The following is a 72089-nucleotide window of genomic DNA, read 5'->3' as shown; positions in this document are numbered from 1 at the left end:
TAAGTGTACATGCAACCCTTAATACCTTGGATCTATGTTTTGTCTATTATACATGCAAATATGAACTTCCAAGGTATTATCCTAATCTAGCATACAAAACAATGAACATAACAAGATAGAATACATACCTCGTTGATGTAGAATATCTTCATGAAGATTGAGTGCCTAGTGCCCCAAGTGTGACACCTCAAATGGTTCACACAACATCATATGCTTTTGGAATAACCTTGAGAGAAATGTAGAACGCATGAAATCGGCTAGCCCTTCTCTATCTTACATATTCGCCAATTTTTTCAAGAATATGATCTTTATATAGTGTTACAATTAGGGTAAACCCTAATTGTCATGACTTTCCATTTCCTTGGATCCATGGGTTCAAATACACCATGGAGCATCCATGGAGCATCCTATGGGTTTTAGCCCAACTTGATAATCCATGGAGCATTAGCCCACTATACAAGTATGGATGATTTACACAATCAACCCATATATTTAATTAGTCTTCTTTTGATCACTTAATTAATCCTAGATTAATTCTTGATCAATACTAATTAAATAATCCTATTAATATATTAGAACTTATAATATATTAATAATCCTTAAGTGTTATTTCTCTCATTATAGTCTATCCAAATGCATGATGCCATGCAACCCAAATGGACCATGCCGGGTCGGGTTAAGTCTCACCAATTATAGTTATGGACTTAGACATTAATACAACAGTCTCCCACTTGGATAAGTCTAAAACTATTATTGCGTGTGACTTCAAGAACCGACTGGCAATCGTAGCTCTCAAAAGCTTCTGTCGAACTCTGACCTTGTAGATGAACTCTGACATTTGTCAATGACTTGTCCATTAGATAAGGGATCATATATTCCCCCATTCTAGATATCATATGGACTGAGACATGGATTATAATCATTCTCTCTGTCCATTTGTTGTTTCCCGATTTCCGATTTATGACGACTGACTAATTGAACAAATCAAATTAGTCCTGGCCCGGCCGAGCACTTCCATTTGTCATCATCAAATCATCGAGGGGCCCACAGATATCGCTTTTATCCCGAAGGTAAAAGGAATGGATAAACTTCGACTCATATGGCTTGTTCTACTACTTGTTGAATCATACACAAAGACACGTTTTATAACACCGAGTTACCGAATGCGTTTTCGTGCAATCAATGTACAGCCAACTCATAGTAACAACTCATATCTCTAGGTTTGAAGAATATAAGATATTATCGTCTCATGATCACTCGTGATAAAATCCATGAAGTGATTCCAATGAGCGCAAGTTGAATCCAATACTCAGAACTTATGAGCACTCATGAGTGTTGTAGCCCTTTGTCAAACATCTTAGACCTCTACAAGCCAACCCATGACAGTCTTAATTCATATCTACTTCCAACATATGACCGACTGTGGATGGTTTGAATAACTTAGTCATTCAGGAAGAACAACCTAGTTATTCTGGAAGTCAAAACATGCAAAATGAAACACAATAATAATAGAATCTAATATGGTATCAAAACCTATGAATATAAATAAAACACCTTTTATTTATCACCATATGATTACACATTATTCATTGTATACTGTTTCAACTATCAACTTTATTCTTGAATTTAAAACAATAGTAGTCTCATGCTCCAAGCATGTACACTATGTTTTCTAAACACTAGTCATGCCACACACCAAGTATGCATACTATGTTTGTCTATGATCTTCACTTTGTGAATTAGATCAATTGAACATAACTCCAATGATCCTCTTTCACGGTCCCAAATCCTTACTGCAAATGCAAGAATTCGAAATTCATGCCATTTACTGAAATCTGTTAGATTCTAAACTTATATGTGTTGATCTTCTTGTAATGATTATGCTCAAAGTCAGAAAGACTTGACAACAACCATTACAGAGCATTCCAAAGGAGATCAGCTGCTTGGAAACATCCTTCTTGCATTAAGTTTCCTAATCTTACACAGATTGAATAATTTCTAACTTTGAAACATTTCCAGATTCCATTTTGACTATCACTTCTGAACAAGAGTTGCCTCCTTACAGATTATGTCAATATGGTCCTTCCAGAATTATCACTATACTTCCAACTGTCCTTGAGCAACCAATCTTTGGTAAACCTTAGATTGTCCTCGACAATTGTTTAATCCTTTTAGTCATATCCAATTCCAAACCTTGTCCCTTCTTAATACCCCAGGCCTTTGGAAAATTTTAGAAAGGATGAATATAGCACATGTAATCGATCCTATATCCGAAGCATATGGGACACGATTCATGATGTCTCACATAAAGACTAAACCATTCTTTTGCTATCACATTTCCATTTCTATTTGCCAAGTTCTCATAATTCAGATTATGAAAATGGATGTCGTAATCATAATCGAATTTTAGAACACAAATAATGGACCCATATATAGAATTTTCTTATGTTGAGCCATTCCAACATAACATTCATATATATATATATATATATATATATATATATATATATATATATATTCTTGACTAAATATGATTAAAATCTCAATCTTAGCTTTTAGAATTGAAATGAAGTATAATTTCCTCTCCCTTAATTATAGCAAAACAACTTTTTAAACCCCTGTAGCCTCACGAATTGAAACTTTTGTTTTCTATAATTAACATTGCTAACTTGCAACCTTTATCATAATTATCATGCTCCCACTAACATGATGATTATTAGCATAACACTTATGCTCCCACTAGCTTTGACATGTACTCAGAAATTAGCTGACTTTCTTACCAAAGTTCAGATTTCTGATACTAGATTGTTTTGATAAAACTTTATCAAAATCATACACCTCTCTTAGATAGCTCACATATGTGTCTAAACAATTTTAGAACTATGAAAAGGGATGCCGTAATCATAGTCTCGATTGTTTAGACCTTTGCCACTTCTCACAAGTCCATGTTAGTGTGCCGGTAAACCACACACGCTCCACTAATGACTTTGAGAATGCAAATATCACAATTGCTATCTAGCTAAGATCTACTTAGAGAAAGTGTTTCTTCACCATCATTTTCATGAATCGGAGAGAAACCTTATGACACTTAGATTTACTGGTCTATGTGTTCTTATCCATGTTAATTGTCAAAACCATAGCCACAAGACAAGGATAATGACAAATCCAAACTCATATGGACTGAACTCAATCTTAATTACTTGCCACCTGGTAGCTTAAGGGCCTGCCATTGCTTCCAAGTTGTTGTGCAACAAATTGAGAACTCTAAGAACTCATATGCACAGCCAACTTTAACTGGAATGGGCACAGAATATGTCAACATGATAGGTTATAAACCTCAAGTCGTGTGCTAGTGAAGAACTTCAGGTTTTATTCTTGATTAGTTCTTGAAACTTTCAACAACCTTTAAGACTCCCACTATCCTCTTGACATATAAGACTTTATTGTCAGATATTCAAGAGATAGTGTGGATTCTAATCAAGACAAACACTTCACACAATTGGCCTAAGTTGGTCTATGTTTTATCCAAAACATCACAACTTACCAATTTCAAATGTACAAGAGTAGAAAACTTTTACTCTTACATTTGACAAGTGTTTTAAACCTTCTTTAAGACATGTCACTCAAATTACAATCTTGGAGTATGACTCTAAGACTTATATTGGAACGAACTATGACTCATCTTCTTGATTTAACCATTCCAACAATTCAAGTTCCTCTTCTTAGTCATAAGAATGCACTAAGATTTCCTTAGAGAACTAAATTTGATATGGTTTCTTAATCATTAAGATGATCACGAAAACTGATACTAAAGTTCTCTCCCATCTTTTCAGATTTGAGAAACTTTTATCCTTCTGCCTAAGTTGATTCTTCTTATTCGCTCTGTCATACATTGAAACCTTTCCCAATGTCTCAGAATTATACTTAAACTTGTAAGTATAACCATATTTACTGAACTTAAGTAAATCATGACGAATAGTCTTATCGATCTTTTGTGGTGGACTTAATCAGTGCACAAGAATGTGTACTCGATCCCTTAGTCCATTACTTGACTCACACATCCATGTGAACAAGTAATTAGTCTTAATTTTCCAAAGATGAAAAATTCTCGTCCATCATGCTATACAACTTGCATGATTCCAAGTTCCGGTCCAATTCAAACTTGGGTGATGAGGATCTTTCCTTATTCGGTAAATTTAGACATTACCACAAATGAAAGAATCAATTTCATATTTCCACTCTTGCTCTTAATGGAATCTTATAAGCAACAAAATTTTCCACAGATGCCATTATAAGGATATTTTAAAATAAATAAAATCAGAAATTTTCCTTTTATTTTAAAAACTTTGTAGAAGAACTTATCCTTACAATCCATATGAAAACTTGTTGTTATCTATTCCTAAGCAATATCTCATAACTCCTAAGAAGTAGCTCAAGAATCCAATCTACAAACTATGCGATAGAAATCCATCTATGCGATCAGATTCAGCATATTATTTCTTTAAGTTTCTTTACTTTTCTTTGATTCTTAAAACATCACCATGTGACCCAGTCACACTATGTATCAAGAGTCTCAGAATAGAAACTTATCAAAGTTAGATAGTGGACTTTACCTGAAGTAGGGTCAACCTTATTGACTTTCACACACTTAGGTAAATTGGCAGCTTCGCAACCAATGCCCCTTCCTTTGGCAATATAAACATATGGACCCTTTGGTAATGGTAAACAGGACTATCACAGACTTAGCTTTTCTCTTTACCATTTGGTCAACCGAGTTGACTATGGCCGATCCCTTGCCATTGGGAAGAGAAAGCTTTACTGGATATCCAATGTCACCATTGTCAATGTTCATAAAGTTTTAGGAAGTTGATCTTAGCAAATAGATAAGATCATTAAGGGTCTTGTCATAGTCTATTTCATAGGAGTCCCAAAGGAACTCACTATGAGACTTAGAAAGTAGTTGAGCCACCAACTTTCTCAAGACTTTGACACCCAACTCTCCCGGCTTGTCAATATGTGACTACATCTCCAAGATGTGATCACACCTAGACCTTGCCTTGCCAATAGGGCTTGAGTGACCTTGAACTTATGAGTTAGGGAGAATAATTGGAGGAGGTGAAAGAAGTATGATTTCCATGGGACATCATCTTCATTTAGGAAAGCTTGTTTCAAGAGATTTGGGAAGATCATAACTGTCTAAACCAGACATCTTTTGGGAGATATTCAAGATAGTTGATTTAAAGTCCTTAATATAACACCCAATATGAAATATTAAGGCTAGGACCCAACAAACTATTTTATAACTTAGAAGTGGGATGTCATAATCCAAGCTATAAAATATTTGAAGGTAGGTGAATGACGATTCACCAATTTCCACCAAGATAAACGAAATGTATTATTAGGTTTTAATTGGTTTTGAAACTCCTAGATCTTTGAGATTCATTGAACTGTTCAATGGCATGCTTCAATCTCGAGTGTGCCCTTCAGGTTTTGTGACTGGGATGCCGAGGATCACAAAACAAGGTGTGAAGTAACCATGCAAATTACTTTGTACCCTTAAGTGTTTACCCCTCAATCGATGTGCCGGTTAACCACACACGCTCCATCGATACTATGATAAACATTAAGTTACCCTTTGCCTACCTTGTTAAATACGAGTTAGTGTGCCGGTTAACCACACACGCTCCACTAACCGACTTAAACAAAGTGCAAAGTGTAATTTCATGGATTAACACCTTATTCACATTTTCCTAAGTAACTAAGATTGGGTATTATTAAGAGTTTAGTTACTTAGTATTTATCATTAATACTTTTAATGAAGGGAGAATTACAGTCCTGTCAAACCCGTTCGGCTAACAACCCTCCACCGGTCAAGGAAGCGGTGGATAAGAGTGGACACCCATTAAACTACCATTTTATAGGCAGTAACCTTATACCCCCCCCCCCCTTATAGACTGGCTTCATGAATGAGGCCTACTAACGGTAAGACTGACTTGCTCTTATACATATATACATATATATATATATATATATATATATATATATATATATATTATTAACTTATAATATTATAAAGTATAAGGGTTGAACTTTAACTTTTAAAATTCTAAGGGCTAACTTGGAATTAAAGTACTCATAAGAGAAAACTTTACAAATTCCAAAAACTTGAGGGCAAGTTTTGAAACTATTCAAAACTAATTAATTCCATAACTTATGTGTTTAAAGTAGTTTTAATCCAAAATCTCTTTAAGTTCCATAACTTGAGGACAAGTTATGGAAGACTTTAAACTAATAAAAGAATTAACTTATCTTTATTTTATAACTTATGGAATTAATTAAGGTTACACTTTTTTTATTTATTATTTAATGAAGAGACTCTTGGTCCTCCATAACTTGAGGACAAGTTATGGAGTCATAAAACCATTTAATTAGAACTAGACTCTTCATTTTGTAACCTTTGCCAACTTTTATGAGTTTTATGAAACTTAAATGTGACTTTTCATATAACTTGAGGACAAGTTACAAAAACACATTTTAGAATCAACTCTTAGATTAATTTGGATTCAAAACAACTATTTCACTCAACTTTTCTATTAATCTAAGCAACTCATAAGAACAAGATAATTCAAATCAAACTTTTTCATGTAATTAGTCTAAACCTTAAACTAATACAAAACATGAATTTATTGACAATTATCTTTGAAATTGGATTATCATGAACATTACCACATCAAAAATAAGTTTATAAGTCCAAAAACATCTTAGGGTAATGTTCCTAGTCCAATTCCAGCCAAAAAAGTCGAATATATGCTGTCTCGAGGTCCAACTCGTCGAGTGCACGAACCAACTCGGCGAGTTGGATGCTTTTTGCCTTGGACTCGGCGAGTCCATTCATGGACTCGGCGAGTCTGCTGGGAACAGAGCATCAAAACTCAATTTTCCAGCTACTTTTGCAAGTATAACAAGAAAACAAGCCTAGGCTCTGATACCACTGTTGGGTTTTGAGCATTCTAACACTCCTAAGTGTACATGCAACCCTAAATACCTTGGATCTATGTTTTCTCTATTATACATGCAAATATGAACTTCCAAGGTATTATCCTAATCTAGCATACAAAACAATGAATATAACAAGATAAAATACATACCTCATTGATGTAGAATATCTTCATGAAGCTTGAGTGCCTAGTGCCCCAAGTGTGACACCTCAAATGGTTCACACAACATCATATGCTTTTGGAATAACCTTGAGAGAAATGTAGAACACATGAAATCAGCTAGCCCTTCTCTATCTTACATATTCACCGATTTTTCCAAGAGTATGATCTTTATATAGTGTTACAATTAGGGTAAACCCTAATTGTCATGACTTTCCATTTCCTTGGATCCATGGGTTCAAATACACCATGGAGCATCCTATGGGTTTTAGCCCAACTTGATAATCCATGGAGCATTAGCCCACTATACAAGTATGGATGATTTACACAATCAACCCATATATTTAATTAGTCTTCTTTTGATCACTTAATTAATCCTAGATTAATTCTTGATCAATACTAATTAAATAATCCTATTAATATATTAGAACTTATAATATATTAATAATCCTTAAGTGTTATTTCTCTCATTATAGTCTATCCAAATGCATAATGCCATGCAACCCATATGGACCATGTCGGGTCGGGTCAAGTCTCACCAATTATAGTTATGAACTTAGACATTAATCCAACACACATGACATGATATCTAATCCAATGGGTCGGCCTTGGTGCCTTCAACCCGTAAGTACAATGAGGAAAACTCACCCCTCATTTTGATCCATAGCTGATGAGGTCCCGACTCTGAATCTCAGCTCCAACTGACACCTATCCATCCAAGTGACCAATCACAACTAAGATCCCAAAATACCCTTGAGGTCAAAGTTGGTCAAAGTCCAAAATTTAACTGAGTCAACCCAGTCGAGGCAACCCAATAGAGTCAACCTAGGGTACGTACATGGGGCATAATCCAGAGGTACGCTGGGTGTACACGCAGCCTCGTAGTTTACCACCATTAGGGTGGTTGAGCTCGTACGTAGGGCGTACTCCAAGTACGTGTGGCGCACCCTCACAAGTCCAAAAATTCCATTAAGAGCGTAATGGATTAAGCTCTTACGTCCAAACTTCAGATCCATGGCTAAAATACTCTTAGGAGTCATAAAGTCTCCGACTTTATGACCTAGCATGTCCAATAAGTGCTTAACACAAGGTCTTTTTCCATTAAGACCTTCTAAATGATGCATGAATCAAAACTAACCATTTGGAACCCATTTTTATGACTTAAGACCCATCCTAGGGTCTGAAAGGACAACTCAAAGGTCAAGAACATGCCATATTCAAGATCGAGCATTTTGGGTCCAAAAAGCTCCGTAAAGACATCCAAAACTAGATCTATGTGTAGGGGAATAAAGTTTCAAGCTTTTTTACCTTAGAATGGTTGCAAATGATGTAGAAATCCTAGATCCAAGTGTTCCACTCCTTCAAGATGAGCGTGGCTTCCTTCCTTCTTCTTCTAAGGCACCAAAAACACACATACAAGCTTGAAAAGGCTCCTCAAGGTGAGACTAGGGTTTCATAAAAGTATGAGAGGGATGGAGGCAAATAAGGTGGATAAAATGAGGCCATAAGGGTGCTTAAATACAAGACACACCCTAAAAATTAACTTTTCCTTATCTGGCAAGTACGCTCAGCGTACACTGATGTACGCCCAACGTACACCACGTAAGCATGGCGTACTCCAAGGCCAAAATTAAAAAAATGCCATTAGGGCTATTTTGCATATTTTCTTGAACATAGGGACTAAAATGCAATACATCTTAATTTAAGGATCAACAATGGAAGTACTTCAAAACCAGGTGTTACATGAATTGTTCATCCATTTGTCTTTTGGGTTTAAAATCAGATGTTTTAATCATTGTTTACTCTATTATTCCATTTGAATGTGAATTTATAAACATTGTTACAATGTTATTCATTACAACTTCAATATAAATATTAGAACACTACTAACTTTTATGAAATTTTAAACTTTTAGAAATCTTTTAACCGTTCTAAAACAATTATTTATAATTCCATATGAATTTATTCATAAATTTATTAGTAAACATTTACCATTGAAATATTATTATTATTTAAATATTAATGATATCCTATAATTTTACATATTTAAATAATAAAACCCATTACACTGACGCTAGAGAGAGGCAAAGACTAAGACATTTACATTTACAAAATAGAAGATTGAATTCTATGTCTAAAAGAGAAACTTTATTTCATCATCGAAAACAATAAAGACTTTTGATTGTGTTTCATTTATACATTTTCCACCATTAGATCATATTGTTTACGTCATATTGACCAATGTTTGGTCAAACACGTTGTCCATCAATGTTTCCGCTGAAACCTTCACCAATTTCCTTTATCCTTAAAATACAATTTAAATTTCAAAATTCAAATCCTATATGGTTGCAAATCAACATGATACATCTTCTTAATTATTCTATTTCTTCCTCAGTGTACATCGATGGTACCAAAATTCATCAAGGGTAAAACAGTCACCTTGCATTTAAATCTTATTAGTATAGTAAATACTTCCAGTTTTGAAAGTAATAATCGGTCTTATACATGTTAAATTACCATTGCTCGATTTCCAACTATCTAACTCAATGATTGTATGTATTTATTATTAACCTTGCCCTTTTTATAATGTTATTGATTAGATTTACTATAATTAAGTTTAAATTGCAGAGAATTTTACTTGAAAGTGATGAGCATTAGTTGATGTCTGTATTGAATCTTGAGGATGATGCAAAACTCTAAATCCCTTAGTGGTAATATCTTACATACTTAATAATTAATTATTTCGAAAAAAATATTTTCTATTAACTTTGATAACAAATATGTTGAATTAAGCATATTTTTATGATCATAAATTTGTTTTCGCTACTCACTTGTACTTATCATCTTAAAGATGAGAAGAGATGAATCATGGTTATATTGAAAAGTGTCAAAAAGATCATATTGGTCATACCTTGCTGACATGATTTTCAAATTTTCTTTGCTCAATTCTTTGTTTTTTTAGTTATATCGTTTTTGTGTATTTGATTTGTTTCTTCAAAAAAACTTTGTTTTCCATTAATTTTGATAACAAATTTGTTGAATTAAGCATATTTTTATGATTATAAATTTGTGTATTTTATATTGTTAAATCAAATGTAAATGAATTTGAAGAGTTGTTAAATTTCATATTCTATAATGTAATTTATGCACTAATTAATCAAATAATAGTATATGTCCAAGTGGTTGAGTATCTCTAGACAATAAGCAAACATGTAAATTATAAGCAATTTCACAATATTGTATTTTTTTTTACTAGCTTTAAATGAACAATTACTTCTTTCAATAACTTTAGATTCTTGATTACTCATATAGGGTTGTAATAAAATAAAATTTTGATAAATTGAAAAAATTGTTCAGCGAAACCTTAAAATTTTAAACTTTGTTGGAAATTTGGTTATATGTCAATTTAGGTTTCTTTTTGTGTTTTCATGTTTGTTGATTTGGCTATATATGGTTTATTTGAAGTTCTAATTCTCTACTAGAATGTTGATGTTTACATACAAGTGGAAACAGTTACAACTGGTAAGCATTCTAAATGAATTTTCACTTACATTAATCAAAACTATTACTTTAAACGGTGTGTTCTCATAAATGTCACACCGGTTGTCACTACAGAGACCTTCTAGCGGTCTATAGAAGAATCCTAACGTATCTATGAAATTTTTTGTTACGTTTTCAATGAAGGATCACCCTGTCAACATTCATAGTTCTTTCTCTTATTTTTTATATAGATATGTGTCATAACAATAAGGCAAAAAGAGGTGTTAGTGACCATTAAAGATGAAAAGGTAAGATATAATTTAAGAATATTATATAAAGTGTAAATTGTGGATTTTTGATATTTATTTCTATGAAAAATATGTTGTTTGAATAGTAGGTTACATATCTGTTTTTTTTTTTTTTTGTAATTCTATTTTGACAAGTTTGATCTAAATTTGATAACTGAAGCATGTAGGAAAGATATGTACTAACAATTTTGAATTTGTATTGCCCTCCAGAAACTAACCATAGCCTCATAAACCGTTCTTTCATATCTCAGTAGGTCTTAGCATTTCCCCAAATTCAACTACAAGAAGTCATAGATGCACTTCTTGAATCAATCCTCTAAGCTAAATTTCGTTTTTTAGTTGGATGCACTAACCAAAATGCAAGTTTTATGAAAGTTCATTATTAGTATTTATTATTTTTTAACCTTTGGCAAATTATGAAACTAATATTATATTTTTGTTCATGACATGTTTTTTTGTAATAATTTCTTTGATCGGAAGATATGTATACGTGATTCGGTGTAGCGTGAAAAATCATATTTTAATTCTTATAAGGAAAAATACTTTAGAAATTGACCAAATTATAATATCTGAATTTGATGTTTATGGTTATGGCAATGCACTGTACTTGTAATGTTTACCGAAATTCTTTGTAGAATTTAAGGTTGTTGGTACATATAAAAAGTTATTGTTGCTTTTGGTTTTATAGGGACAATATCAAAAGAGCCATATAAGCCTCCATGGGGGTCGATACACCTAACAAAGTCAATTCATAAACCTATTACACAACATGTTTTAATCAAAGAGTTGCATCATGTTGTGATAAAACAAAGATCACGTTGATCATTTATCTTAAAATTACTATATTAAAAAACCAAATTGCTCTAATATAATATTAAATATTTTTATTTAATAAGTTTGGTTCAAAACTCTAAAAATGAATCTAACTAACATTTTTTTAATTAAAATTTCACCTAAGACAATGACACCTATTAATGTGATATGTATTTAATTTATGTTCTCCACGTTTAACGCGATTCATAATCTAATTGATATACTAGATACTAAATATATATAATCTTTTCGAAAATTGAAATAAATAAATAAATAAATAAATCATGAACCCTAGACAAGTCACGCTTATCTCTCTTCTTCTTCAGGCCTCCACTTTATCTTTTTTTTTCATGCCTCCCTTACATTTTCCTCTTTGTCCACACTGAATCCATAGTAATGGAGAACGATTTTGGAACTTGGGCATCGGTGGTGAAAGATGCGATCGAATACATTAATGAGTTCAATCGGATTATGGAGTAGACTCAAGACTAGTCTAGAAGGATTAAATCCATTATTTCCATTATATGATCCCTCCGTGAAGTTCTGAAAACGATGGCCTATTGGGATTCTTCCTTGAAATTGATTGTATGAAAAATTAAATACATAATTGAATGAAAGCTTTGTGAGAGCGATAAGATTTCTCCATTCAATCTGTTCAATTTGTTTGAATGCTCAAATTTCCTATAGTTTGTGGGAATAAGCATCTGAACTCATTATTGATACATTGAGAGTATGTAAAGCTTTGAGTCTACCAATTGTTCTTGGTATTTCTCCAAAGAAAAAAAGGTTACTTGAGATATCCATGGATGTGAAGATTTTTATTAGCTCAGCTAAAATGAATATGAGGTGTTTCTTGCTTGATCATTCTCCATCATTTTTACTGATCATAACATATACTAAAAAAACACGTGCAAGCTTGTATTGTTATGCAAAGAGATCAAATTGATGTGTGAGATTGATGTGGGTGGTCGGAGATGGATGTGGATAGTAGTGGTGGGAAGTGAATGATGGTGTGAAAAAGGAAATTAGTTATTGAGTTCATTTGTGTTCTTATGCTTCAGAAATGAGCTCTTGAGTTCTAAAAATGAGAAATCAAACCTGATGCAAGGTGATATCAAACCGGAAGATGAATATATGTGTTTGTGTGTGTTCTTGAACAGATAAACATGTGTGTGTGAGTTTGTTCTGATTTTCTAGGTTTAGCATCATTTGTGTTTGTTTTAATTTTCTAGGTTTGGGCATCATGAGTGTTTGAGCATATATATAAATGATATAAATGAAGGATTGTATATATGTATGAGAGAAAAAGACGTGTTAATATTAACATCTGACGCCTCATTTAATCGTACATGGCTTGCTAACATGGATAAAATAAAGTTTACCCTTATTTAATTAAATGCCAAGTAAGCATGGAAACCGGCTGACCGCTTCATTTGTTTCATAATGATTTAATTGACACGGTTTTCACAAGTTCAATGACTACATATACAAAAAAATAACTTTAGTGACTAAATCGGATGAAAACATATACTTCAATGGGTTACCACAACATTAACCCAATAAAGAATCAATTCATGCTTTTACATTAAAACCTCACTACAATCTCTCAACCTAATAACTCCAACCACTCAAATTAATCTATTATAGGAAAAACTATGTAGACAAAAACTAACAATGAGTTAAACAAGTCTAAAAGAGTTTTTGTTACAAAGAACTAACACAAGAATAAGAGGAAAAAAACAAAGAGACAGTGAGAGCCTTAAAGTTTATAAAGGAGACGAAAACAAGACCAATAAACCCTCATCATAAATTTATAGAAATAGCACACCTATTTCCCTTTTTATAGCTTCGTAACCTCTAGCTTTGTATAACTTGTTGTTAGTATCCATATCTTTTATTTCCAACAATTTATATCCTATATCTTTCAAACAAACAAGGTTTATAACTTTTAATTACCACATTTTCAAATTTATGATTGAACAAGATTTGTTTCTATTTCTTAACAACCTGAGCATAGCACGAAACATCTTGGGATTCTGATTAGGTTTTGTGTTTTTTTCAATCAATCGGGCAACCAAGAAGATTACATTGTCCGCATAGTGCATACTAGAGATGCGATATAACAAGACCTTGACACGGAAGTTTGATGACTTCAAAAATACCTTTTTCTTTTGCCATCTCCATCACAATATGTAATCCCTCAGTTGGAGTGATGAACAAAAATGGGTATAGTGGGTCTCCTTGTCTAACCCCGAGTTCCATACATAATTCCTAGTAGCCCTATCGAAATACCCGATATGCGAATTACCCGCCCAATTATTTCGGGTATCGGGTCGGGTTAATTTTTTTTGGTATTCGAGTGTCCCAATTTTTTTAGGTCAGGTATAGGGTACGTTTGTTGGGTCTCTGGTATACCCGAATTATTTTAAAAATTCCTTTTTTCTTTCGTAGACCTTGTACTCTGTAGCAGGTATTTGATCACGCTTAAACTAACTATCATTATTGTAAAACATGAATCTCTTTTATTATGGCAGTATGGCACCAACAATATTAAAAGCAATTGTTTATATGTCACCATGTTCTTTAAAACTTGACTATTTTCTAGATTATAGTTTTTATTGCAACTAACAAACTCATTATCTTGAAAACTTCAAAACATGGCAAAACTTATGGATACAATTATCTTAAACTTTTAAACTAAGATATTTAAGTATTTGTTTTCTAACATCTTATTAGATTAGATTAAGTTGTTAAAAGATTACTTGATATCTCAAGTATTATTGACTAAAAAAATCTCAATGTTCTAAGTTTGAGTAACTTCGTTTAAGTCTCGTTTGTTTATATAAACAAGACTAATAGAGCACAACATATTTATTTCATTAGATTTATTTTCAGGTGCCATTCAAAAAAAATTATATATTTCGGTTAATACCCGACCCATTACCGGATTTACCCAAACCCGAATTCCCCGAATTTAATTTGGGGCGGGTAATATGTATCTTTTTAACATGAAAAACCCGAATTACCCGAAACCTGAAAAAAAAATTACCCGATCAACACCCCTAATTTTGAGGTTGGAGACCCATTTATAAGAGATTCTTGATTATGATAAGCATCCACGGACCTACTGTTGTCATTTGACCCCTAAATCAATTTGTTGTAAGATCGAGTCCAGATACTCCCAACTGAGGTTGTCAAAGGCCTTCTTAAAGGTCAACTTTGAAAGTAAATCCCTTCTTTTTTTCTTTTCTTTATCCATAGAAGCACTTCATTAAGGATAAAAGGTCCATAAAATAGAGCGATTTTTGATAAAAGCGATTTGTACATAAATCCCTGTAAACTTGAAACTGCCTTTCTTTCTTTCTACTAGATCTAATGATGATTTGGAAGCTTAAGCTTGAAAGGTTCAAATATGAGTTCATCCCTTAGACACCATCTCGACGACAAAATCAGAAAAGCGCACAAGGAGAAAAAGGCACAATGGATTTTCTCTGGGGATTATTTGTCAAATGACCAAAATATGTAGTGGGTTTGAAAATAATGACCGAGAAAAACTGGTTTTCAAAAAATAACCAAGGTTTCCGTACAACCTGTCTATGCGAAAATGTTACACCTCTGTGGAAAATAGCCTTTTCTTCTGTGGAACTAGACAAGTGTGCAAAAAGACAACATTTTGACGTCAAACGTTACACATTCGCATAGTAGGTCTCTGCAAAATGTCTTTCACTCTGTGGAACTGAACACGTTTTCAAATACACATTTTTTGGATTATTATTTAAAAAAAAAACACATTTCCATAGAGGTCATGTGGATCCGCAGAGCAGCCCTATGCAGATATGTTCTTCAGGTAACAACCCTTTGCGGAATTACTCTTCCCATCACCAAAGATTTCGATGACTTTGTTAAATGTTTTGCTGTTTATTTAACGAGGTTTCACCTATCAAGCGCATATCATTGATTCAATATACAAGTTTTAACTATAGCCATCTGCTAAAACATCATCATTAAGCTGTTGTTGCTGCTGCCCCGATTTTCTTACCATCTCCGATCAAGTTGGAGTTTGGATTTCCGATCATTGACTTCCCTAAAATTCCCGATTTCCACAACTCTCTCATCTTCCACAAAGAGCATTGCCCTTAATTCATCAAATCCCTCCCCCTTTTCTATTTTACCTATGTAGTTTTACTATTACGCCCCTGAAATGACACTTCCTCAGATCAATTTGGCTTCCACAGAGCATTAACGAATTCCACAAAGGCGTCCTCTGAGGAAACCTTGGTCATTTTTTGAAAACCAATTTCTCTTGATCATTATTTCAAACCCATTACATATTTTGGTCATTTGACAAATAATCCCTTTTCTTTGGGGATTTCACTCTACGAAGGTACGAGGATTTTTAGTAGAGAATAGTGTTAGATGGTTTTTGTTTTTTCTAGGGATGTCACTCCACATTATGAAATTTCAATCTCTTGAAATGGAAAAGGGTGTTCGGTGATGATCGGGATGGTGATAAAAAAAAATTAACTCTTTTTTTTGTTCATTCTAGTTGTCCCTCTATGTAAAAATCATTGTTCTCCATGAAAGCAGTGTTCAATGGTTTTTCATTTTTGAAATCATTTATGTGTGTGGGTGTGTTTCGAGTTCTCTTTGACTTCACATACTATGAGATTGAGTTCTGTTTTTTTTATAAAGTGTAATTAATCCATATTTATATGTGTATGTGAGTGTTTAGAGTCTAGAAAATGTCAAATCTCTCACTTTGTTTGTAAATCCAAGGAACATTTGTCTTTGTAAACCCATAAATTGAATAATCGATGAAACAAAAGGTTTTCCATTTTTCAAATCTATCTTCTAGTTTGGTTTTAAACCTGAGGAAAAAAAATAATGGTACTTAAGAACAATCCAAAATAATGGTATGTTCCTTAGCTAGATTTTGAGAGATTTAAGAGCTCTTACCTTTTAAAATTTTAATTTTGAGAGTTTTTTATGAGTATGAATCTTTTATTTTAAACAAAAACAAAAAGTTCGTAATCAAAAAAGTATTTCAAATATGTCTTAAGAGCCTTTAATTAATTTTATATGTTTAAAAATCTTAAAGTCACTTTTGCCGAATGGTTCTACAAAAATAAAAGATACTACTTCCAATTATCAATTAGTTTTGTCAAACATACCCTAATTACTAAAATGCATCTACAATGAACCAAATGATGAGCTCTGATGATATTTAGTCATATCCTATAGGAAGAGGATGTTATAACGATCATTTCAAACAAACACAACGAAATACCATTTTGTTTTTCCGACTATCATAATGTATTAGAGTTATAATACATGTATTGCAAAAACTATTTTTTTCAGTTATTGTAATTCTATAAGACATTAATGAATTTTTGCTATCACTACAAACATATCTTACATGAACCAAACAATGCAATATGTTCATGGCTATAGTAGTTTGTCATTCGTTTAGTATGACACTTTCATATATTAACATTGGTTGGATAATTTCATACATGAAAAAAAAAATCTTACATTAATTTTGAGGATGAGAATGGCAATGTCCTTGTTACTTATCATTGCTCTAAGACGACTATTTTTCGCTTTTTAGTTTGAGATATCGGAGGAAACTAAAATACAAATACTTCTATGTAAGTATCAAAACTTGTACCTATACCATCTTTTAATCCGCAAGTTCAATTCATCAGGTTTCCTTTTGCATATCAAGTCTAAAATATTTATGTCTGTTAATTAACCAACCGGTCTCAAAAACCAAAGGAGACAACCGAAATATTGTTAAGGATAAACATTTATGTTGAACCAGAGCTTAAATGTGAGCTTTGATTAGTTCTTATTGTGTAATGCGAACAATAATTTTATGTGCTCTGTTAACGATAAATCTAGGTTTCATTTAGGCTATGTGACTGGCATAAAACTGTTGTGACCCGACCCAAAAAAAAGTATTTGATATATTTTTTAATGCCCCCAACATATTTTTTTTAATAACTCCAACATATAGATCCTATTTGAGATGATGATTCACACATGTAAGCTATCATACAATCAATAAAAAAAAGTAGGGTTTACACAACATAGGCGATTACTTGGAAGTTACATAGAATCATAAGTTGGCTTCAGTACACGGTTTGTGAGTGTCAAGCAACAAGTATCGCAAGTCATGTAATGACAACAATACATGTGATGCGACATGGAAGTTTCGTATAGAACCCACATTTGATTGAATTTTAAACGAGACAAGTTGACTATGCGATTTACATTTGACATAAAGGTGCATCGAGCATTGAAATGATTTTGATACAATGTCCATCATATTTTTTTGTCTAGTGACATTTCAAAGGATCACCAAAAGACTTTGAAGTTCGAATGCATCATTGTATGTATCTTTTCTTGTGATTAGCTTTTCCAAATTGATGACGTTGAAGCTCACTAATCACTTCTAGAAATTTCTATATTCTATGTTCATAACATTGTTGTGATTTTTAAAAATAATGGTATATTTTAATTTATATGTTTGGTAAAAATGTGACTTAAAGCCCGCATGTTGCAACAAAAGCTTAATCAATATTTTTTTTGTTAAAAGTACAATGCCATAAATAGAAAAAAACCATTAATAGTCATTTTAATAAAATTTTGCAGATCTAATGGAAGTATATTGCTACAAATGACAAAACGATGATAATATAGACTAGTTAAAAAATGATACATCACATATTTATTAATTCAAAGTACATGAAGCATATTTATTTTTAGATTGTTCATCAAAAGTAGAAAATGAAAAGGAGCTTACTCTATATTGGTTGTAAGGGAACTCAACACTACATTTAATATCCCCATTCAAAATTTAAATACACATAAAGAACAAAAAAGAGTGAAATATAACATCATAGACTCTTTCTAATCCTTAATGTTTTTAGAAAAAATTCTTAGTAAACCGTTGTACTTTGAAAGTATAATGCTTACATATGAAAAAATAAAACAAAATAAAAATAAAAGTTAAGAATTAAAAATTAATGTTAGACGTTATAATTAGTTAAATAAATAAAAGTATATTGCTATTTCTTGCATTAAGCCTAATTAGGGGATAAAAGCAAGAAATTACAATGCACTTCCATTTGTTTGTCTAATATAGCATCATACTTTCATTTATAATTTTTAGTTTGTTTAAAAAAGTTTTTATCTTATTAAACCGTTGTACTTTCAAAAGATGATGATTTAATAAGAAAGATACGAAAAATAAACAAAAATAAGTAAAGAATTAGAAATATGTCATAATTACACAAACGATGAAACCTTGAAATAAGTACCAAAATTGAAAATGTTCTCATTTTGGACTAAACACGGTAAAAAAATAGAAAAAGTAGGGATCATTTTCATAATTTACCTAGCACATAAAGTACAAAACTAAATCTTTCTTTGGCAGTCAACCGCGGCCTAATTAAACATCTCGTTTTCTTAATCTCTATAGCTATTTAATAAGAGGCGATTATATTCCTTTTCCAAGCATATATGTTATTAATCATATATCAAGCACAATTGCTCTCACTTCTTCAACATTTATACCTTCTAATAGCATGTATTTTATCCTCTCTAATCCATGCATTGAATTAATATATTACATAATAATATGGAAACCCAAGAATCTAAAAGAAGAGAAGAAAACAGTGACAGGAAGATTTAAAAAACAACATTAGATGGCAATATTGTTGTCTATCTTAAATGCAAGAAATAGCAACGTACTTTCATTTATTTGTGAAACATAGAGAAAAAACTTGAGTTGCAGTTCTTGAATAGAGCCGAGAACCTGTTTTTTGGTTTGTCAAGTAAAGGTAATTAATTAAAAAAGGACAAACAAATCAATCTTATTTAATATACATAGATTACTAAGAACCATCTCAACCCCAGCAAGTCGAAAGCATACTTTCGAGTGACTAATATGGTATTAAACTTTTCATTCACTTTGTTTCTAGTGTCAACCTAGAACAAAATAGAAAGAAAAGAATCAAGATATTGCATATTGAGTTCCCTCTAAATGGATTTTCAATTATTCAATCTTGTTCTTCATCAACTCTTTATAAGTAAATTGAAATAAAATTCATAAGTAAATAATTCATAGTTGTATAGATTTAATCCAAACATGTATCATCACTCTTTTCGATTTTTACGTTTTAGATTAGTTGTTGGACTGGATTTGTTTTGGAATATGGTTTTGTTGTGTATCTGAATTGTTATCATTTGTGTTCTAGAGTTTGTGTCGATCTCAACCAATTCTTCTTGTCACCATTGTTGGTTTCAGGTTTTTGATCTTCATCACATGTTTTATTAAGTGGCATAAATCCTTCAAAGTGTTGCGAATTTGCTGATTTCTTGAACATCGTTAATTCCTCTTTTAAAGCAATATTGAGAAGAATAAAAGATTACACTATCAACATGGAGTAGTAAACAAATGAAATCAACTATATTTCAAGAAATTCACAATTAGATGGAACACATTTCAGAGTGATAATCCAATTGTTTCAGCTCTACAAATAATTAGAAAACCATCTGATAATGTGAATAACATCAAAACCCAGCTACAGTTACAATTGAATCAACGAAAAAAGTAAACACCCGATGAAAAATTTGTTGAGAGAAGTAAAACATAGCTATATAATACTCAAATGAGTATGAAAAGGAAAAAAAAACGGAGAAACAGCTATCATTCATGAGAAGCATACACATGTTTTAGTTTAATTGTGTCGATTTTCCTAAGCTCCGTCTCTAATTTGTTCACAAAATCATCAGCTTTCAATATCTTCTCACGTTCTTGCTACTTCTCCCACACATCGACTCATTGTCAAGAGACAACAATGGAAATAAAAAAAATAGATTGAACCTGTGAATCAAAGAAAACAAACATCAAGAGTTTAGCCTCCTTTACCTTTTGTATGAACGACGAAGATGAAGATGTGATAAAAGGGGCTTTCTGAGATATTTTTTATGTTATTTACTTATTTATTTATTTTTTAAAGCAGGATATTTTTTGGATTGCAACAATATGATTGTTTTATTTTTATTTGTAAAAATAAACACAATAGAACACCAAAAAGTACTTATATTTCCATTTATTATCCTTCAAAATTATTTTCAACTCTCCAACATACATCTTATATTTTTAAGCTTTTACCCACCAAAATATTATTTAAAGTTTTACTTATAAAATGCAACTTACCAACTTACATAGATAACTAAGGTCTTGTTGACATCCCTAATCGTTGGTTAAAATAGTGTCATGCTCTCATAGAGTTTAAAAAAAAAAACACAGAAGGGAAAAGTATAATTTTATATATTTATAAATGTTTAATTATCATTTAGTTACTTCATCTAGGAATGTGTTATAACATATCAAAAAGAATTGGTCATTGTACTTTATATACGTGTTATCTTTTTTTAATTTAATTTTTTTACCAATGTTCAAACGTCCACTATTAAAGATTTTTGTTTACATATATTGTTGAGAATTTAAAAAAGGTTTACATAAGTTTCGCTTTTTTTTATAGCGACATACTATAAGCTTGTCAGCTATATATATATATATATATATATATATATATATATATATATATATATATATATATATATATACTAGGTTATAACCCGTGGAAACCACGGTCGATATATTTAAAACTATTATAATAGATAAAAAATGTCATCATTTTGCCTAATGTCGATTTTAGTATTTAATACATTCAAACCAAAAATAAAAATCAAAAGATAGTATTAATTAAATTTAGTTTCCAGATTTAAAACAGAGAAAACTCGTTAATCATGTCTCAAAACCACAAACATTAACATCGACATTCAACTAATTTAAACATCACCATCCACATTCTAACTAATTCATTCTAACTAATTCAAATGAGGTTACATACAATCAAACTTATGAATACTTCCTTCTAAACAGTAAGTCCTTTGCATCCCTACCCACATCCAAAAAACACTTTTTAGAATAATAATATGAAATGTAGTTAACCAAATGTAGTCTACTTCAAATACCATCACATCAAGACATATTCCCAAGCATGCACAAACGACCTAATGAAAGTAAATATTTTGACAATGGCATGCTAGCTTTCACCAGTTTTCGATACTGAGATACTCATAAACCCACTTATAGGGGTGAAACTGCATATCAAGTATAAATTGAATCACTTGAACGTATATCCTTCAGGACTTCGTCCTCGTAATCAATCCAAGAAAAACTCCATATTAAACATGATGACAAATTGAAACACATATATCATTAGTGTCTCAAGAGATTACTAATTGAATGTTGACGTGTCCAAAATAGCCAAAAATATGTTTGTTGATGCCCAAGTTAACAAAACACATAACATACCACATCAAAAAGAGAAGTTTCAATCATGAATTAGATAATTACAGTGCAGCCATTATAAAATATCCTCCATTTTAAACCATATGAATATACACTTGTTGATGTCATACCTAATAAACATTGTTCTCCTAAAATGACACTCATACAAAATTTCATTTAGATGTTACACATTCTGATACAATATATTTCAAAAGTCTAACTCTTGTAGTTTCCATATAACTTAAGTTTTATTGGAATAAAAAACACTTACAATGATTTTGAGATCCAATGTTGAGAACTCGTTGACCTCGCATAAGCCGTTCATGACCATCCATATTCTCCCGTAGATGTCGGGCGACTTCCAAGAATTATCCATGAAATTGTTGTTGTAGTAAGGAGTTTGCTAAGGGATCCGGTGAATCCTAAAAAAAAGTATTTAATATTTTTATATTTACTTGGGCAAGAATAGCAGCATACTTTACTATCTTTACCATAAGGGTACTTTGGTCTTTTTAACAAAAGAGTAAAAAATGAAGTTTGTTCTTAAGAATAGATTTGGATCCAACTGGGAATGATTTTGTGGTCGTATGGTGGCATATAATGGCTCCATCATTGTAGGTTGCAGTGGTATATCTATTCCCATTACAATTAAAGTGAGGATATTTTTAGAATGTCATACTACAAATGTCGAAAATTCAACAACCTATAAAGACAACGAAAACAATTTTGAAGGGATTAAGAATTTGATTTTTTTTCTCCAAAAATCCAAAATTTATGCATAGACATAAACAGAGAGGGTGATGAAACTTATCTAAAAACGACACTTATATTTACTAAAGGAGAATTGTGTATTTGGATCCATTCTGCCTAGCAAACATGAGCTTGTCCAATATAAACTCCACCACCCACATGCTGATACTAAACAGTAAACAACACAAAAATTTACAAACAAATGATTTTTTTTTGGGTTGGACTCAAACGGTTCACTTTTGTACTTGGTTTCACCATAAATTTGAAAATTAAAATAGGATTAAAGGAAACTACACAAATCAAGATATATGATCATCATCTTTTTTAAGCATCAAAATGGAGTTTAATGATTTACTTTGTTGAAATTTCTTCTTGCTTCGTCAAAATCCACTGTGTGCATGTAAGTTACTCCCCGTCTATAAAGTGTTCAAATTAACAGAATTTGCATATATTAACTGCACATATAGAGTCATGGATCATCCACGTCCGAGCATCATCACCAATCAAAAGTTTGTTTTAGCACAAGTGAATCCTAATTAATATATTGTGACAATGAATGAATAAATAAAAATAAGAATTGGTATATAAGAAGTAGTTAAAAATAATACAACACCAATGGTTAGGTTATAATCTCAGTTTGAAAACAATTACATAACTTAATCAGATTGAAAATGTTTTGATATTAAAAAGGAATAACTAATGGTAACTTTGATGGATTATCGATCAAACAAAGCATTCACTATAATAGATATCAAAAATCAGAAAGAAGGATTCAATTAAATGATACCGCAAATCAAAAAGAAAAAAAAAGATTCAATTAGTAAACCAAGGCACAAAACTTGAAACTTAAAAGAGATTAGTAAATTACGAATATTGAAAGAACCAAAAAGAAGAAAGTGGACAAACCTGCATAACGATGATGAAGTCTTTAAAACCTAAAAACCTAGACACTTAGAATCTGCAATTGCCGAAGGGGGAAGGGTGGAATTGGAAAAACTAAATGTCAAACCTCATGATTTCCAAAGAAAAAACAATAAAGATTAACACCAACCAATGATAGGAATCGAGGGTCCAAATGAGAATGGAGGCGATGATAAAAGAAAACCTATGAGCGATAATATTGCAGGAGAGAAGGAACGGGAATACAAATCACTTTGTCCCTGATTATTTGGGATATCGGTTACATCAATTTCAATTTTGGATGGGATTATCTACCTAATAAGGATGAAATCAACAATTGAAGAATGTTTGTTGATTATTTGAGATACGAACATAGCATCCTAAATGCCATTTGAAGTGATTATAAGCCATCCCCCACGACCCATAAGCTTTATAATCCATAAAATAACATCATTTTAAAGCTCATGGGAAACGAAAGTAATCGGCGAGGCAGAAGTTCCTTTTCAAAAAGTCAATAGCGACTCCAAAACTAATTACAGAAAAGAAATTACACCCAAATCGATTGTAGCTTATTTCAAATCCGAAATCAAAAACTAATTACCTGGATGTAGCGTTACGAACACCGTTTCATGAGAAGAACTATTGATGGAGAGGGAGGAGGATTAGGGTTTAAGAGAATAACGTCAATACTTATAATTAAAGCTGAAGCGGAAGGCATTCGGGGAAATTCACTTTGTATTTTGAGCGGGATAAATAGAATGGGAGGGGGCTAACTAAATGCCACTTGGCAAAAATGTTCTTATTTATTATATTAGAGGATATATATATATATATATATATATATATATATATATATATATATATATATATATGGGTAAAGTGAATATACCTAACAACCTTATATAAGCTTAGGTACCTAACTCCATAATACTACATCGGTTTGTATCATATTTATAGTGTAATTGTCTAAGGTTCTTAAATTTCAACCCCATAACTTGATTATTTTAAAAATCTTTAGACTTTCACCAATATCTTTCTTTTATATCACGTCTTTCTATCGAATACCACCTGATGATCTTCATATCCTACCGCTACAAATGAAAGGATGTAGGAGAAATATAATTATGAATTTCTGAATTTTTTTGAAGTAAATCAAGTTTAGGGATGAAGTTTAAGAACCTTGGATGATTGCAATGAAAATTTAATGCAAAATGATGTAGTTTGATGAGGTTAGGTACCTAAGCTTATATAAGGTTGTTAGGTATATTCACTTTACCGTATATATATATATATATATATATATATATATATATATATATATATATATATATATATATATGGAAAAGTTTAATAGAAAAACCATAATTATGGGTTCTTCAAGGAACCAAATCTTTTTTTCAATTTCTAGAGCTTATTCATTATCGAAAAAAAATCTAAAAATATCTAAATTCATATATTAACATTGTGAATGTGAAAAATATTTTTCGGATTCACGTTGTGAATTTTCGAATATTCACATTGTGAATTTGACGTAAAAAAAATCGAATTTTATATCATTGGAAAATGGATAAAAAGTAATTAATTTCTGTATTTTTAGTTTTTTTTTTTTTGATAAAAAATAAGTTCTAAAAATTGAAAAAAAGATTGGTTCCTTGGTTAATTATAGTTCTCTATTGCGCCTCACCCTATATATATATATATATATATATATATATATATATATATATATATATATATATATACGGTTAGGTTGATTTGAGGCCACCTATATTTTGTGAGACCGTGAGACGTATTTTTTTTATTTATTTTATTTTATTTTATTTTAGTTAATTCAAGTTCCGAAAATAATATTTAAAAAAAGATTTTTTGGATTTTCCATTTATTTTGCTTTTAAACTTATTTTTTAGAATATGTACAATGTAATATTCTATTAGAATATTTCAAGTATTTTTCAAAAAAAAACGGGATTATTTTTATTTTATTTTTATTTTTTTAGTTAATTCAAGTCCCCAAATAATATTTAAAAAAAGAATTTTTAGATTTTTTCATTTATTTTCCATTTTAAAATTATTTTTTAGAATATGTACAGTGTAATATTCTATTAGAATATTTCACGTATTTTTCAAAAAAAAAAAACGGGATTTTTTTTTTATTTTTTATTATTTTTTTATTATTTTTTTTAGTTAATTCAAGTTCCGAAAATAATATTTAAAAAAGAATTTTTGGATTTTTCTATTTATTTTGAATTTTAAAATTATTTTTAGATTTGGTCTCACGGTCTCACAAAATTAGAATGGTCTCAAATGAACCTGAACCTATATATATATATATATATATATATATATATATATATATATATATATATATATATATATATATATATATATATATATATATATATATATAGGAAAAGTGAATATACCTTGAGGTATATTAGATTAGGTACCCAATACTTAAAACTATGTCTTTTGGCTGTTGACTTCGTTTGAAATTGATACGCGAATACTTCATCGATTTACAGTAGGTAGCGGTTCGTGATTTTCGCTTTAGTCTTCCATTAGATTTTTAGTGATCAAAACGAATGCTTCCATGATTGCGTGTATGCACTGATTTTTATTGATTTCCTGTATGCCTTGATTTTCGAATCCTATTTAGAATCGAGGTATGTGTTTATATCAGCCCTTATTTCTTATTTTTTTCTGGTTAATCAGGTGGCAATATACAACTTTTTCGATTTCATCTTCTTCAATTCGTTCTTGGTGTTCCTTTGGTAAAATTTAAATAGATTTATACTAATTTCATTAGATTAAGGCTTGTGAACGATACGAAGTTAGTTCTATGGTAATTTATATGTATTATTCTTTTCAGATATAATGTCGCTGGTAATGTACACCAGGTGTTTGTTTAAATGCGTTAGAGAAGTTTTGTTCACAGAAGTGTCAATGTTAGTAGCCAAGCTTCCAGAGATTTACAAGGGTAGAGATTTACACTTTTACCCTTGTTGGGTTAATCATCCTCACCCATCGCACACTATTATCATTATTGGATCTTGATTCTCGATTTAGTGCCAATTACTTCTTCATTTGTTGACGATTTCTCATCACGATTTCCGATTCCCATAGTCTGAAGGTATGTTTTTTTCTTAATTATGTAGTGGTTTCATGAATCATGATGATATGCAATGTGTGTTTTGGTATTCAAGATTTTGAGGCTTTTACACTTAATCTTAAAAAGAACTATAGAAACAGTAGACATTGTTGGGTTAATAGGGTAAAATTTGAACAAATTGTATTTATTTCTCTCTTGCTATAACTTGTATGTAATTTTACCTATTTTATAGCTCATTATACTTTTCTTTTGTTTCTATTGTAAACTACCTGGTCCAACATTTTACTTGACAATACTAAACTCATGCTTTCAATTCTTTTTGTTTTGGTTATGCAATAGTGGAGCAATTAGTATGATTTACAGATTTAGTGCAGTTATATATACGTGTTTTAGATAAAAAAAAAAGCCATGTATGATGTTTAGAAAGTCTCACTTTGTTATAATACCGTATATTAACCATCATATTCCTATAGAACTAGCATATAATTTCATCGAATGGGTTTTCATTCCACAAATCCTTGGTTATTTCTTTTTGTTTTTCTTAACCAATATTGGAAAAATCAACTCAGTTATTGTAAATACATGGTGTTGGTGATAAAAAAAATTATTCACATATGTTAGATTCATGCCTATGTTATATCATGAATTACTTTTCATGTCGTTGTCATAGATACTCATTTTTGGATGAAAATGCCCCTGACTGTTTTTACATTCACCTAAGTTTTTAATACATGTTAATTGACCCTACCAACCCCTATAAGTACATACTTCTCATTATAGTCTACTATATATTGTTTTTTAATTGTTTTATTATAAACTTCGTAGATATGGATTGAAATCATGAAGAGTTGAAGACCATGGACTTGTCTACTTGAAGAACTGAAAGAATTGTAGAAACTCTAGAATAAGTTTTGGTTGTTGTATAGCAATGCATTTGTCCTTTTATTTTAATCAAAATGAGCAATGTACTTATAGTTTGAACAGATGTACACTCATACTTGTTATTTGCAACATATTAGATTTATGATCAGAAATAGCAACCCACTTTTCATACTTGTCATTTTCAACCGGCAACAACATCCAATCTCACTTTTAACCAATAAAAGCATCCAACATTCACTGTTAACCTAAAACAAAATCATATTTTCATTTTTAATCTTTATTAGCATCATACCTTCATTTTTATAGAATATTAACATCATATTAGCATCATACCTTCATTTTTATAGAATATTAACATCATATTAGCATCTTACCTTCATTTTTTATAGAATATTAACATCATATTAGTACATTTTAAACCCAAAATGGTAGCCTAGTTTCATTTTTAACCCAAAATTGCATAAAAGTTACATTTGAACCCAAAATGACAACCTACTTTCATTTTTAATGGAAAATTGCATAAAATGTACGTTTTAAACCCAAAATGATAGGCTACTTTCAGTTTTAACCCAAATTTGCATAATAATAAAACCTATATCAATATACAATGATATTAGTACATTTTAAACCCAAAATGATAGTATGTTTTACACTCAAACTTCATTAAAATAATAAAACCTATATCAATATACAATGATATTTGGTAAGGCTGAAACCGGAGCCAACAGCTTCCATGGAGGTTTCTTTTCCTTCAGTAGAATAAGAGCTCCTGTTGGTTGACATAAGGTCTCAATTGATAATTGGGACAAAAGAAAACTTGGTTTCAGGGATAAAAGTGACTTTATTGACTGCTTCTTCAACTTGAGAATATCTGTATAGTTTTGTATTGCTTGTTGGCAAATTTTAGAGTTCCTTTAGATATGTAATACACTTTTTCCATTTGGAACACTTCAAAGAACTTTCTTACAGCCTCACCAAACATGGTTGCTTGGAATTGAGTACCCTGATAAACGAAAAAAATATCATAAGTTATTTAGAACTTTAGAATATTAACTTACATCTTCATCACTTAACTCTAAAAATTATGAATAACACCCATTATTGATAAAAGCCTATGCCTTTTAAGCTATATTGACACAAAACTTCACTAAGGCAATTAATCAAACACCTGATGTACATTATATGAAGCATTATATCTAAAAAGAAAATACATAGAAATTTCCATAGAACCTGGTATCATTTACAAACCTCTAGTTAAATTGAAATAAAAATTAGAATCAATCCAATCTAATTTTACCTGATGCACACCAAGAACAAATTGAAGAAGATGAAATCAAAAACTACTCAACTTCTTATGTGATTAATTTGACCTAGTCTCTCTCTTGCATCGTGTCTTATATTCAAGGAATTACCAAGATGAATGACCGATTCAACAAGTTTGGAACAAAGAATCAGAGCCACAACTATGGTGATCAACACCCCACAACACAACCGATCAAGACCTCGATCTCTTCTTTCTTCTTCTAGTCGACGCACACCACAAATAGAAGGAGTTGATCGCTTTTTTTTTATGCGCACACACGAGATGGAGAAGAGAAACGCACGCACCCGTTTTCTTCCCTCCTGACGATCGATACTTAATAACCCAAGTTAGTTGAGACTTCTCTTGGTCGAATGTATAAGTCCATCAAGAAACGTATGAAGCCTAATCGATCCTCATAATCCCATCGGACGTAACCCCAGGAAGATTTAATGAGATCTATGATCGATAAAATTGATTTGGTAAGTTTCTTTCAACATCTATGATCGACAAAATCAAATTGATTTTATCAAGTTGTCCAGACTTTATCTTGATTTTGATTCAAGATCGAGACTGTGTTCATCATCTTATTAAATTCAATTTCTTCAATGTTCTATTTCTATTCGATTGAAGAAATATTCTGATACAACTTGCACTTCACAGTCATAAGTTGGAGTTTGTTTCGAAAAAGTCAAAATTGGTGTTCATAGTTCTAAATCGATATTGCAAATGTGTGTTTGTTTCTTGAATTCATGACTGGGAATGGATGCAGATGTGTGTTGATGATTCAATCACAGCTCTTGAATTCTGTATTCAATCACAACTCTTGAATTCTGTATTCAATCACAGCTCTTGAATTCTGTAATGTATTGTATTAGAATTTATTTATATAAATGTATTCTGTTAGAATGCTTGAGAATAATTGTTAACAACAAGTATATTTGTTTAACTGGTAATGAATTTGTAATGCTTTATGATTGACTTTATAGTCTCTACTACATTCTATCATAATTTATAGTTTTTATTTTCTACTATATTATGTCAAACTTTATAGTCTTTAATACATTCTGTCAGAATTTATAGTTTTTATTCTCTTAGAATTCATTGAATTTTTCAATTTGTGAAATTTGATTATGTTTTCTTTGTGGATTTAGGTTTTGAAGAGGCTAACATTGATGTGGAGAAGGAAGAAAACATAGAGAACGAGAGTGTATTATACCAGAATGTGTTAAACTTTATAGTCTTTAATACATTCTGTTAGAATTTATAGTTTTTATTCTCTTAGAATTCATTGAATTTTTCAATTTGTGAAATTTGATTATGTTTTCTTTGTGGATTTAGGTTTTGAAGAGGCTAACATTGATGTGGAGAAGGAAGAAAACATAGAGAACGAGAGTGTATTATACCAGAATGTGTTATGCTACAATATATAAAGTGTTGCCTAAAAATAATATTCTCTAAGAATAGATTAGTGTTTTTGTTAGATTTTGATGTTTTTTTTTCTTTTTTTTTTTCAGAATGTTGTTATTATTCAATGAATCAAAATCATACAATGTAATTATTTGGTATATTATTAATTCAAGAATTGATTTTGTGTAGTCTTTTTAAAATGCATTTACTAGTTTATGGTTGGCATTCTGTCATTTTGACAGAATAAAATCGAAAAATATATTTACTAGTTTATGGTTAACATTCTATCATTCTGACAGAATAAAATCGGATTTTTAAGTTTGAATTAATTTAAAATATTCAGATCTTTAAAAATAAATGAATTAATTGTCCCTAAAAATCCAAAAAATTCATTTCTTAATATAGGTTAATTTACTAAAATGCCCTTATGCTGAAATTTGTATGATTATACGGTACTTGTTATCCTATTCTACTATCATAGACCTCAGATCATGATATTTGATTATATTCCATACAATGGTCCAGATCTGTATATTCTGACACACAATAGTTACTAGAAACAAAATAACTTAATCTTTATATATATATATATATATATATATATATATATATATATATATATATATATATATATATATATATATATACACGCCCTCAAGCCCTTAGAATGCTTTTGCTAGTTCGAGTCTTGCTTTGGAAATCTTCTCCCCACAATATAATCCTTTTAAGTTCTAATGTGACAAGGACCTGAATTTATTTATTCATGGACCCTTTGAACAATTTCTTTATGATATATTGATACTGGAATTACTTTTAAGACCTCATGTCTTTATACTCCACAATAAGATAGTGCACTAACTAACATCTGTTTGTCTATATTTACGAAATAATATATATATATATATATATATATATATATATATATATATATATATATATATATATATATATATATATATATACAATAAGATAGTGCACTAACTAACATCTGTTTGTCTATATTTACGAAATAATATATATATATATATATATATATATATATATATATATATATATATATATATATATATATATAACCGAATGAAATAAGGAATATTATTTATATATTATTTATATAAAATATGTGGTGACAAATCGGTAGTTCATAATTTATTTTATTTTATTTATTTTTTTCGGAATGGCTATTTGAAAATGATTTTTTTTGAAAATAATATATCTTAGTTATATTGATATTGTAGATATATGGATATAAGACCGGACGGAGGAAGAGGGGCAAAGCCTTTCTCGCTCTGATGAGCACTGCACCGACGGTGCGGGAAGGGCTACGCGGGGAGGAGGTGGGGGTGTGGGGTTGCCACGTTCTCACTCCTATTCCGATTGGTGTTTCTATTTTTTTTTTGTTCCAACCTTATATATATATATATATATATATATATATATATATATATATATATATATATATATATATATATATATATATATACACCACAACACCCAATATTTTTTTAACCCATACATTCTTACTCTCTCCAAAAAAATATTAATCAAAATGTCATCATCTTCATCATCCGAATCGACGGCTCAAGAAGAGGTTAAATTTATCCGTTCCGTCATGGCGAAAACGTTTGAATACTTTCAAAACCAACAAGGCGAAACATCACGTGCATGATCTAAACCAAGAAACCCGACGTTGCGTAGAAATCGCGAAGCCGGACACGATCATCTTATAGAATACTATTTTGCAGATGACGCCATCTATACTGTAAAGTTTCGACGTCGGTTCCAGATGAGGGAGGAACTATGCTTCCGTATTGTTGGTGGAAGGCCGTTTTCCATATTTCTAATGGAAAATGGATGTGAGACGGATTAAAGGTTTCTCTCCAATTCAAAAATGCACGACTGCAATTCGTCAGTTAGCATACGACATAGACGATGGCAAATGGGACGAGTATTTGAAGATGTAAGAGCGTACCGTGCGGGAGTGTGTGTATAAGTTCTACAAAACGATCTGTTTGGTTTATGGGCAACGATATTTGCGCAAACCAATTATGAACGATATCCACCAATTGTACATGGTGCATGAAGGCAAGCATGGATTCCTTGGAATGCTAGGTAGTATTGATTGCATGCATTAGAGTTGGTCATTATGCCCCAACGCATGACGTGGTTAGTACATGAGAGGCGACCACAAAGAGCCGACGATAATTCTAGAGGCTACCGCATCACATGATCTTTGGATATGACTTGCATTCTTTGGTCCAGCTGGTGCAAACAATGACATCATTGTGCTAGACCAGTCGCTGGTATTCAACGATATCTACCTTGGAAAGTCGCACGATGTACCTTTTCAAACAAATTGGGTAGCATATAAGCGTGGACACTATCTTACTGACGGTATATATCCTCCCTTGTCTATTTTTGTGGAATCGTTTACATGTCCTAATGACCCGAAAAGGAAAAAGTTTAAAGAGGTGCAAGATTCAGCTAGTAAGGATATGGAGCGAACATTTGGTGTACTTAAGAGGCGTTGACAAGTACTAGCAGTTGTGACAAGTTTATATGAAGTGAAAAGGTTACAGCATGTAATGTATGTATATATTATATTGCATAATATGATTTCTTGAAGACGAATGAAGAGCGATATGTCGGTAAATGAAAATGAAGTTTTGCCAGATGTCGAAGGAGTAGCCGTTGGTACACAAAAGTATAGGGCAAATATAAGAGAAGTACACAATCGTGACATTCGTCACGCCCTTCGTGCTGATTTGGTGGAGCACGTTTATAGGGCTCATATTCAGCCGCCGATAGAGTATTGTCACAATGATTTGTTTGACGAATCAGACGAGGATTCTGATATGTTCGTCGAGAGGGAAGATTCTGATGACGAGAGTGACGTTCAGGAGAATGATGAAGACGATGATTTCGAGTGACGTATTTTGAGTTTTTTTTTTTAAATTAGGATATTAATTATGTTTTCTATGTTGTGGTTTGTTTGTTTTTGTTTTTTTTTTTTTTTTTTGTTTTTTTTTTAATTTTCTACTTATTTAAATATTAGGTTTAATGTAATTTTTATTTTAGTTAATGAAATGGTTTCTATTTTTAATTAAATTTAATGTTTATTATTAATTTAAAAATTATAAATCATAAAAATGAATTAATTTTATTTAAAAAATACGAATTCCTTGGGTTTTAGGCTAAACGGTATGGAGTTTGGAAGGTTATGCGTGAGGCTGAGGTGGCAAGGTCACCTACGCGTGAACACCGCCCTAGGTGCGCGTAGGTGCCTTGTGGTGTGGTGCGTATCACGGACGAAGACATCCAATCAAAAGGGAGAGAGAGTATAACGTATCTTTTTTTGACCGTTTGCATCTTAAACAAAAAAAATTAATTTTAAATTTAAATAACATCTTTTACCTATATATATATATATATATATATATATATATATATATATATATATATATATATATATAAAATACACTTTCACCAACACTTTCACACTTACACTTCCAAATAAAAAAAATACTTCTACTTTCTTTCACTTTTCTTAAAAAAAATGGATCTAAACTAAAATACTCCACCCACTCTAAACACCCCAAACACTCCTAATGATTATCAAACTTATATGTAATTGTTGAATTCTCCAATCCAACAACAACCTTTATTCACTAACCTTTCCTACAACCCACAAATCTTCCAACAACAACGACCACAACAACAATTCACTCAACCTCAATTCATTCCTCAATTCCAAAGGTTTCTAACAACAAGCTTCTCCACAATTCCAAACTCAATCGTCTCAAGTCCCATTATCTCAATCCTAAACCGTGAACCTCGACAACGACGATGTACTTGTCCAAGAAACACCACAATCATCTCGAAGAAGGCAACCAACAGGAAAAGGGAAAAAAGAAAGCAACGGCTTGGAACGAAGAAGAGGAAGAAGCTTTAGCAAAAGCTTTGATTTTCATATCATGTGATTCGAGAAGAGGCAACGCGCAAACTGGAGAAAGTTTTTGGAATCGTGTTTTGGATCACTTTCACGCGTTACTTGGAAGGAAAATGGATCGGTCCTACGACGCGGTCAACGGGAAATGGCGTGATCTTCGCGCGATTTGCATAAAGTTTAATGGCATATTTGAAAATCTAAAAAATATGCATAAAAGTGGTTCCAACGATATCAACATTTTATCAACCGCGTGTTACCAATTCAAAGTGACCAACAACGGTAAACCATTTGGTCACCAAAAAGCATGGGAAGTTTGTCGTAAAGGTCCAAAATGGGTCCTTAATCCGGAGACATCGCATTCGGACTCGACCACTGGCTCCAACAAAAGAGCAAGAACTTCTGAATCGGACACAGGTTTTGGGTTAGACCTCAATGATGACGTCGATGTTGCCGAGGGAGATGGTCCACTTGAAGTCCAACTCCGTCGACCACCGGGAAAGGACAAAGCAAAACGGGCTGCGTCTTCAAGCGGGAAAGCAACCGCAACTAGCGACGACGGGCTTGTGGAATCAATAGATAAAACTTTAAGTTTTCTAGAAAAAAAATACGAATCCACGGAGGAAGCTCGTCGCCAAAAAATCGCTCTTACCGATCTTCAAATCATAAACTCGAAGCCCCTACCGGATATCGACCCCGAAAATCTCGCGACATTTATCAAAATCCAACAACGTGTCCGTGCTAAGTATGCGGATTAAGTTCTAATATTTATGTTTTAGTTGTTGTGTGTTTTTTTAAGTAAATTAGGATAAATAAATAATTTAGGATTTTTTTTTTGTCATTTAAGTATTTTAGGAAAAATAAGTAATTTAGGATTTTTTTATTGTTGTTTTTTTAAATATTTTAGGATTTAAGTTTGTGTGTTTAAAAATTAATGCAATGTTTTTTAATTTAATGTTTTTAATGTGTGTTTTATTTGAATTATTTTTTAATTTAATTTAATATTATTCAAAAATATAAAAAAAGAAAAAAAAATGTTGTGGAGTGGTAACCATTTTTAAAGGTTAGTGGGTTGATAGTAGGTTAGTAGTGAAGGTTATGTAGCGTTGACGTGTCTTCACTTTTTGAGTAGGCTGATGATAACCATACCCCTTAACGAAGGAAAGAAAAATAAAAGAAATGATAATATCACTGAAAAAAGTAATGAAAACTTCTCACTCACATCCTACATTTTAACAAAGTTATGCTTCATATATATCACAACGTTGCTATTGCATATTCTATTCGAGTATTCTAAATCGATAATAATAAAAATGGCACTTTTTAAAATTTTTTTATGCAATGATGTCTCCTTGTGGAAAACTTGGATCATTTCGATCATGGTATTCCTCTAAATTTTTTTTGGAACAAAATAGTAATTTTTCCACAAAACAGGGGTATTTGATTTAGATTTTTATAGCCTAAAAGTCTTTTTTGGAAAAATTAAAAGTCAATGACTTTTTTAAAAAGTTCATTTTTAAAAACTTTAAAATAGCTTTTAAAACTAATTTTACCAAACTTTTTTTTTTTCAAAAAACTTTTGTTGTGAAAAAACTAAGTTAAGAAGAAGAAGGACAATATTTAATTTTTTTTTTTTTACAATACCGAAAAGAAAAAGAACCAGGAGTATGTGTAGACTGTAGAGTCTCACTAGTAGCAGTCAGAATCAGAACTACCAGGTTATCTCTTACCAAAGCTCCCAATAACTCTCCATACCTTCTTCAATGGCTACCATGGCTTCTTCTCTTCTCAATACTGTCTCTTCTTCCATTAGACTTTCCAATTCCAACTCTAATCGATGTCGTACTTTACCAATGGCAACACCCATTTCTCTATCTCGTTCTCGTAAGCTCAATCTGAAGCTCTTTCCAACTTCTTCAACTTTCAGATTGTCCATTTTTATTTTCGTTTGAATTGATATCCTTTTGATTGAATTGATTAGGGAGAAGACTAACAATCAGAGCAACAGAGACAGATGCAAACGAAGGTTAGTTGAGGTTTTAATTTCATTTAACTCAGCTTAATGCTCTTGGGATTATTTATATCAAACATTATAGCATAAATTTCAATGTAATTAGCAACAAATTTATCTAAAATTTTGAAAGCCGATATCAATTTTTGATATCAAAATAGTAGCTTGATTTCAAATTCAATTTATGTGTTTTTTTTGGGGTAAATGACTGAATGGATCGATAGATGTGTGTTATTGTTTTGGATTAATTAAAGCCCTTTTTTATCTTCTGGTCTGAATGAATAATGTTTTTTTTAGCAGTTAAAGCAAAGGCACCGGAGAAAGCGCCGGCTGCAAGTGGATCGGGTTTTAATCAAATTCTTGGCATCAAAGGAGCTAAACAAGAAACTGTTAGAGTTTTTATATTTCTTGTGTCCTTCATGTATTATAATTTATGTATTAATTTTTTAGGTTAAGATTCGCTTCATGTAAGGTTACTATTGGATCTTAACATTGCACATCGTATTTTATTTTTGTTACAGGATATGTGGAAGATCCGTGTTCAACTTACAAAGCCTGTAACTTGGCCTCCATTAATTTGGGGAGTAGTCTGTGGAGCTGCTGCTTCTGGTAAATTAAAATTAAATCATTTTTATTTACCCTTTTTTTCAAGATAAATTTTAAAGAAAACCAACAATGGACATTATTGTTGGAAAAATGGCCTCAAAGATTCCAACAACCCATCCAATGAAAAATAATAGAGAAACTTAAACATAAGGTATGCATGGAAAACTCCAAAACCGAACATAACCATGGCCTCTAGAGAGAAAGATCCACTATATGATAAATTATTACAATCACATTGACAAATCTCCCAATCCAACAAATTTCAACAATTATCATATGAAACTTGTGTAGATTGTGACATAACTTTGTTCACATTGTAGGTAACTTCCACTGGACTGTGGAAGATGTTGCTAAATCAATTGTTTGCATGATGATGTCTGGCCCATTTCTAACTGGTTACACACAGGTAAAAGTTAAAATCACTCGTATATGTCAAATTATAATCTCTCATTTTTTAATTAAACTTTTGTAAACTAATGGGAGCATATTAACAAATAACCTTGGAAATAACAAACATTTTCCCTTTGGGATTTTCTCGACCAATTCTTCTTCTTCACTTTTCATAAACCCTAAATACTTTCATGTTTTTCTTTCTATAGACAATCAATGATTGGTATGATAGAGATATCGATGCTATTAATGAACCATATCGCCCAATTCCTTCGGGAGCCATATCTGAACAAGAGGTTAGTTTTGTAATTTGTTATTGACTTTATTGTAACCTTGACCCTTTTCTTCAGTACGTACAAGGACTATTATTTGGATTTGTTATTATTACTTTTTAACTTTTTAATTTTTATGTTCAGGTCATTACTCAAGTTTGGGTACTTCTTTTGGGAGGCCTTGGTCTGGCTGGGATATTGGATGTGTGGGTATGTATGTCTTTTCCTATTTTTCTTTTTTAATTTTTTATTTAACATAAATATTAGTTTTAAGGACAACTTTTTTATAGGCAGGGCATGATTTCCCTATAATGTTCTATCTTGCTTTGGGTGGATCCTTTATATCTTATATCTACTCAGCTCCACCTTTAAAGGTAATTTTTTTTTTCATATTTTAAATTGGTTTAAAAGAATAAGATGTGAATATAATAATTAATATTCCCTTTGTGTTTGCAGCTCAAACAAAATGGATGGCTTGGGAACTTTGCACTAGGAGCCAGCTATATTAGCTTACCATGGTTTGATTTCTTATTCTTCTCACTTTCAATTTAATATATATATTTTTTATTATTGTTATAATAATTACACTAATATTAAGTTAAATCCAAATCTATAAATCTACATGATGTGTTATATTGTATGTTTGACTTTTTGATGACAGGTGGGCAGGTCAAGCATTGTTTGGAACACTTACACCTGACATAATAGTTCTCACACTATTGTATAGCACTGCTGGGGTATATAAATTGTAACATCATAAATATAATATTTATTAATAATATTAATATTTTTGTTGAAGTCCATAATTAACTATTTTTTTTTTCTGTTTTATTTGCTCTTTAACTTGAAGCTTGGTATTGCGATAGTAAATGACTTTAAAAGTGTCGAAGGAGACAGAAAAATGGGGCTTCAGGTAATTTGTTACACTTTTAATTTTCATTATTATTTATCTATATTCAATTTGATATAATTAATATAAATTATGACGATTTTGACCTTGGTATGTTATGGATGTTTAACTAGTCCCTTCCGGTGGCTTTTGGTGAGGAGACAGCTAAATGGATATGTGTTGGTGCCATAGACATAACTCAACTCTCGATAGCAGGTTTGACCGTTTGACCATTTTTTTCATTAATAATTAATAATATATTTCTATTTTTAACAAAAAAAAATTAATGTATTTTTGGTGGCAGGTTACCTTTTAGGAGCTGGTAAACCATATTACGCTTTAGCCCTCCTCGGGTTAATTGCTCCACAAGTCTTTTTTCAGGTAAATTCTATGATTTTAAAATAGTTAAATATATGATTTTGAAACTATAAAATTTATTACTTTGATTAAAAAGTAATGATTATTGTTTCCTGTTGCAGTTCAAGTACTTTCTCAAAGATCCAGTGAAATATGATGTCAAATATCAGGTAAAATTAATTATTAATTTATTAATTTGCATGAGTTTTTGAGTTAAAATTATTTAATTTTTTGGTTTCAGGCAAGTGCTCAACCATTTCTGATTCTTGGTCTTTTGGTGACTGCTTTAGCTACTAGTCATTGATATACATTTTGAAAAATGCAATAAAATTACTAGAAAATTTGCATAAAGATAAAGGTTGATAGTTTTGTAGCATTATTTTCAAGTAATTGTTCCCGATTTTGTTTTACTCTTTTTTGTATTTTTTTAAAAAAAGTTCTCTTTGTTTTATGTTATGTCATGCTCATTGGTTTTCTACAAGTGACATGGGATGATGATTGTTGTAAATATAGGATTATTTGGCGATAAACTTGTGAATCATGTTTCTCTTTTTATGAATTTAGAAAGACTAATTCATGCTTTCTTGCAGTATGTTCAAGATTGTTCACTATTTAAAAAAATAATAATAATAAAACATAATGTTTAATTATGCCTGTCTAAACATAAAAAAAAGGTGAATTAATTTTAATCATATAGCGTTTGCAAATATTTCTTGTATAGGTTGTTAAACACGATTGAAGAGCTCCATTTATATTAGTTGGTGTGTATTAAGGCACAATTGTAGGGTCTTCCAACTGCCCTCTTCGATCAAGTACTCTTAAAAAGATATGAAAATGATAGTGAACGAACGAAATCACATGAGTCCACAATTTTCTTAATTAATTTGGTTGTTGGAAATAAGAAATATAGATTGAACTGATTTTCAATTTAAGTAGTTTTAATTACTCTCTAGTGATCACCAAAGTTACAAGTTTTAACAAATTTGGTACATTTTTTTGTCAGCCTTCATGTTCATGTTCGTCAATTTTTATGGATAAGACGTTTACACCAACAAGAACATAAAATACTTGTGTTGATACTAATTACTATACACATAAACATTATTCACCATATTAACTAAAAGTTAATTTATGGTATATTTATAATCTTGAGTATATTTAAATACTTGATTACATGCAACAGTAGCGCAAAAATGTTATCTACCAACTAAGATATGAAGAACAAACTACACTAACATGTTTAGCCGTATCATCATACTTTATGTTGTGGAATGTGAAGAAGCATACAATAACTAGGAAGAAATCAACCGCAAAACTCTGAAAAATGGCATGTTATGTCTTAAATTTGTATACACAATTAAAGAGTACACAGAGATAAGAAAAGTGGAATATGAAACACTTAACCATTTTACATTTTAAGGCACTATACTATTGTATCTATGTCACATATGACCGAACTCATAAATCTCCACCTTGACGTAAATACCAAGTCTGCTCAAACTTTCAATCAAAAACTTCAAGTATATGTGGAAGTGTATACCTTGCAATCGAACTCCAAACTGAAAAATATGGATATCAAACTTGTAACCAATCAAACCTTTTCGAGTTGATCAACTCTTTCACACCAAACCAAACACTTAGAAGTTCACCTAACTTGTTTTTGATCTCTACAAAACTTTTTGCCACCCTGGCACGCCTATTAGATCATGTACAATCTTTATGTACCCATATGCTTCAAACGGTACACGAATTCGCAATGTCGACCCATGCGATAATCATCCATCTAATAAAAAACCCCCGGTTGAGACCTTGGGTTTCCTTTATTAAGATCATCGTGAAGAAATATCCTATTTCGCACCATGAGTGAAAAAATTTCTTTCTAGTCGACCTTTACCATGGGCTAAACACATAAGCCACAAAGTGGACCCATTGTCTGCCTTTCCAAACTTTGCCTTCACCCATCCACCCCCCACCTTTCAAGTGAAGTAGCATCCTTCACTTGAAGGCCATGGGACCCCATGTCCTAAAAATCATCCCTAATCGATGATCTAACTTGTCCTTTTGACCAATATTAAGGAATCGAAGGACAATGCTCTTGTATCCGCATTGAGAACTGTTGGAATAGTGTCTAAGGCTGCAACTATATTAGGCAAGTATTTGACCCAATTGTGCATGATCATTTTGGGTTGCCTTCACCATAGCAACTTGACAGGATGATTTATTATGAGAGAATAAATATTATGAATATATTATAAGAGTAATATAATGAATAATAATGTTGTTATTTGATTAATATAAGTCATAGATTAATTAGTATTAATTTGGTGACTTAAAGAGATTAATTAAATAAGAGGCTATAAACTGTCAATTGTTTGATAGTTACACTTTGGGCTGTAAATCCTTCTTGGATAGAGGATGGACGGATTCTAGGGCTTGGGATAGCCTCAAATTCGTCCAAGGCTATCTTAGGTAAGGATTAGGATTTCTTTAAGGAAAGATTATCTAACTAGGGTTTAAGGGTGAAACCCTAGGAGCCTTACAAGTATAAATAGACCCCTAGGGCAAGGGAAATCGGACCTCTAAAAAAGAAAAGAAACCCTGGCCGATTTCTAGCCTCTCTCCTCTCTCTCAAATCATCCTCCTTGCTAGTTGGTGTTTGTAAGCCATTAGAGGAGTGACAATTGTGACTCTAGAGCTCCAAGACAACAAGATCAAAACAAGAAATTCAAAGGTAAAACTTCTAGATCTGATTTTGTATTGTTCTTATATCTAATTAGTCATTAGAAGTCTTGGAATCAAAGCATGTTTAATTAGAGAAATCTAGATCCAAGCATTAGGGTTTGCATGTGCACATAGGAATGTTCATATGGCCAAAACCCATCGAGAACGTCATCATATAAGTCCACTACTAAGACCTACAGTTGTTTTAAAGAATCCCAAAAATACACTTTCACATTTAACTACTTCATATCGTTTGATCAACATAGCTTTCATCATTCGATACGACATTAAAGTCGTTATCCTCTACCCACTAGGAGACACTCCCCACTTTCTCTAAAATACATGATGTGACTGCTTTCTTTGATAGTTGGTCACTAGTACGTATGTGACTACTTTCTCGCGATCATGCGTACCTTTAGATGACTTGGTTTTGAACCTTAGCCCACACTAAGGGGTACGTTGTCAAGTTCCCTGTTGGGTTTTAGTTCAAAAATAGTTTCATAATCTTGAAAACTTGAAAAATATGGCAACGGAAGACTTTAATTTTTGAAATAACATAAACATTTTATACCCACCAATGATCTTTTTGCAAGTTATAGAAAGATTAAAACACCAATCAAATAAGAGGTGAAGAAATAACAACCTTTGTAGTTCTTTGGGTCCTCTTGGGAGGCTTGGAAGTTGATGAAGAATGTGGAACCTTTGAGACACCAACAATGACTCAACTTTGTTAGGACATAATTTGTGGTTTATACTTTACTTTTGATAGCTTTAGAGTTCTTGGTCTAGGACCAAAAATACAATGTTTTTGGTGGTGTTTGGACTGAAATCACCATGTGATTTCGGTGGGCTTAATGATGCTTTCGGTCAGCTTGGGCTTGGGTCTGTTAAGGCTTTGTACTAGGTTTGTATAAATAGCTTTTCAGCTGTTTAGGAGTTCTAGTTGTTGATCATTATTGTATTCGACTGTTAAGAAGTTCTTGGTGTACCAGGCAATTTCAACTAATAAATCATGTACATGAAGAGTTATTTGTATGTTCTTGAATCACTATCTGATTTATATTCCACATTCTTTAGATAGTTTGATTGATATCGTATTGATCTAAGTGTTTTGGGACTTACAATTGGTATCAGAGAAAGGATTGGTATCAATTGAATTGACCAAATATTAACTGTTTCTTGGAGTTTTTCTTGGTGTTTTTGAGTTCTTTTTGACGAAATTATTGTCGTTGTTCTTCGTGTTCTTCACTATTTTAGAGATTTTGCTCGAAATTGGTCATTACCAATTTTGTGTTTTTGGCATTTTTGGGCATCTTTGGTTAAATCCTAGGAGTTCTCGGCGGCAAGCTCAGGTTCTCGGTTAGGTTTAAGAGTTCTTGGCGACCAACTGATAGATTTCGGTTAGGGCAGCTCCTCGGACTCAACTTCGGAGCTCTCGGTCTTAGCCTTGGAGTTCTCGGCTGCGAATTTGTGTTCTCGGCTCCGCATCCTCAGTTCAGCTTTTCGGTTGTAAGATTTCGACTAAGGTTCTCGGTCAAGAAGCATAGTTCTCGGTAAACTATTTTCGGTCAAAATCAAATTACACAATCATATTCATTTTGGTAAATTATGAGTTCTTACAACAGTACCAAAGAGGTTAGTGAAACTTTCTGTACTCAAGCCTATAGTGATACAATTAAACATTATTGCGGTCAACATAATTTATTAATTAAGGAAATTGAGGACCTTAAATATGAAGGATATACTCTCAGAAAGACCCAAAAACCCTTAAAAGAAAAAATTAGAGGCCCAAACCAAAGATCTAAAAATAATTAAGGAAGAATGCAACACTAAATGTGAACACTATGATTATGCTCAAGAAAAGATTGCCAGTCTAACTGCTGAGCTTGACACACTAAAAATTAAGTTTGAAAATGCAGATTTTAATTTTAAAAAATTTGATGTGTCAAGTAAGAAAGTTAAGACAATGATTGAAACGCAACTTAGATGGCAAGGTAAGAAGAATGTAAGTCTTGGTTATGATAGTGTTCCTCCTCCATTCAATGATAACTACACTTTTACTCCATTGATCGAGGAAGAAAAGGTAAGTGAAGCACTGTTGGGTTTTTGTATACTACAACATCCTATGGTGCACATACAACCCTAAATGATTTGGATCTATGTTTTCTCTAATTATACATGCAATATTGTTTCCAAAGCATTAAGCCTACAACTAGCACACAATAGACATAAGCAACATAATAATGAGCTATAGGATTACCTCTTGATGTAGCTTGTTTTGTTTTGCCTTTAAGAACTTAGCACGCCAAGTGTGATGCCTCAAAAGCTTCACAACACACCTAGGACCAAGGAGAACTCGAGAGAGATGTTGCTAGCTCCAAAATCGGCTCTAATGAACTCCAAGAACTCTAGTGGCCGATTTTGGGTGCTAAGGGAGTCCTTTTATAGTGTGGAAAAGTCTAGGGTTACATCCATGCAAACCTTAATGTCCATGACCTTTCATATTACATAGGCTCTGTAACACCCGTTTAATTATTAGATAAATAAATAAATTAATGAATGAATAGTAGCCATAAAATAAATGATTGAAAGTTTAGGGGGGTTAAAAATATAATTTCTGGATTAGTTATAAAGAATTTTTGAAGTCAGGGGCTGCATTGTAATTATCGGATTTAATTTGAAGAAGATTTCCAAAACTAGGGTGGAAAAGGTAAATATTAGACTCAAGTTGGAAAGGCTTGGTGGGGGAGGGACTAAATGTGACAACTCGAAGTTTCCATTCTGAACAAACCATATCAAGTCAATAGAAGTTAGAACAGTTATAGTGAATTTCCATACTTTTGGGTATAAGTTTGAGTATTTCAGGGTTTACACTTAAGGAGATATCAGGAGAGTGGATGCACTAGCGTTTTGTGCAACTCTGTTATTCCAAAACACTATGATATTATAGTTCATTTATTGAATAAAATATTTTCTGCCAAAAATCCCAGGACTATATATAGGATTCTAAACCATATTTATTCATTAGTTACATTTCCAACTAGAGAAAAGTCGAATTCTCTCTCACGGATCTTCGGGTTTTCATCCCAAATCGTGAGTACTTCTATCTAGTTGTATTATATAGATTAGATTGTGCCTAATAACATCAAAATCATAACAAAACAGCAAGATTTGAGAGTTTACCGCCCAAGAACACTTGGGGAGTAAACTCTTTTATAAAGGCCAAATGGTGCCTAGTCCCTTCCTTAAGCAATGAAACAAGTTTGGACTTGTACACCAATGAGTTTAAGGATAGAATACAACCTCAAAACACCAAGTAAATGGTGTTCACGGCCCAAGATCTTCTTGGACCGTGAACACTAAATTTAGGGCCAAAGAGTGCTCAATGTCCCTCCAAACTTTAGAACTAAACCTAGAGACTAACCATGGCTTGTTTAGACATCAAAAACATTAAGAATCAAGGGCTAAAAGTGAGTTCACGGCCAAGGATGTTCTTGGGCCGTGAACTCCATTTTAAGTTGCCAAAATGCCCTAAATGCCTTCATTAAGCCAAGAGACTAGCATAACACTTTACCTTGATGTGTCTAGGACCCAAAACAATCAAAATACCAACACCCATGAGTGTTTACGGCCGCAAACACAGGACCAAATGGTTCATGGGACGTAAACTCAAGCTAGGGGTGTTTTGATTCCACAAACACTTCCTAAGGCTTAGGCTTGAAGTTAGAATGCTTCCTTATGACCTTTAGGACCCTCATAAACATAAATGGCCATGAGTTTACGGTAGTAAACTCATTAGGGCCGTGAACTCCTCAAAAACTCCAAGGAAGGTGGTCTTTTTCATTCTAGGTTAGAGCTAATGTCCCTAAATCATTCCCTAGCCTTCAAACTTGCATTCCCACATGAGTAGCCATGAGTTTACGGCCGTAAACTCCCTTGGGCCGTGAACTCATGGTAGTAAACTCATGTGAGTGCCTTTATACCTTCCTATGTTGAATCACATGTGATTCCAACACTTGGTCAAGGTGTTTCCTAGTCCCGGAAGGTGTTTCCTTTCATATAGATGTTATAAACACTATATTCATGTCAATATGTGTCCTTATATGTCATTTAGGACTTATTGTGTCTCGGGACTTCATTCATGGAACTTCTCATCCCTACACGCATACCCGTTAGAACCACTCACAACATGTGAGTTCATACCCCTTAATCAACGTTTTAAATGATTTTAAATGCTTTAATGGGGGGAGGGGGGGTACAAGTAGAAAACAACATGTTATCAAATCAATACTTGTATCTTGATTCACTAGGATGATTTATTAGTACCTTATGTGTAAATTGTCCTGCCTATCCCAGTTCATCGGGATATTTAGACGGGACTAACCATTCCGAAACCCACCTGTTAGCAACAGTGGTAGATGAACATCTACGGATGCCTACGGTTATTACTTATACTAGGGGCACCTTTACGGGACTAACCATTCCTTTAGCCTACTGTTCGCTACAGAGGTAAATGACCATCTACGGATTCCTAAAGTTAATACTTATATTAGGTGTACCTTTACGGGACTAACCCTTCCTTAAACCTGCTGTAGCTACAGAGGAAAATTGAACAATCTACGGATGTTCAAAGGTTATACATGTCGCTATTCGCGATGTCGTGTTAATCCTAATACAAAAGGATAGCACTTACATAGTTATATTTTTCCTACTACCTTATTTTGTGATACATTCACATAAACGATGAGTTAGACTAAGTATTGTTAGTAATAGTCAAAAAGAAGGAAAACCATTGGTAGAAGACTACTTACAAAACACACGAGTCTTGGTAGAAGACTACTTACATAACACATGAGTCTTGGTAGAAGACTACTTACATAATATTTAAGTCTTGGTAGAAGGCTACTCGTTATACTAATAGAAATCATAGGGATTTGCTAGAGTATTCAAACATTTTCCACTGTTTTCAAACAATTCACACTTATATAGTCTTTTTTTCCAAAGGTTTCCAAGTCATTACGTTACAGTTTTTACAAATCAAAGACATATTAATACTTATGAATTCACCAGCTTTACGCTGATACTCTCTTTCAAAATAACTTTTATTCTCAGGTAATCGGTTAGACAGGTACGATGGCCAGGTTTGAGAAGACGGAGCACAGACAAGAATCGTATTTTATTTTGATTACATATTTTGATGTCTTATTACAATGAAAGAACACACATGTATTAAAACTTTACTTTTAATGCAATGGATGATGTTGTTGCTTGTTTACTACTTTACACTGTTATGATACTTCACATGACGTCCTCCACCCCGGAACGTTTCCGCCGTTCTTGGTTTTGGGGTGTGACAGATTGGTATCAGAGCACTTTTTATAGTGAATTAAGTATATCAACCCATAAAAGATATACTAATTATAAATACATTGGGATTAAAACACTCTGTCTAAGAGTTTATACTTTAAATAGTAAAATATTTAATTTAGTATACGTGCCTGCATTCATACTAAAATCCGTGTCACAATGACAATAACAAAAGTATTGTGATTGTTGAATATCACAGGTAAGCTTGGGGATGTATGGTCAGTCTTGGGAGTGGCATAGCCTGATCAACTATGCTGTTCCGAGGAGAGATTAGCACATGCCCAAGAATGGTTGTGATATGGCAACAAGTCTAAAAACTTACCAACATTACCACAATGAGAACAATAGAACATGACATTAAACTTAAAAATACTATAGGAGTATTTGGTGTTATTATAAGTACTTTATACTTGAGAACTAAAACGGGATCTTCATTACTAAGTTGACAGTTGCTAAGTGGATACACTAAGGCTATATGTAATTAGGATGTTATAGACTTAGAATCTGTGAAAATTTTACTTTACCCCTATTCTGTGTGAATTTGGAGTTAAGGTCACATATTCGAAGGCCTATCCTGTTTCGATTACATATAACTGGTATGCACTTCACAAATAGCGATGTAACTAATGAAGATTTTCTAAATAATTATCTAGATAGTTCGTCTAATAATTATTTTCTTACCCCAAATCTCGCGTAGATAACATGGCTGGACTCCATCCCCATGGCAACCCGTACCTTTCGAACGAGGTCATTGCTTGATGGTTTGAAGAAGAGCCAGAGAATGATCATCCTATCCCTGTGAATGATCACCATGATGAAGACCTCTTGGATGGTGCTAAGTCCGAACCCGAGGTTGATAACCTACCCCAGGCAGCTCCCTTTCCAATTCCTAACCCTCGTCCGACTTTTCATGGCCCGACGCCTGAGTGGGTGGAATGTTTCGAAACATGGAGCCAAGGACAAGATCAGCCCATGCCATTTAATGGTGACTGAAGCTTTTATAACCTAAGCAATGGGGGCTCAGCAGACAGAATCTTGCCAATCTTGGTCCGCAGAGTGGCCCGAAATGAGATTCAAGGCAGGACAGCCCTACATCAGATCACTGAAGTTGTCGCCGATGAGAGAATGCATACCCTCCGCACCATTCTTCTAGAAGATGCTCATGAGAGATTTGAGAGGAACCATGAAACCCTGCTGCAAGCACTGGCTGAATCACGATCCGAAGTCATAGAACTTTGAGTACGCCAGAGGGTGTACGAAAGACACCTACTTGATGTGGAACGCCAACTGGCTGAACTGAGAGTTCACCAGAGGGATGATCGTCGCCAGTAGTAGATGCGTTACTTTATTTTTCCTTGTTAGAAAGGAATTGTTTTCTGTCTATGCCCGATGTGGCATTTTCTATGAAACTATCTTGTACTGTAAGTACTTTATTTAGGTCTTTATGCTGTCAAGAACTATCTTCTCTGGATATGATGTAAGACCTTTTACAAGGTCATTTTCCCCAACTTGTACGTCATGAATATCAAAGATATTGACAGTCGGCTAACTTCTGTGTCATTTCCTTCTTCAAGTACTATTATCATACTTCCATTAGAGTTTATCTGAAACATGCTCTCGTCAAGTCATTGGACTATAGCAATTTAACTCCGGAGACATCTCCAAGTCTCTTTTAAATGGTTGGATCATGTTATTCACCAACCAACGATACCTCGGCTAGAACGACAAACATCTTGAGACCATCGTACGAACTTACTTCCAATATTTGGTAGGGCTGCATCATAGGGCTGTAGGTCAAACCTTCGTGAACATACTTCCATTCCATACTAGGACTGCATCATAGGGATGTGGGTCAAACCTTAGAGAACACACTTCTATACTTTACATGAGCGATCGAACTACGTCTAGGTTCAACCATTCTCGCTCACAAATTCATTTTTGTTTCCGTGTAACAGAATCATGTCGTCGAAGAAAAACAATCAACCCCTCAACCAAACACCAACTCTTCAGATTGATGCAACTACCTTTCAAGCTGCAGTCTCGGCTGCCGTGTCAGCTATTCTGACCCACCTTAACGCTAACAACACAAATGTTAGCGGGATTGTTAACATCAATTCCAATCCGGGTAAAAATCAAGCACCTCAACGAGCATCAAACTACCACGACACCCCGAGTCCCGAGACCAAGAGTAACAAACGGAAGTCTTGGGCTAAATCTAAGGACAAATCGCTTCGAAGGGCGAACAGGAAACAACCACCAGTAACAACTTTCACAGCCACGACATCTGTACCTCAAACTACCTTTCCTTCTGGTATCCCAATTTCCCCTAACCCAGCCAGACCGTATGCTGGGGACTTACCGAAGTGCGATAAGTGCACCTTCCATCATCTAGGAGGATGTCGTATACTGCACTGCTTTAACTACAACAGAGACGGGCATACTACTCGCTACTGCAGAATTCGAATCCAACACATTATTTTGACCACCAATGTCGAAAACTCTCGGATATGCCATCTATGTGGCGAGATAGGGCACTTCAAGAGATACTGCCCATCAGGGCAGATCGACGATGGAACAAGAAGAGTTTGACCTCAGAATGGAAAGAGGCAGCAAAGGAACCTATTATAGTATCGGTTCACTTCCAATCGTCAGTATTTTATATGCTTTTAAATCATGTTTAAAAACTAGTGCAACTCGAGTCTTATCTTTTGCGAGATCCTGTCAGTTAAGGGACTCTCGTGCTGCGTATACTTGTCTTTTGTAGTATACTTTGTTCCAGCAGTATTCCTATAGTTAAAGTTGCACTGTTGTGTTTTGTCTGTAACACCTTATGTTCAAATCTAATGTCTTTAGTTTCCATATGGTTCTGACTTTATCATACGACTCGAGTAAATTCGATCCTCGCAATACCTGCTTCATAAGTACATCTCTTTCCCAGTAAACGTCTTTTAGCGAAGCCGTCATATCAGAACACCGAAGTACTCATGCATGGAGTACCTTATAGTTCTTTTCCTTTCCAAAGGAATCCCCGCAACATCACTCGTACAGTATATCAAGTTCAATCCAAAGATTCATACGGTTGATCTATCACTGAAGAATGTATACATAGGGGTGATATATAATCAAGGTCCTACGAGTTTAGAATTGATGATTCCATTTTAACTTCTTTTCTCTCAAGGGGATGTGAGCTTAAAGAAGAATCAGTTATTCGACTACCTTTTCAATCTTAATTATATACGACTCGTATACACGAAATTGTGATCGTTGAACCATGTATGAATTCTAATATGAACTTCAGGAGAGAGACTGCCCAAGACGACGAGTAATTGCATTGGCAGGTGAACAAACTTAAGACCCATTATGACTCTTATAACCAGATCGCCTCACAGTCTATACACCTACGGAGATACAAGAACAGCCCGGACAACACAGTGAACTACTCAACAATAGAATTGGAAGACCAGGCTTCTCACCCTTGAGAGCTCCGGTCTTATTCTTCCAGAAGTCGAAGGATTGCATCATATGTACCTCGACGATCGGGGACTCCGTTAAGATTTCCTTTAGAAATCCTTATCTTTGCCTCGCATAGATGATTTGATTTAGCAAACACAGGGAAAAATTACTTTTAGAAATGGACCTGAGATCCGAATATCACCAGTTTGAGTGTTAGGGAAGGATGTCCTGAAGACTACCCTCCGAACTCGATGCGGACACTTCGAGTCCGTAGTGATACCCCTCGGATAGGACCAATACGCCCATAGTATTCGTGAGCTAAATGAGTAGGGTACGTCTTTCTTACTAGGCTCAGTTCGTCATTTCTCCATGTAATGACTTACTTATGTACCCTCGTAGTAAGAAGGAACCCATGGAAACTTTAACTTCAGAGGAACTTTTGCGAAGTTCTCTAAACACGAGTTTTGTAATTGAAGAGTCAGATTCCTAAGATACACTTGTAACAACGCAAATTTTCAAACAAATTTTTCATTTTTAAAATATAATTATTTCCATTCAAAACAAGGCATAAATAGTTTAAGTATTCTGTCCAATACAATTATTCAAAATCCCAAGATCATAAAAGCATTCTTCAGTGTGTATCGATCACGCCGGCGCCTTCCCACGGTCCTCTCTAGTACCTGAAATACATACACAACAACTGTAAGCATAAATGCTTAGTGAGTTCCCCAATATACAACTTACGCACATACGCCTTCCCAGGCCCTGACCTTCCGGTCATCAACATCACGCCTTCCGGCCCATAACATATTCGCCTTCCGGCCCATAACATATTGCCTTTCGGCCCACATAACATACATAGCACATATAACAAATATCTTACCACATATAGCATACATATCACATATCATATCTGACCTTCCGGTCACACAGTCAAACCCTTCCGGGTACAGTATAGTGAGAAAACTCACCTCGTGAATGCTGAGAGCTAGCAAATCCTGAACTCACTCGTGCACAATCCGACGAGCTACAACCTTCCTATAACATCACATATCTCATTAACACATATATCTTCTAAGTGTGACTATCCCTAAGAAGTCAGACTTGGGTCAACTCTGGTCCACGGTCAACGGTCAGCTCGTCCGGACTCGGCGAGTACCATGGCGACTCGGCGAGTCTGGACGTCCTCCAACTCTCTGAGATTCCCTATCTACTCGTCGAGTATCCCCCTTTGACTCGACGAGATCCACGTGGAAGAATCGCGGGGCCACCCCGACTCCACTCGCCGAGTCTGAAGAACAACTCGGCGAGTCCTAATGAATCTTCAAGCTACTCGCCGAGTCTAAAGAACAACTCGGCGAGTCCCAGTAAATCTTCAAGCTACTCGCCGAGTCTGACCATTGGACTCGGCGAGTCCATGCCATGCAGACGAGCAACTGCTTCCTGAAATACGTATGGTCCCGAGATATACAATCATGGGACTTTCTGGACTTCTAGACATCTTATTACTGGGGTATAAACGTCTGGGTAATAACATAATAACCCACCTAATCACTAAATGGGTTTCATAAACCCTAGATTCGAGTACACATCAAAATAACAGAAATGGTCCGAGTATTACCTGAAAACGCACTCTCTGTGTCCCCCAAACCTCAGGACTCGATCCTCCTTGATATTCCTTTGGCCAACTCTTCTTCTTCTTGCCTAACAAGTTCCTCCAAGCTCCAATGGCTTTCTCTCCTGCTCTAGACGTCCACAACGATTAGGGTTCTTCTCAATCGACCAAAAGACGGACAATGACGGCCTAAGAGGCGTTATATACGATCCAAAACCAAACGGCTAGGGTTTCTGCTGAACAGCGTCGACTCGCCGAGTCCATATCTGGACTCGTCGAGTCCAGTCGCGAACCCGCGGCCAAGTCTGCGGTCCTACTCGGCGAGTCTGGCTCCAACTCGCCGAGTCCCTTCCTAAAATGCCTCCAAAAATAGTTTTAAAGCGATACCTGAAATTTCGGGCTATTACAACTCTCCCCCACTAGAACTAGACTTCGCCCTCGAAGTCTCACTCTGCGAATAACTCCGGATGTTGCTCCCGCATCTCACGTTCCGGCTCCCAAGTCATCTCCGATCCCTTCCGGTGTTGCCACTGAACCAACACCAGAGGTACCTCCTTGTTTCGCAGAACCTTGATCTTCCGATCCCTGATAGCTACTGGCCTCTCGGCGTAATTCAGACTCGCATCCACCTGAATATCCTCTAACGGAACCACTGCCGATTCATCGGCTATGCACTTCCTCAACTGCAATACGTGAAAGGTATTGTGAATCTGTCCCAACTCTGCTGGCAACTCTAGTCGATAAGCTACCCGACCTACTCTTGCAATTACCCGAAATGGGCCTATGAACCGGGGTCCCAACTTGCCCCTCTTTCTGAACCGGATCACTCCTTTCCAAGGAGAAACTTTCAGGAGAACGAAGTCGCCAACCTGGAATTCAAGCTCGGACCGGCGTCTGTCCGCATAACTCTTCTGTCGGCTCTGAGCGGTCAATAACCTCTGCCTAACCTGCTGAATGTGCTCTGTCGTCTGGAGTACGATCTCTGTACTGCCCATCACTCTCTGTCCCACCTCTCCCCAGCAAATGGGAGTCCGACACCTCCTACCATACAACAACTCAAAAGGTGGCATACCAATGCTCGAATGATGGCTGTTGTTGTAGGAAAACTCAGCCAAGGGTAAATGCGCATCCCAGCTACCCCCGAAGTCTAACACACACGCTCTAAGCATGTCTTCCAATGTCTGAATCGTCCGCTCGCTCTGACTGTCTGTCTGGGGATGATATGCGGTACTAAAATGCAATTTAGTACCCAGCTCCTCATGAAATTTCTTCCAGAACCTGGAAGTGAAACGCACATCACGGTCTGAAACAATCGAAATCGGTACCCCATGCCGAGATACCACCTCTCTCACATATATCTCCGCCAACTTCTCCGCTGAAGAACTCTCACTGATGGCAAGGAAGTGTGCACTCTTCGTCAACCTATCCACAATTACCCAAATTGCATCAACTCCCCTGATAGTCCTCGGCAATTTGGTGATGAAATCCATAGTGATCTGTTCCCACTTCCACTCGGGAATCTCCAATGGCTGTAACTTGCCATGCGGTCTCTGGTTCTCAGCCTTAACCCTACGACAGGTCAAGCACCTCTCAACGAACCATGCCACGTCTCTCTTCATACAGGGCCACCAATACTCCTTCCTCAAATCCAAATACATCTTTGTAGCACCGGGATGGATCGAGAATTTCGATCTATGAGCCTCTTCCATCAAGTTAATACGCGTACCGCCCACGAACGGTACCCAGATCCGACCCTGAAACGTCATAAACCCTCGCCCATCCTTAACGAACTCTGAAATTAACCCCGCAACCCGCTCTTTCTTCTGCATTTCTGGTCGCACAGCCTCTGTCTGTGCCCCACGAATAGCATCCAATACTGGAGTCATCACGGTCAGTCTCAAGCATACCTCTCGCAATGGTGTGCTCTCCGCCCTGCGGCTCAATGTGTCGGCTACCACATTAGCCTTGCCTGGGTGGTACAGGATCTCACAATCATAATCCTTGACCACATCCAACCACCTCCTCTGACGCATATTTAGGTTGGGCTGATCCATCAAATATTTCAAGCTCTTGTGGTCCGTGTATATCGTACAACGAACCCCATACAGGTAGTGACGCCAAATCTTGAGAGCGAACACTACTGCCCCCAACTCTAAATCATGCGTGGGATATCTCGCCTCATGAGGCTTCAGCTGCCTCGATGCATACGCTATCACATGACCCCTCTGCATCAACACTGCACCCAGTCCCGAAATCGATGCGTCGCAATATACCACAAAATCTTCCATCCCTTCTGGGAGAGCTAACACCGGGGCTTCGCACAACCTCTGGCGAAGCGTCTCAAAGGAGGTCTGCTGCTTGGGCCCCCATGAGAATGCAACACCCTTCCGGGTCAATCTGGTGAGTGGCACTGTGATCTTGGAGAAATCCTTGATGAATCTCCGATAATACCCTGCCAACCCAAGGAAGCTCCTGATCTTAGAAGGTGACTTCGGCACCTCCCAACTCATCACCGCCTCAACCTTGGTCGGATCGACCAATATCCCTTTCTGATTGACAACATGTCCTAGAAATTGGACCTCCCGCAGCCAGAAGTCACATTTGGAGAACTTTGCATAAAGCTTCTCCGACCTCAATACCTCGAGGACCTCCCTCAAATGCTCCTCATGCTGCTCTCTAGATCTAGAATACACCAGAATGTCGTCGATAAATACAATCACTGACCGATCCAACATCGGTCTGCATACCCTATTCATGAGATCCATGAACACAGCCGGGGCATTGGTGAGCCCGAAAGGCATCACCACAAACTCATAATGCCCATATCGCGTCCTAAATGCTGTCTTCTGGACATCCCCATCCCGCACTCTCACCTGATGGTACCCTGACCTCATATCGATCTTGGAAAACCAAGATGCTCCCTGCAACTGATCGAATAAATCATCGATCCTCGGCAACGGGTAACGGTTCTTGACCGTTAACTTGTTCAACTCCCGGTAATCAATACACATCCGGTGTGAACCATCCTTCTTCTTGACGAACAGAATAGGCGCTCCCCATGGCGAGCTGCTCGGCCGAATGAATCCCTTCCCCAGCAACTCCTGGAGCTGCGAGGACAACTCTTGCATCTCTGGAGGTGCAAGACGATAAGGCACTTTAGCAATAGGCGCGGCCCCCGGAACTAGATCGATACCAAACTCTACTTGCCTCACAGGAGGTACTCCCGGCAACTCCTCGGGGAAAACATCTGAAAACTCGCGCACCACAGGAACCTCCTCAACTGATTTCGGTCTCTTGGAAACCTCCCGCGTATCCATCACATACGCCACAAAACCCTTACAGCCCTGCTGTAGACACTGCCTCGCCCTAGCGGCCGAACAAAAAGCTGATCCCGAACGGGTACCCTCGCCGTACACCGAAAGAACTCCCCCACTATGGTCTCGTATAGTCACCAACTGACGCTCACAGTCGATGACAGCGCCGAATCGGCTCAACCAGTCCATGCCCACGATGACACAGACATCACCCATCGCAATAGGAATCAGGTCAATCGGGAACTCCACCCCGAAAATCTCTAGCACACATCCCCGAAGAACCTCCGTGGCACAAATCACTTTCTCGTCAGCTATAGAAAATCTCAAAGGTCGACTCAACGACTCACGGCTAACGCTGATATGCTGACTAAAGGCTAAGGACACAAAGGACCTACTCGCACCCGAGTCAAATAACACTAAGGCAGGCACAGAGTTCACAAGGAAAGTACCTACGCATATAATAACATAAGCATAACATCTCGACATTAAAATAAATACATGAATTACAACATACCTGCCACAACATCGGGCGCAACGCGGACCTCCTCCGCAGTCAGCTGAAAGGCTCTCCCACGAGCCCTCGGGGCCTCGACCTTCACCGGTCGAGTCTCAGTAGTCCTGGCAGTAGGTGCAGATCCCTGACGAAGCTGAGGGCATTCGGCCTTCCGATGGCCGGTCTGGTTGCAATGAAAGCAAACCATAAACCCCTTGGGGCACTCCCTAGTAATGTGCCCCTCCTTGTCGCACTTGTAGCAGGCACCGGCTCGACACGCCCCATCGTGACCCTTGCCGCACTTTCCGCAAGTGCGGCTCTTCGAACTTCCCGTCCTCGAATCGTCTGACTTGATCCGCTTGGCTGCCGGCTGAGACTGAGCCGGCCGTCGGTCTGTCTGCTGAGACTCGGCCTCCTCCCTGGCCTGAGTCTCTAACTCGATCTCACGCTTCCTGGCATTCGCCTGAAGCTCAGTAAAAGTATGGTAAGTGGAGTTTGACACAAACTCCCGGATCTCCCTCCTCAGAACACCCAAGTACCGGCTCATCCGAGCCTGCTCTGTGGCCACCAGCTCGGGGCAAAACATCACCCTCTCATGAAACTTCCGCGTGATCGCCGCTACCGAGTCAGTACCCTGCTTGAGGGTTAAGAACTCCTGAACCAATCGTTCCCGCTCCACCGGGGGAACGTACTCATCCCTGAACATGGCAGTGAACCCCTCCCATGTCACTGCTGTAGTCTCTGCCAAAGTGAAGTTTGCCGTCACGAACTTCCACCAGTCCTTCGCTCCCAGACGAAGCTGGTTCAAAGCGAATCGTACCCTCAGGTGCTCCGGGCATGAACAAGTGTAGAAGCACCCCTCTATATCTGCGATCCACCTCATCGCAGCAATCGGATCCTGCGTCCCATCGAACTCTGGTGGCTTCGTGTTGCTGAACTCTCGGAACAACAACGAGTCACCCCCCTGTGGCCTAGCAGCGGCCACAGCTGCGGTAGCTGCAGCGGTTGCAACCTCAGTCAATGCGGCATACCGCTCATCGAACGTCTCCATCAGGGTGGTCTTAATAGACCCAAACATCTCCGGGATCTCAGCCCGGATCGCCGCCGCCACCTCCTCGTGAATCATCTGACGAATCTCCTCGTCACTCACCCCGCTCGAACTCGCTCCGTAGCGTGGTCTAACCATGATGTCTCTGAAATACAACATAAAACTATCAGAGACTCCAGCGAGTGTAATTGCACTCGATAACGCAACCCTACTCAGTCTCCGATCTCCAGGGATTCTTACTTGGGCCTCCCCCTGACCCGGTGTCCTCGGTAGTACGGGCCCAATACTACCGACCACACCGCATCAGCGTTCATCCCAAGTCTTCCTCCCCAAACTCCGGATAGTAAGTACTCTACTTCTGATATGCACTATCTACCCGCATACTAGTAACGTATCTCATATAGGCAAACTTCCCTAGACTAAGGCATCACAAATCAGGCCACTCTAGTCCTATCATGAATACCTAGTCTTCTAGCATGCATAACAATTCATATCATATAATATTGTAAGCTATTTTGGGGATCTTTACCGTTCGGGCGCTGACTGATCGTACACACTGCTTCTTTCTTGCTTCCCACAAAACCATTTACAAAAGTTTATGCCTTTATTTAAAAAGCTTCCTCAAATCCTCGGTTTGAGTTCAGTTACCCCCGAAGGTGCACCCGAATCCCTCAAACCAAGGCTCTGATACCAATTGTAACAACGCAAATTTTCAAACAAAATTTTCATTTTTAAAATATAATTATTTCCATTCAAAACAAGGCATAAATAGTTTAAGTATTCTGTCCAATACAATTATTCAAAATCCCAAGATCATAAAAGCATTCTTCAGTGTGTATCGATCACGCCGGCGCCTTCCCACGGTCCTCGCTAGTACCTGAAATACATACACAACAACTATAAGCATAAATGCTTAGTGAGTTCCCCAATATACAACTTACGCACATACGCCTTCCCAGGCCCTGACCTTCCGGTCATCAACATCACGCCTTCCGGCCCATAACATATTCGCCTTCCGGCCCATAACATATTGCCTTCCGGCCCACATAACATACATAGCACATATAACAAATATCTTACCACATATAGCATACATATCACATATCATATCTGACCTTCCGGTCACACAGTCAAACCCTTCCGGGTACAGTATAGTGAGAAAACTCACCTCGTGAATGCTGAGAGCTAGCAAATCCTGAACTCACTCGTGCACATTCCGACGAGCTACAACCTTCCTATAACATCACATATCTCATTAACACATATATCTTCTAAGTGTGACTATCCCTAAGAAGTCAGACTTGGGTCAACTCTGGTCCACGGTCAACGGTCAGCTCGTCCGGACTCGGCGAGTACCATGGCGACTCGGCGAGTCTGGACGTCCTCCAACTCTCTGAGATTCCCTATCTACTCGTCGAGTATCCCCCTTTGACTCGACGAGATCCACGTGGAAGAATCGCGGGGCCACCCCGACTCCACTCGCCGAGTCTGAAGAACAACTCGGCGAGTCCTAATGAATCTTCAAGCTACTCGCCGAGTCTAAAGAACAACTCGGCGAGTCCCAGTAAATCTTCAAGCTACTCGCCGAGTCTGACCATTGGACTCGGCGAGTCCATGCCATGCAGACGAGCAACTGCTTCCTGAAATACGTATGGTCCCGAGATATACAATCATGGGACTTTCTGGACTTCTAGACATCTTATTACTGGGGTATAAACGTCTGGGTAATAACATAATAACCCACCTAATCACTAAATGGGTTTCATAAACCCTAGATTCGAGTACACATCAAAATAACAGAAATGGTCCGAGTATTACCTGAAAACGCACTCTCTGTGTCCCCCAAACCTCAGGACTCGATCCTCCTTGATATTCCTTTGGCCAACTCTTCTTCTTCTTGCCTAACAAGTTCCTCCAAGCTCCAATGGCTTTCTCTCCTGCTCTAGACGTCCACAACGATTAGGGTTCTTCTCAATCGACCAAAAGACGGACAATGACGGCCTAAGAGGCGTTATATACGATCCAAAACCAAACGGCTAGGGTTTCTACTGAACAGCGTCGACTCGCCGAGTCCATATCTGGACTCGTCGAGTCCAGTCGCGAACCCGCGACCAAGTCTGCGGTCCTACTCGGCGAGTCTGGCTCCAACTCGCCGAGTCCCTTCCTAAAAGGCCTCCAAAAATAGTTTTAAAGCGATACCTGAAATTCCGGGCTGTTACAACACTGTTAGGTATGTGGGAATTTTTTAGTACTCTTTCAATTTGTCAAAACCGTTGAGAATTTGTCAACACTAGAGACGCCGACAGAAATTCGCCAAATTCTAGGTCGTGCAGACCTACTATCGTAGTCCATTGAGAACTCCTCGCAAATCACAGAAACCCTTTTCGACTTTGATCCGGCAAGGGGTGGCCCTTGACTGGGAAGTTAAGCAAGAGAAAGAACCATTGGAATTCCAAGTGAGAGACCAAATTCTTTAGGAAATCTGACTCCGGGAATGGCTTAATACGCTTCGTAAAGCGTGGAAAGCTAAATCCAATATAGTTAGGACCTCAGAGATTCTTACCAGAATCAGTCCTGTATCGCACAAACTAAACCTACTCCGCGAACTTAGTAACGTACATTTTACCCTTCGCGTCTTGATTTTTAAACCATACCATTTCGTTAGGACTCTCGTAAGCCACTCGACGAGATCGAGATTAACGAGATACTCGCCTTCATATTAGAACCGTAGTGACCCGCGACTGAGAGGTCAAGCGGACGAGGCAACACCGTCGCCGATTAGTGAAGGTTCGTTGGGATACCAACCGAGGACCTGGATTCACTTATGAGCGCGAGAACCAATTGATTAGGAAGTTTCCACCTCACGACTCGATCACTTCTACCTACTTCCTTACATAGATTCTAACTTCGGGACGAAATTCCCTCTAACAGGGGGATGATGTGACAACCCGAAATTTCCATTCTGAACAAACCATATCAAGTCAATAGAAGTTAGAACAGTTACAGTGAATTTCTAGACTTTTGGGTATAAGTTTGAGTATTTTAGGGTTTACACTTAAGGAGATATCAGGAGAGTGGATGCACTAGGGTTTTGTGCAACTCTGTTATTCCAAATCTCTATGATATTAGAGTTCATTTCTTGAATAAAATACTTTCTGCCAAAAATCCCAGGACTATATATAGGATTCTAAACCATATTTATTCATTAGTTACATTTCCAACTAGAGAAAATCCGAATTCTCTCTCACGGATCTTCGGGTTTTCATCCCAAATCGTGAGTACTTCTATCTAGTTGTATTATATAGATTAGATTGTGCCTAATAACATCAAAATCATAACAAAACAGCAAGATTTGAGAGTTTACTGCCCAAGAAAACTTGGGGAGTAAACTCTTTTATAAAGGCCAAATGGTGCCTAGTCCCTTCCTTAAGCAATGAAACTAGTTTGGACTTGTACACTAATAAGTTTAAGGCTAGAAAACAACGTCAAAACACCAAGTAAATGGTGTTCACGGCCCAAGATCTTCTTGGACCGTGAACACTAAATTTAGGGCCAAAGAGTGCCCAATGTCCCTCCAAACTTTGGAACTAAACCTAGACACTAACCATGGCTTGTTTAGACATCAAAAACATTAAGAATCAAGGGCTAAAAGTGATTTCACGGTCAAGGATGTTCTTGGGTCGTGAACTCCATTTTAAGCTGCCAAAATCGCCAAATTGCCTTCATTAAGCCAAGAGACTAGCATAGTACTCTACCTTGATGTGTCTAGGACCCAAAACAATCAAAATACCAACACCCATGAGTGTTTACGGCCGCAAACACATGACCAAATGATTCATGGGACGTAAACTCAAGCTAGGGGTGTTTTGATTCCACAAACACTTCCTAAGGCTTAGGCTTAAAGTTAGAATGCTTCCTTATGACCTTTAGGACCCTCATAAACATAAATGGCCATGAGTTTACGGTAGTAAACTCATTAGGGCCGTGAACTCCTCAAAAACTCCAAGGAAGGTGGTCTTTTTCATTCTAGGTTAGAGCTAATGTCCCTAAATCATTCCCTAGCCTTCAAACTTGCATTCCCACATGAGTAGCCATGAGTTTACGGTCGTAAACTCCCTTGGGCCGTGAACTCATGGTAGTAAACTCATGTGAGTGCCTTTATACCTTCCTATGTTGAATCACATGTGATTCCAACACTTGGTCAAGGTGTTTCCTAGTCCCGGAAGGTGTTTCCTTTCATATAGATGTTATAAACACTATATTCATGTCAATATGTGTCCTTATATGTCATTTAGGACTTATTTTGTCTCGGGACTTCATTCGTAGAACTTCTCATCCCTACACGCATACCCGTTAGAACCACTCACAACATGTGAGTTCATACCCCTTAATCAACGTTTTAAATGATTTTAAATGCTTTAATGGGGGGGGGGGGTACAAGTAGAAAACAACATGTTATCAAATCAATCGTATGTATTTATAAATGTGTTTTGATCCAGTAGATTTCACATACTTCAAAATGTGATGCATGAAATGGTTTTATGTCTTAAAAATACCTTGATAGCAAAAGTATTACGTTTGAAATGTTTATTAAAATGACATCAAGTCATTGTTAATTATTGTTCAAAACTCTTAGATGTCTTACAAAACCATTTTTACCTTCTTGAACCAAACTATATCTATACACTTATGTTCTTATATATGTATTGATGTTATAGTTTTCATCCTTCAGTCAGTTTCCCACACTGTTGTGTAGCAAGGGTGTATAAACCTGTTTGGAAAATAAATTACCTTCCTGTTAACTATTATAGGGACAATTAGGAGATTCAAAACAATATTCCTATTACAAGGAATTACACCAGAGTCAGTTCATTCATGAGTCTATACTATACATTACATGTTACATGAATACGTCTACATAGATACGCTTACATGAATACCTTTACATAGATACATTTACATGTATACACTTACATGAATACTTGTATCTCGATTCACTAGGATGATTTATTAGTACCTTATGTGTAAATTATCCTGCCTATCCCAGTTCAACGGGATATTTAGACGGGACTAACCATTCCGAAACCCACCTGTTAGCAACAGTGGTAGATGAACATCTACGGATGCCTACGGTTATTACTTATACTAGGGGTACCTTTACGGGACTAACCATTCCTTTAGCCTACTGTTGGCTACAGAGGTAAATGACCATCTACGGATGCCTGCGGTTAATACTTATATTAGGTGTACCTTTACGGGACTAACCCTTCCTTAAACCTGCTGTAGCTACAGAGGAAAATTGAACAATCTACGGATGTTCAAAGGTTATACATGTCGCTATTCGCGATGTCGTGTTAATCCTAATACAAAAGGATAGCACTTACACAGTTATATTTTTCCTACTACCTTATTTTGTGATACATTCACATAAACGATGAGTTAGACTAAGTACTGTTAGTAATAGTCAAAAAGAAGGAAAACCATCTTTGTTTTAGCAAAACACACGAGTCTTGGTAGAAGACTACTTACAAAACACACGAGTCTTGGTAGAAGACTACTTACATAACACACGAGTCTTGGTAGAAGACTACTTACATAATATTTAAGTCTTGGTAGAAGGTTACTCGTTATACTAATAGAAATCATAGGGATTTGCTAGAGTATTCAAACATTTTCCACTGTTTTCAAACAATTCACACTTATACAGTCTTTTCCAAAGGTTTCCAAGTCATTACGTTACAGATTTTACAAATCAAAGACACATTAATACTTATGAATTCACCAGCTTTACGCTGATACTCTCTTTCAAAATAACTTGTATTCTCAAGTCACCAGTTAGACAGGTACGATGGCCAGGTTTTGAGAAGACGGAGCACAGACAAGACTCGTATTTTATTGTGATTACATATTTTGATGTCTTATTACAATGAAAGAACACACATGTATTAAAACTTTACTTTTAATGCAATGGATGATGTTGTTTCTTGTTTACTACTTTACACTGTTATGATACTTCGCATGACGTTCTCCACCCCGGAACGTTTCCGCCGTTCTTGGTTTTGGGGTGTGACACTAAACTTGAAGCCGACGGTCCTCCCTCCCGTTTTAAGGTAACAGCTCCCCAATAGCCTAACCCTAATCGTAATCATCAGCCTCCACCTTATACCTCCTAGTCGCCGGCCGCTATCACCACTCATCTAGTTTGTGTTTCCGACCAGCTTGACGCAGCCAAGCGAACACCGAGCAGCCTCTGTTGTCATCCAGTTCCCGACGAAGACGAAGGCTCCTATTCTCTATCCTTCTGCCGCTACCTTCATGTCTGGTGGAGGCAAGATTTTGAGTCATCGTTGTGGTCGAGATTTCCCAACCGCCAATGGAAGCCGTAACCACCACCATGGCGTGCACTGCTGCTGCCGCCCTTCGACGATGACAGAAGAAGATGAGTGCCTTCGTGGCGTGGTTGCCGGAGGCGTAACCAAATCGTGAAGATGCCGCCGCCAGTTACTGTTACATCGTGTTGGGTCCACTGCCACCGTTAGCCGCTTATGTGATGCCTTCGAGCTCCACCCATCGCCGCCATGTGGCTGTCATCGCTAATCTTGTCACCAGCCGCCATTCCTTCCGCTTTCCGGTGTCGCTGCCATCGTGAAATAGTTCTCACCGCTGCCATGAGCCACCAGGTGGGTGGCTGGAGTGTAGTTTGTATTTTGGAGTGCATGTGTGTGTATTTTGTGTGGCTGGGAAAACCAAGAACCGCCACTGCCACTACTATGAGGTGGTGGCTACCGCCATGAACCACCATTGTGTGTGTTTAATGTATTTGTGTGTGTTTATTTTGGTTAAGGCATTGTATGGTGTAATTAGCTAAAGTATAATGAAAAGAAATTGAAAACCACCACCTTAGGGTGGTGGTTGCTGCCTCCTGCCGCCACCGGCTGCCGTGTCGGGTGGCGGTGTGTTTTGCCTCGTTGTGATCGATTCGTTTGGGGTGCTTGAAACCCTATTGGGCCTTGTAAGCCCTAATGGTCCCAATGAAGCTTAATGGACCATAATCGACCCAATAAAACCCTAACAGGCTTAATGATATTCTAGTGGGCCTAATAGGCCCAATAAAGCCCTAATTGACCTAAAAGCACAATAAATTGATAAATGGGATAGTATTTGGGTTGGAAAAACCATAATGCCAATAAAACCCTAATTTGTGGGAATTGTTTGGGGCACACACGCGAATTAATTCTTAAACCTAAAATAATAATTAATTATCATTGGCAAACTAACTTAAGGCAATCATGGACTTAATGGATTAAGTCCTTAATGGGTTAAGTAGGAAGCTTAACCCTAATCATCATTACTAACACTTTGGTTTGACACGAGATATTATTATGAATGTTTTTATACAGATGGTTTTATGTAATAACTTATTTAAAAATGAAAATTTTGGCCTTAAATTTTGAGATGTTACAAGTTGGTATCAGAGCCTTGCTTTGAGGGATTAGGGCACACTCTCGGGTGTGTCTGAACTCAAACTAAGGACGTGGTATGAAAATTTTCAAAATTAAAATCATTTTACAAAAGGAGTTTGAAAAGAGAAAAGAACTTTGAAAAGAACGAAGTGTGTGATGCGTGCAATCAGCCGAGCTCAAGTACGTTTTCCCCAAGATACCCATACATGTTATGATATGTTATGTTATGATATGACTATGAGAACTACATGCTAGATTAGGGCTAAGGATCTAGGAGGGATGCCTTATATTCCTATTGTATGTGCTTGTTGACTTGCATGCTAGTACTGATCACTCAGTGATATGATAGCCTGTTTAGGTTATGCCTGATTATATGAGCCTTTAAATTACATGCTAGTATAGATTCCTGGTAAAAGGATTGAATGGATTGTTTGGTTACATTTTTCCGTTTTTCTGAATGCTGCTTGCTTTGTACTTTTTGGGACTTCGAGTGATGGGAGTTAACTACTAGATAAATACGTTAAGTCACATGTGACCAGGGTTGAATAATCTCAGAGTTTTGGTTTTGACCCTATTGCGCAGCTCTCGTTTGAGTCTAACCGTTATAGGGATGAGTCCTTTAATCGAAGGATTATCCGAGCCTCGTCATATGTGATGGTATTCATGTAGTGGTTAATTGGCATCATGAAGAGTCTTTAAGAAGCTAAGGATGGGGTGGGTTCGGGAACCTAGGAAATCCTAGGACATGTTTCAGAAGTTTAGTAGTATCGTCCAGTGAGTACTGGCATAATGGTTTGAGGAAGTGACTTAGAGGATTCGGGAGGATTGCAGAGGAAAGTATGGATAGGTGTGGAAGGTAGTATTGGGTCCGTACTACTAAAAGCACAAGATGTTCTAATTGTTGCAGCTTAGCCATGGGCAAGTGAGCTAGTGAGCGTGACAGGGTGTCATACCCTGAAGGACATGATTTCCAATAGGTTGCAAATGCGAGATCGATTTGGAGCACTTTGAGAAGAAAGGTTCGTGCTAGGTGCGTATAGTAGAAGGGCCCGAGAAGAGACCCATGATTTCTGATAATTGGATGAAAGGCCAGCAGGGCCTAAGCCAATGCAGCACGTACGAGAAAGTACACAAGGGAGTCTGTCACCCCAAGGGTTTAGGCTAGTACAGGTGTGGCAGGGCTGGTTATGTCAGCAGAAGGTGATCAGTATTCCTTCAGATGTTGCGGGTATATCATCTATTATTGCTACTAGATGGATGTTGGGGATACATATCACCTAGGGATTGTGAGTGAGTTTGGATAAGTCAGATCCCGGGGTGGTTTTCTGCTAGTGTTTGGGTTATCAAAGATCATATATGCCATCCTGCATGTCAAAAAGTCCTTGATGAACCCACAGAGGGATGCACCTCGCGGAGTGGGTCTCGCGTGTACCGTTATCATTCCGGATCTTTTTCGAGATCTATGTGGGAGTATTATTTAAAGGATATTCGGTCAGGGTTAGAATGATAGTTCTCCAGTAAAGTCAGCGTTCAGTGGTTCTATACTGGTTCAAGTATTTTTGGCAGTTGTCTATTGAAGAGCTTTAGAATTCAAGGCACTACCGTTGCTAGGACAGATCTGGTGACATGAAGAGGGTAGTGTCAGTCACGAGTGTTAGATGCATAAGTGGTTGGTCATTAAATGTTCAATAGAATTGTATTCTCACATGGGCTTTGTTCGGTTAGAGTTCAATGGTACTGCAAGATTGGGAGTGGGAATGAGGATTCGTCAGCCAGAGTGAAGATTGAGGCCTTCAATTGACAGCATGTGAGATGGATAGAGGTGTCAGACTGGACCAGATTTCAAGAGTACTCATCAAGATTTCCAAGTATGGTCGATCTTACGGTTTAACCGGTGATTAATCGCTAGCATTGGTAAGCACAGGTTGGAATCAGCGGGATACTAGAGAGCGAGAAGGATTGGGAATCCTTCAATTCTCGCATGCTGTGAAGACTTAGTTGAGTCTAAGTGGGGGAGAGACTTTTTATAAATTCCTCCAAATGTGAGTTCTGGTTGCGCGGGGTGCAATCTCTTGGGCACCTTGTCAACCAGAAGGGTATTCTAGTCAATCCAGCCAAGATAGAGGCCATAATGCGGTGGGAGATTATGAGTACTCCATATGAGATTCGGAGTTTCCTGGGTCAAATGGGTTACTACCGGAGACTTATATGAGACTTCTCCGAGATTATGGTTCCTTTGACCCGACTGACCAAGAAGTCGGTGGCCTTTTGCTGGGGGCCTGAGCAGCAAGCAGCCTTCGAGAGTCTCAGACAGAGGTTATGTGAGACACTGATTCTCACCCTGCCAGAGGGTGTAGATGATTTCGTGGTTACTGTGGTGCTTTGATCACGGGCATGGGTACGGTACTGATACAGTAGGGTCACGTGATAGCAGGTTTCGGGAACCAGCTTAAGTTCCGGTTAGGACTCTAGTTCAGTGATGTGTTAGGTCGAGTGCGTGTTCGAACCAGTATGGAAAGTATTATAAGAATACGGGGATAGCCATAGCATTCACTAGTAGTCAGATGGTATGGAAGGTGTTGTAAGACTACGGGGGTAGCTGTAGTATTCACTAGTAGTCAGATGGTATGGAAAGTGTTGTAAGACTACGAGGGTAGCCGTAGCATGAACTAGCAGTCAGATAGTATGGAAAGTGTTGTAAGACTACGGGGGTAGCCGTATCATTCACTAGTGGCCAGTTAGTATGGGAAGTGTTGTAAGACTGCGGGTGTAGCTGTAGCATTCACTAGTTGTTAGTTAGTATGAGAAGTGTTGTAAGACTACGAGGGTAGCCGTAGCATTCACTAGCGGTCAGATAGTGATAGAGTGTCATGAGACTGCGAGTAGTCGTAGCATTCACTAGGTTGGTAGATAGCTTGAGCATATTGTTAGAACGTGGAAGGAGCAGTAGTACACACCAGTTCGGGTGTAGTAATGAAGATATGGAAATCCACATACAAGATTTCGGAATTACCCAAAGGGGTTAGATCTGGTTAAGCCACTGATAAGACGTTAGGAACGTCGCTACAGTTATGAGATCAGGAAAGAAACAGACTGTTTAAGGACGTGTGAGATAAGGCTACCATTGGTCAGGTAGCAATCACTTTCAGCCTTGGATTAGATGATGACAGGATTCGACGTATGGACCCGATCAGTTAGATTAGAAGGTTATTAGAGCCTCAATGGCATGATAACTAGTGGCATCTAGTTCCAGAGAAGGATTTTGTGCAGAAGTCGTGTGAGGCGACTAAGTGGGAGTCCTTTGGCCCCGCAGCCGGGTTGGGACCCGGTATTTCAGATGATTAGCGAACAAACTGAGAACAGGGCGGTCTCGATGGATTTTAGAAAAGCAGCTATGTAGCAACATACTGCTTTAGGCAGTTCAGTGTTAAAACAGTTTCAGCGTTTAGGCAGTGTTAGCATTTGTGCTTCAGGTTGCGAGTACGGACGAAATAGCTAGATGATTTGGGGAGTGACAAGTCACTCACAGCAGGAGTATCTGATCCTTGGCCAAGTATAAGTGACCTACAGGGATAATTGGGTCTGCGATTTCAGTTTTCAAGTGGGAACCACCGGTTATTAGAAGTTGAGTAGTCAGTTGAGGGGTAAAAAGACTAGATTCAACAATAATGATCCATTATGAGTGGTCTGTCAAGGATTCAGACCGTCTCAAGACAACATATTTTAGAAGAAGTAGATATGATCTTATTGTGATAAATTCGTTCATATGAGAATTTTAAGCCGTGCGTAGATTGGTCACGATTACCTTGGGAAGGCCAGGGTGTGCCCAGGATTGTGGCCATGATACTTGAGTGGTTGGTGTGTAAGGAATGGTAAGAAATGATTTCGAGGACGAAATCTAATTTAAGTGGGGGAGAGTTGTAACACCCATATAATTATTAGATTAATAAATAAACTAATGAATGAATAGTATCCCTAAAATAAATGATTGAAATTTTAGGGGGTTAAAAATATAAATTTCGGATTAGTTATAAAGAATTTTTGAATTCATGGGGTGCACGGTAATTATCGGATTTAATTTGAAGAAGATTTCCAAAGCTAGGGTGGAAAGGGTAAATATTGGACTCAAGTTGGAAAGGCTTGGTGGGGGAGGGACTAAACTTGTTAAAAAGGATGAAAGTTTGATATTAAGCACGGGACTTGAACCCGACGATCCTCCCTCCCATTTTAAGGTAGCAACTCCCCCAAAGCCTAACCCTAATCGTAATCATCAGCCGCCACCTTATACCTCCTAGTCGTCGGCCGTGATCACCATTCATCTAGTTCGTGTTTCCGACCAGCTTGAGGTAGCCAAGCGAACACCGATCAGCCTCTGTTATCATCCACTTCCCGACGAAGACGAAGGCTGCTATCCTCCTGCCGTTGCCTTCATGTCCGGTTGAGGCGAGATTTCGAGCCGTCGTTGTGGTCGAGATTTCCCAACCGCCAATGGAAGCTGATATGTGCATATTTAGCCATGTGTTTAGTATAGAATTTTATCAATTATTAGCTAATTATTTGCATAATATGGAGAAAGGTACTTAATTATGTCTAAATTATATTTTCAATCCAGAAGACATGCTTCGAAGTAAGAAGGAAGAAGGAGAAGAAACCAGGAGCTGGAGAATGAAGAAAAAAGAGAAAACCTGGAGCAACTCGGCGAGTCCATGAAGCTACTCGGCGAGTTCCGAAGAATGTTCTCGAAGTAATGTCCAGAATCCTTTCCGTACACGTATTTCTCAAAAGAACTCGGCGAGTTGGGCACCTACTCGCCGAGTTGACCCTGTTTTGAGATAATTATAAATAAAGGATCTAATCCCGAATTAGGGAGTTTTTTGGCTGCCCTGGAGAATAACCTGCGACTGAAGAAACCTTTGGAGACCTGAAGAACTCTAATCTTCGATCTTTTGAAGACTCAAGGCGAATTAGGTTAAATTTTCCACTTAATCTTAGAAGTGAATCATGTTTATATCAACTAAATTCGTTTTTAAGCTTGTTTCTATTGTAATCATGAGCTGAATTTTCGTAGTTTCTGTTTAGGAAAAACCAAGTTACTCCTATGGTTTGATTTATACCTTGATTGATTGATTATTGGTGATTTTATTAAATTAATTTTGTTAAAGACCCTTACGCGTTAACCATAACTATTTTCTGTTAATTGGAAGACAATTAGGCTGCATGGACATCTCTTAATTGTTAACCTCATATGATTTATGTGAACACTCCATTATATGCTTAGGATTAGTGAATATGAAACCAGGATTAATTAGAGAATGGGTAAATTAATGTGTGAGCTTGTTTGAGAAACCAACAAACAAGAGGTTAGTTGAATTACTAATTTGATTAACCAATTACAAATCTTATTTAATCCAAATAATTGAACTAGGGAGCTAATTAGTTTAAACAATTGGCCACTGCTTGAATTGATTAATTTTCTAAGGGTTGGTAATAGTGAATGCGAATCTAACCACTATAGTTGGAAACCAATAACAATTAGTTTATTATCTTATCATAAAATTAACCATAAGAGTGAATTGGTTGGACCTAAACAGAAACCCTTTTATTAAATTTGGTGAATTTTTACTTTCTTTAGTTGATTAGTTAATTGTGTGTTAGGTGGTGTGTTTAAGTTTCTAGTCTTGTAAAACTAGAGAAAACGCTTTACTTTTATTACTTGTTTAGTTAAAATTAGTTATTAGTTTAATTACTGTTCCCTGAGTTCGACACCCTACTTATCCAAATTTACCACTAAAAGACAGGTCACTACCTTTGTGTACTAAATCTATATTTTTAAAGTAGGAATAAAACCAGTGCATTTTACACACATCAAGTTTTTGGCGCCGTTGCCGGGGAACGGTTAAAAAATTAAATCTAATTCCTAGTATTATCGATCCTTTGTGTGAGTTTATCTTACACAAAGTTACCTTTTTAGTGATTCAGTAAGTTGGTTAAGTTTTAGTCTTTATTAGGTTTTTAGTCGTTCATATTTAATTTTATCTATTTTTGAGTTTTATACAGCCTACTCGCCGAGTGCAGTCGACCCTACTCGGCGAGTCCACTACTGTTTGACAGTTCAATTTTTATTCTCGTTCTGTTTCATTTTTTTGTTCTTTTTACGCCTTTTTCTTGTTTTTGTTGCAGGATTTTCATGACCAGAGGATCCAACACTCCACTGGTTCCCCCTTTTGAAGACCCAGAATCCGCGTTGAGGAAAAACAAAGGAAAAGACGTTGAAAGCTCGAATACACCTAAGAAGTCACCTTTTGTCTAGTTTGAAGACAGTTTTTGGGAAGAAGAAGAGCAGCAAATCAGGAGCATCCAGCGCCTCTTTAGCAAGCGAAGACCCAATCAAAGAGGACACCGAGTACGAAACCAAAGGAGAAGAAGACCCTACATTCGGGTGCGATTCCGATACCGACGACGAATTAGCTATCCCCATGGCTAACATCGATGAAGTCCCCATGGGGGAATGGAAGAAGAGGATATGCGATGATACCGGCCCGGGACTTGTGCAACCCGCAATTCCCGCAACTGCCACGTTTAAGCTTAAGGGTCACTTCCTTGCTCAACTCAAAGAGATTCCCTTCTATGGAAAAGACCACGAAGATGCTTACAAACACTTGGATGAAGTCAATGATGTAGCTGATTATTTTAATGTTCCAAACATGCCTTGCGCAACTCAGCTGCTTCGCATGCTTCCGGTTACATTGAAGGGTGCTGCAAAGGATTGGCTCAAGTCACTTCCCCCCGGATCCATCACTACATGGGCCAAGATGAAAGAAGAGTTTATTGATCAATTTTAGCCACCCTACAAGATATCTAAGTTAAAGAAAGCCATAGCCAACTTTGAACAACAAGATGGAGAGTCACTTTATGAGGCTTGGGAGAGGTACAAGAGTTTACTAAGGAATTGCCCACATCATGACCTTAATAGTCAACAAGAAGTCTCCATTTTCTATGATGGAGTGAATGTTACAACAAGGCAATTACTTGACCCACAAGGTCCACTCACAAAGAAAGCACCCCCGGTGATAAAGCAACTAATTGAAGAATTATCTAAGCATTCTAGGGAATACCACAACCCAAGGAATGATGTGATGAGGGGATCAGCTTATGCAGCTTCAGAAGATTTGTCAGCAGTTATGTCTATGTTGAAGACCATGGATAGGAGGATGGATAAAATGGATCAAACAATACATGCTATTCGCGTGGATTGTGAGAATTGCAATGGACCTCATCTTACTAGAGATTGTGACTTAGATGAGAATGGGAATAAGAAGGTGCAAGTGTGTTACTCAAGTGGTGACCGAAATGATGAAGATTGGCGAAAACCCAAGAAAGAATGGCTTCCTTATGATGAGTACAAGAAGGCTAAGTAGGAGAAATATAAACAAAAAGGAAGAGGTTTTTACCAAAAGGAGGAGCTGGCCCAAGAAAGAAAACCAAGTTTGGAGGAGATGCTTACTAAATTTGTAGCTGATTCAGAAAAGAGACACAATGGCCATGATGCTGTAATACAAGAGACAAGAACAATGCTTAGAAATCAACAAGCATCTATCCACAACATTGAGACGCAGCTGGGGTAACTTGCCCAACAAATTAATCAATCATCACTGGGAGAACTTCCT

At 36.1% G+C, this 72089-nt stretch overlaps 2 protein-coding genes, 1 long non-coding RNA gene and 1 other non-coding gene across 6 annotated transcripts; 2 read left to right on the top strand and 2 right to left on the bottom strand.

Annotated features, from left to right (window-relative positions):
• Positions 1-21659: 21659 nt before the first annotated feature.
• On the bottom strand, positions 21660-24490 carry LOC145069245 (uncharacterized). Of its 2 annotated transcripts, XR_013689381.1 has the most exons (4): positions 24379-24489; positions 23233-23409; positions 22399-22549; positions 21660-21937 (listed from the first exon to the last, which is right to left on the bottom strand). It is a non-coding gene; the product is annotated as an uncharacterized LOC145069245 (long non-coding RNA). The 2 variants fall into 2 exon arrangements; XR_013689382.1 differs by lacking the exon at positions 23233-23409 and having other exon boundaries at positions 24379-24490.
• Positions 24491-34323: 9833 nt separating this feature from the next.
• On the top strand, positions 34324-35181 carry LOC145067550 (uncharacterized). The gene has a single exon (XM_079014672.1). The coding sequence runs from the start codon at positions 34324-34326 to the stop codon at positions 35179-35181; it is 858 nt and encodes a 285-aa protein (XP_078870798.1).
• A 915-nt stretch (positions 35182-36096) lies between these two features.
• On the top strand, positions 36097-39507 carry G4 (UbiA prenyltransferase family protein). Of its 2 annotated transcripts, none has more exons than XM_079016813.1 (15): positions 36097-36307; positions 36405-36449; positions 36735-36823; positions 36956-37043; positions 37361-37446; positions 37640-37726; positions 37847-37912; positions 37993-38076; positions 38159-38220; positions 38364-38439; positions 38553-38615; positions 38726-38807; positions 38896-38972; positions 39071-39118; positions 39190-39507. In XM_079016813.1, the coding sequence occupies exons 1-15, from the start codon at positions 36187-36189 to the stop codon at positions 39250-39252; spliced, it is 1137 nt and encodes a 378-aa protein (XP_078872939.1). In that variant the 5' UTR covers positions 36097-36186; the 3' UTR covers positions 39253-39507. The 2 variants fall into 2 exon arrangements, with proteins under 2 accessions (XP_078872939.1, XP_078872938.1); XM_079016812.1 differs by having other exon boundaries at positions 36732-36823.
• Positions 39508-71282: 31775 nt separating this feature from the next.
• On the bottom strand, positions 71283-71389 carry LOC145071608 (small nucleolar RNA R71). Its single transcript, XR_013690613.1, has one exon. It is a non-coding gene; the product is annotated as a small nucleolar RNA R71 (small nucleolar RNA).
• Positions 71390-72089: the final 700 nt, after the last annotated feature.

Source organism: Lactuca serriola, chromosome 8, assembly GCF_051521515.1.
Source record: "Lactuca serriola cultivar US96UC23 chromosome 8, Lser_US96UC23_V15, whole genome shotgun sequence".
NCBI classification, from domain to species: Eukaryota; Viridiplantae; Streptophyta; class Magnoliopsida; order Asterales; family Asteraceae; genus Lactuca; species Lactuca serriola.
The sequence above is the reverse complement of the archived record's forward strand: the minus strand, read 5'-3'. Positions and strand labels throughout refer to the sequence as shown.

Bases quoted from the DNA above. Each gene is read 5' to 3' on its own strand.
- G4 (XM_079016812.1), top strand. From the start codon at position 36,187: ATGGCTACCATGGCTTCTTCTCTTCTCAATACTGTCTCTTCTTCCATT. The intron at 38,221-38,363 runs GTTTGATTTCTT...TTTTGATGACAG, and splicing joins AGCTATATTAGCTTACCATG to GTGGGCAGGTCAAGCATTGT. The intron at 38,973-39,070 runs GTAAATTCTATG...TTCCTGTTGCAG, and splicing joins CTCCACAAGTCTTTTTTCAG to TTCAAGTACTTTCTCAAAGA.
- LOC145067550 (XM_079014672.1), top strand. From the start codon at position 34,324: ATGTACTTGTCCAAGAAACACCACAATCATCTCGAAGAAGGCAACCAA.